This window comes from Rattus norvegicus, chromosome 2 (assembly GCF_021556685.1).
Source record: "Rattus norvegicus strain SHRSP/BbbUtx chromosome 2, alternate assembly SHRSP_T2T, whole genome shotgun sequence".
Taxonomy (NCBI): Eukaryota; Metazoa; Chordata; class Mammalia; order Rodentia; family Muridae; genus Rattus; species Rattus norvegicus.
Genome location: NC_141535.1, coordinates 13,911,187 through 13,983,275, shown reverse-complemented (window position 1 = coordinate 13,983,275; position 72,089 = coordinate 13,911,187). Strand labels below are relative to the sequence as shown.

General features: G+C 41.1%; 1 long non-coding RNA gene across 3 annotated transcripts; it reads right to left on the bottom strand.

Moving 5' to 3' along the window:
• Positions 1-18,926: 18,926 nt before the first annotated feature.
• Positions 18,927-67,726, bottom strand: LOC108349914 (uncharacterized). 3 transcript variants are annotated; one of them, XR_015673571.1, is made up of 3 exons: positions 67,617-67,726; positions 33,034-33,096; positions 18,927-19,379 (listed from the first exon to the last, which is right to left on the bottom strand). It is a non-coding gene; the product is annotated as an uncharacterized LOC108349914 (long non-coding RNA). The 3 variants fall into 3 exon arrangements; XR_015673574.1 differs by lacking the exon at positions 67,617-67,726 and adding an exon at positions 51,086-51,338; XR_015673573.1 differs by lacking the exon at positions 67,617-67,726 and adding an exon at positions 51,153-51,318.
• Between the last annotated feature and the right edge of the window lie 4,363 nt (positions 67,727-72,089).

Below are 72,089 nucleotides of genomic sequence, written 5' to 3'. Positions count from 1 at the left end.
TTAATGTTCAAGGGATGGATGGTACCAAGCTTTGTATGTTTAAGTGGGCAATTATATCTTATCAATTGGGTCAAAGATTATTGTGTTGTGTGTTCTTTAATGTGTAGATTTAAGTGTAACAGTGTGGGGTGACTGGTCTGGGCTGCCGTGGAGCTAGGATGTGTTTCCGCCAAGGTATCTAGCAGATATCTTGGGGCACCACGGTGCTGGACCTAGTGGGTAAAAGACAACCGTACTTTTTTTATTTTTATATTTTATAACAACAGCATATATCATTTGTGACCATGTTATGAGTTTCATGTTAACATTTTCATGCATGCATTTCACATACTCTGATTGTATTATCCCATCATTATCTTCCATTGGTCCCTCCTCTCCCCTGCCCTCTTACTCCTCAAGTAATCATTCTTCTGCTTTCTTTAACTTTTCACTCTCTAGATCTTCCTCATGACAGAAAACATATTGGCTTTGTCTTTCTGAGCCCTGCTTATTTTCATAATGTGCTCATCATCAATCACTTCCCTACAAATAACATGATTTTGTTCTCTCTGTCTCTGTCTCTGTCTCTCTCTCTCTGTCTCTCTGCCTCAGTCTTTCTCTCCCTCTCTCTATTAATCCCTCTCCCCTCCCCCCCTCTGTGTGTGTGTGTGTGTGTGTGTGTGTGTGTGTGTGTGTGTGTGTGTTGAGCTGTTTAGTTTCTGTCAACTTGACACAAGACAGGATCATCTAATGTGGGAAGACCTAGTCCACTGTAGACAATGACATCCCTGGGCCAGGTAATGCTGCGTTGTCTTTAAAATCCAATGTGAGTAAGGCATGGGGAGCAAGTCAGTAAATAGCAGTCATCCATTGTGCTGGTTAGTTTTCTGTTGTTGTTAACTTGACACAAGTTGGTTCATCTGAGAAGGAGCCTCCGTTGAGAAAATGTCTCTATGAGAGTAGCCTTACTAGACCTGCAGAGCATATTCCTGATTGACGTCTGATGTGGAAGGACCCATCCCACTGTAGACAGTGCCATCCCTGAGCAGGTAGCTCTGGGTTGCATAACAAAGCAAATTGAACAAGGCAAAAGGAGCAAGCCAGTAAGCAGCATGCCTTGATGGCCTCTGCTTCACTTTCCCTTCATGTTCTTTCTTAAAGTCCCTACTGTGACTTCCCTCAATGTTAGAGTTTATGACCTGAGAGCTGTAATATGAAATAAACCTTTTCTTCCCCAAGTTTCCTTTGGTCATGATATTGATCAAAATGCCAGGGGTGTGTGTGTATGTGTGTGTGTGCGTGTGTGCAAGTGTGTGTGTGTGTATACATATATATACACATATATATATAATTTTATTTATGCACCTCTATATATGACACAATTTTTATTCATTCTTTCATTGCTGGGCTCCTAGGCTGATTGTATAACAGCTATTGTGAATAATACCACAGTAAACAAGGATATTCAACCATCTTTATTGTGTGATAATACTCATTTCTTCTAATATATACAGAGTCACTATATGTGGATCATTTCATAGTTCAATTTTTAGTTTCAAGGAACCTCCGTATTGATTTCTGAAGTAGCTTCTCTAATTACATTGCCATATCAGGAATGTAAACATGTGTAAAGTTCTGTCCCATCCTTCACTCTCCTACTTCCTACCCCTACCTCCAAACACTGTATCCCCCCCACCCACTTCCATGCCCATCTATGCCACAGCCTCATCGAGATTGTTGCTGTTCATTTGCCTCAAGATAGTAACTCTCACCTGGGACGGACGGAATTTCAGTGTAGATTTGGTTTCCATTATCCCCATGTCTAAAGCTGTTAGATGCTTTTCATGCATTCATTTCCTACTGAGGTTTTGAAAATTATCTAATTTATTTGTCACTTATTTATTAGATCATTTATTTTTCTGATGGTAAACTTTTTAATATCTTTTTTTTTATTAACTTGAGTATTTCTTATATACATTTCGAGTGTTACTCCCTTTCCCGGTTTCCCGGCAAACATCCCCCTCCCCGCTCCCCTTCCTTATGGTTGTTTCCCTCCCAACCCTCCCCCCATTGCCGCCCTCCCCCCAACAGTCTAGTTCACTGGGGGTTCAGTCTTAGCAGGACCCAGGGCTTCCCCTTCCACTGGTGCTCTTACTAGGATATTCATTGCTACCTATGGGGTCAGAGTCCAGGGTCACTCCATGTATAGTCTTTAGGTAGTGGATTAGTCCCTGGAAGCTCTGGTTGCTTGACATTGTTGTACTTTTGGGGTCTCGAGCCCCTTCAAGCTCTTCCAGTTCTTTCTCTGGTTCCTTCAATGGGGGACCTATTCTCAGTTCAGTGGTTTGCTGCTGGCATTCACCTCTGTATTTGCTGTATTCTGGCTGTGTCTCTCAGGAGCGATCTACATCCGGCTCCTGTCGATCTGCACTTCTTTGCTTCATCCATCTTGTCTAATTGGGTGGCTGTATATGTATGGGCCACATGTGGGGCAGGCTCTGAATGGGTGTTCCTTCAGTCTCTGTTTTAATCTTTGCCTCTCCCTTCCCTGCCAAGGGTATTCTTTTTCCTCATTTAAAGAAGGAGTGAAGCATTCACATTTTGATCATCCGCCTTGAGTTTCATTTGTTCTAGGGATCTAGGGTAATTCAAGCATTTGGGCTAATAGCCACTTATCAATGAGTGCATGCCATGTATGTCTTTCTGTGATTGGGTTAGCTCACTCAGGATGATATTTTCCAGTTCCAACCATTTGTCTACGAATTTCATAAACTCGTTGTTTTTGATAGCTGAGTAATATTCCATTGTGTAGATGTACCACATTTTCTGTATCCATTCCTCTGTTGAAGGGCATCTGGGTTCTTTCCAGTTTCTGGCTATTATAAATAAGGCTGCGATGAACATAGTGGAGCACGTGTCTCTTTTATATGTTGAGGCATCTTTTGGGTATATGCCCAAGAGAGGTATAGCTGGATCCTCAGGCAGTTCAATGTCCAATTTTCTGAGGAACCTCCAGACTGATTTCCAGAATGGTTGTACCAGTCTGCAATCCCACCAACAATGGAGGAGTGTTCCTCTTTCTCTGCATCCTCGCCAGCATCTCCTGTCACCTGAGTTTTTGATCTTAGCCATTCTCACTGGTGTGAGGTGAAATCTCAGGGTTGTTTTGATTTGCATTTCCCTTATGACTAAAGATGTTGAACATTTCTTTAGGTGTTTCTCAGCCATTCGGCATTCCTCAGCTGTTTAGCTCTGAACCCCATTTTTTAATAGGGTTATTTGTCTCCCTGCGGTCTAACTTCTTGAGTTCTTTGTATATTTTGGATATAAGGCCTCTATCTGTTGTAGGATTGGTAAAGATCTTTTCCCAATCTGTTGGTTGCCGTTTTGTCCTAACCACAGTGTCCTTTGCCTTACAGAAGCTTTGCAGTTTTATGAGATCCCATTTGTCGATTCTTGATCTTAGAGCGTAAGCCATTGGTGTTTTGTTCAGGAATTTTTTTTCCAGTGCCCATGTGTCCCAGATGCTTCCCTGGATTTTCTTCTATTAGTTTGAGTGTGTCTGGTTTGATGTGGAGGTCCTTGATCCACTTGGACTTAAGCTTTGTACAGGGTGATAAGCATGGATCGATCTGCATTCTTCTACATGTTGCCCTCCAGTTGAACCAGCACCATTTGCTGAAAATGCTATCTTTTTTCCATTGGATGGTTTTGGCTCCTTTGTCAAAAATCAAGTGACCATAGGTGTGTGGGTTCATTTCTGGGTCTTCAATTCTATTCCATTGGTCTATCTGTCTGTCTCTGTACCAATACCATGCAGTTTTTATCACTATTGCTCTGTAATACTGCTTGAGTTCAGGGATAGTGATTCCCCCTGAAGTCCTTTTATTGTTGAGGATAGCTTTAGCTATCCTGGGTTTTTTGTTATTCCAGATGAATTTTCAAATTGTTCTGTCTAACTCTTTGAAGAATTGGATTGGTATTTTGATGGGGATTGAATTGAATCTGTAGATTGCGTTTGGTAAAATGGCCATTTTTACTATATTAATCCTGCCAATCCATGAGCATGGGAGATCTTTCCATCTTCTGAGGTCTTCTTTAATTTCTTTCCTCAGTGTCTTGAAGTTCTTATTGTACAGATCTTTTACTTGCTTGGTTAAAGTCACACCGAGGTACTTTATATTATTTGGGTCTATTATGAAGGGTGTCGTTTCCCTAATTTCTTTCTCGGCTTGTTTCTCTTTTGTATAGAGGAAGGCAAATGATTTATTTGAGTTAATTTTATACCCAGCCACTTTGCTGAAGTTGTTTATCAGCTTTAGTAGTTCTCTGGTGGAACTTTTGGGATCACTTAAATATACTATCATATCATCTGCAAATAGTGATATTTTGACCTCTTCTTTTCCGATCTGTATCCCCTTGATCTCCTTTTGTTGTCTGATTGCTCTGGCTAGAACTGCAAGAACTATATTCAATAAGTAGGGAGAGAGTGGGCAGCCTTGTCTAGTCCCTGATTTTAGTGGGATTGCTTCAAGTTTCTCTCCATTTATTTTAATGTTAGCAACTGGTTTACTGTATATGGCTTTTACTATGTTTAGGTATGGGCCTTGAATTCCTATTCTTTCCAGGAATTTTATCATGAAGGGGTGTTGAATTTTGTCAAATGCTTTCTCAGCATCTAATGAAATGATCATGTGGTTCTGTTCTTTCAGTTTGTTTATATAATGGATCACGTTGATGGTTTTCCGTATATTAAACCATCCCTGCATGCCTGGGATGAAGCCTACTTGATCATGGTGGATGATTGTTTTGATGTGCTCTTGAATTCTGTTTGCCAGAATTTTATTGAGTATTTTTCCGTCGATATTCATAAGGGAAATTGGTCTGAAGTTCTCTTTCTTTGTTGTGTCTTTGTGTGGTTTAGGTATAAGAATAATTGTGGCTTCGTAGAAGGTATTCGGTAGTGATCCATCTGTTTCAATTTTGTGGAATAGTTTGGATAATATTGGATGAGGTCTTCTATGAAAGTTTGATAGAATTCTGCACTAAACCCGTCTGGACCTGGGCTCTTTTTGGTTGGGAGACCTTTAATGACTGCTTCTATTTCCTTAGGAGTTATGGGGTTGTTTAACTGGTTTATCTGTTCCTGATTTAACTTCGATACCTGGTATCTGTCTAGGAAATTGTCCATTTCCTGCAGATTTTCAAGTTTTGTTGAATATAGGTTTTTATAGTAAGATCTGATGATTTTTTGAATTTCCTCTGAATCTGTAGTTATGTCTCCCTTTTCATTTCTGATTTTGTTAATTTGGACGCACTCTCTGTGTCCTCTCGTTAGTCTGGCTAAGGGTTTATCTATCTTGTTGATTTTCTCAAGGAACCAACTTTTGGTTCTGTTGATTCTTTCTATGGTCCTTTTTGTTTCTACTTGGTTGATTTCAGCTCTGAGTTTCATTATTTCCTACCTTCTACTCCTCCTGGGTGTATTTGCTTCTTTTTGTTCTAGAGCTTTTAGGTGTGCTGTCAAGCTGCTGACATATGCTCTTTCCTGTTTCTTTCTGCAGGCACTCAGCGCTATGAGTTTTCCTCTTAGCACAGCTTTCATTGTGTCCCATAAGTTTGGGTATGTTGTACCTTCATTTTCATTAAATTCTAAAAAGTTTTTAATTTCTTTCTTTATTTCTTCCTTGACCAGGTTATCATTGAGTAGAGCATTGTTCAATTTCCACCTATATGTGGGCATTCTTCCCTTATTGTTATTGAAGACCAGTTTTAGGCCGTGGTGGTCCGATAGCACGCATGGGATTATTTCTATCTTTCTGTACCTGTTGAGGCCCGTTTTTTGACCAATTATATGGTCAATTTTGGAGAAAGTACCATGAGGAGCTGAGAAGAAGGTATATCCTTTTGCTTTAGGATAGAATGTTCTATAAATATCCGTTAAGTCCATTTGGCTCATGACTTCTCTTAGTCTGTCGACACCACTGTTTAATTTCTGTTTCCATGATCTGTCCATTGATGAGAGTGGGGTGTTGAAATCTCCTACTATTATTGTGTGAGGTGCAATGTGTGTTTTGAGCTTTAGTAAGGTTTCTTTTACGTATGTAGGTGCCCTTGTATTTGGGGCATAGATATTTAGGATTGAGAGTTCATCTTGGTGGATTTTTCCTTTGATGAATATGAAGTGTCCTTCCTTATCTCTTTTGATGACTTTTAATTGAAAATTGATTATATTTGATATTAGAATGGCTACTCCAGCTTGCTTCTTCTGACCATTTGCTTGGAAAGTTGTTTTCCAGCCTTTCACTCTGAGGTAGTGTCTGTCTTTGTCTCTGAGGTGTGTTTCCTGTAGGCAGCAGAATGCAGGGTCCTCGTTGCGTATCCAGTTTGTTAATCTATTTCTTTTTATTGGGGAGTTGAGGCCATTGATGTTGAGAGATATTAAGGAATAGTGATTATTGCTTCCCGTTATATTCATATTTGGATGTGATTTATGTTTGTGTGCTTTCACTCTCTTTGTTTTGTTGCCAAGACGATTAGTTTCTTGCTTCTTCTAGGGTATAGCTTGCCTCCTTATGTTGGGCTTTACCATTTATTATCCTTTGTAGTGCTGGATTTGTAGAAAGATATTGTGTAAATTTGGTTTTGTCATGGAATATCTTGGTTTCTCCATCTATGTTAATTGAGAGTTTTGCAGGATACAGTAACCTGGACTGGCATTTGTGTTCTCTTAGGGTCTGTATGACATCAGTCCAGGATCTTCTGGCCTTCATAGTTTCTGTCGAAAAGTCTGGTGTGATTCTGATAGGTCTGCCTTTATATGTTACTTGACCTTTTTCCCTTACTGCTTTTAATATTCTTTCTTTATTTTGTGCATTTGGTGTTTTGACTATTATGTGACGGGAGGTGTTTCTTTTCTGGTCCAATCTATTTGGAGTTCTGTAGGCTTCTTGTATGTTTATGGGCATCTCTTTCTTTAGGTTAGGGAAGTTTTCTTCTATGATTTTGTTGAAGATATTTACTGGTCCTTTGAGCTGGGAGTCTTCACTCTCTTCTATACCTATTATCCTTAGGTTTGATCTTCTCATTGAGTCCTGGATTTCCTGTATGTTTTGGACCAGTAGCTTTTTCCCCTTTACATTATCTTTGACAGTTGAGTCAATGATTTCTATGGAATCTTCTGCTCCTGAGATTCTCTCTTCCATCTCTTGTATTCTGTTGGTGAAGCTTGTATCTACAGCTCCTTGTCTCTTCTTTTGGTTTTCTATATCCAGGGTTGTTTCCATGTGTTCTTTCTTGATTGCTTCTATTTCCATTTTTAATTCCTTCAACTGTTTGATTGTGTTTTCCTGGAATTCTTTCAGGGATATTTGCGATTCTTTCAGGGATTTTTGCGATTCTTTCAGGGATTTTTGCGATTCCTCTCTGTAGGCTTCTACTTGTTTATTAATGTTTTCCTGTGTTTCCCTAAGGGAGTTCTTCACGTCTTCCTTGAAGTCCTCCAGCATCATGATCAAATATGATTTTGAAACTAGATCTTGCTTTTCTGGTGTGTTTGGATATTCCATGTTTGTTTTGGTGGGAGAATTGGGCTCTGATGATGCCATGTAGTCTTGGTTTCTGTTGCTTAGGTTCCTGCGCTTGCCTCTCGCCATCAGATTATCTCTAGTGTTACTTTGTTCTGCTATTTCTGACAGTGGCTAGACTGTCCTATAAGCCTGTGTGTCAGGAGTGCTGTAGACCTGTTTTCCTCTCTTTCAGTCAGTTATGGGGACAGAGTGTTCTGCTTTCGGGCGTGTAGTTTTTCCTCTCTACAGGTCTTCAGCTGTTCTTGTGGGCCTGTGTCTTGAGTTCACCAGGCAGCTTTCTTGCAGCAGAAAAGTTGGTCTTACCTGTGGTCCCGAGGCTCAAGTTCGCTCGTGGGGTGCTGCCCACGGGCTCTCTGCAGCGGCAGCAACCAGGAAGACCTGTGCAGCCCCTTCCGGGAGCTTCAGTGCACCAGGGTTCCAGATGGTCTTTGGCTTTTTCCTCTGGCGTCCGAGATGTGTGTGCAGAGAGCAGTCTCTTCTGGTTTCCCAGGCTTGTCTGCCTCTCTGAAGGTTTAGCTCTCCCTTCCATGGGATTTGGGTGCAGAGAACTGTTTATCCGGTCTGTTTCCTTCAGGTTCCTGTGGTGTCTCAGGCAGGGGTCCTGCCGCTCCTGAGCCCTCCCCCACGGGAGCCCAGAGGCCTTATACAGTTTCCTCTTGGGCCAAGGATGTGGGCAGGGGTGGGCATTGTTGGTGGTCTCTTCCGCTCTGCAGCCTCAGGAGTGCCCACCTGACCAGGAGGTTGGGTCTCTCTCTCACGGGGTCGGGAGTTGTGGGGAGATCGGCTGCCACAGGAGGGCGAAGTTGAAAGCTCCCCGGCTGTGAAGCTAGCAGTACCTCTACGCTTCTACGGTGACCAGTTCAGCAACCTCTATATAAGTTCAGCTCCCCAACTTTTTAATATCTTATATGCTCCTATCATTGATCCCCTAATCAATGGCTGAAAAGCTGGTAAAAACTGTCTCCATCTATGAGCGTCTCTTCCTTGCTGCTTTCTTCGCTATGTAGTTCTTGCATTTGATGGGATTCTGTTAGTCAGTTCTTGCTCTTACTTACTGAGTTACTGCCTGTGCCAATATCTTCACATACTTTCCCCACATCATCTCTATTAAGTAGAAATCTGAGTGTCTCAGATTAAGGGCTATGACATATTTGAATTGTTTTAGCACAAAGTAAGAGCTAAAAATCTGCTTTTTTCAGAACCATTTTAAAAAGTCAGTGGCAGGGGTGGCACCTTTGTCAAAATATTAGGTGGTTGTAACTCTGGAGTGGATATTTTGGGGTCTTTTGTTCTACTGGTGAGTCTGCATGTTTTACTTTTGTATCAATACTGTGTTATTTCTGTCAATATTGCACCCAAGTATAATTTGAAATCAAGTATTTTGATACCTCCAGATTTGCTGCTTCTGCTCAGAATTAGATTATTTTAGAATCTTTTGTGCATCCTTGTAAATTTTAAGATTGTTTCCCCAGGGATACAATTGGTTTATTCCAAATTGTTTGACCTGTAGATGACTTTCAGTAATATTGTCATGTTGGATAAAGATGCCATTCAAACAAGACCTTCAGTCCTGGAAAGAGATCCCATTAAGACTTGGGAAATAAAATTGACTACGTAATATTCAAGAAGTAAACAATTCACAAGTCTCAGGGATTCCTGAAATACACAAGATCCACAAGGCTCATCCCCAGTGCTGTATAAACAGTAACAAACGCTGGAGAGAATAAAGGAAATGTTCAGATAGGTACAGATGCCTTAAAGTCATGTGGAGATCCCCAGGGCTAAATGTGGCTTTCATAAGTTGTTAGCCATTTCTGAGAAGTTCTTTGAGTTCCTCTAAATAACTCTTCACACTTTATTAACAAGCCCCAATAAACTCACTGGTTTGTTAAACTAAGTAGGTCTGTTTTTTGGAGTAAATAAGCATTATTCATGGTTGCCCGAGAAAGGTCACTCAATAGGCGATTTCTACAATATTAATTTCTTTAATCCATAACTGTGGGAAATATTTCCATCTTCTTGTGTTTTTTATTTCTTTATACAGTGTTAAATAATTTTCGCAATAAACGTCCTTCACCTCCATTGTTGACTGTTCTTACGCATGTTGGGGGCTATTTTTTTTCTAATTTTTCTTATTAATCATTTTATTCATTTACATCTCAAATGATATCCCCCTTCTTGGTTACCCTCCACAACCCCCCATCTCATCTGCCCTCTGCCCCTCCTCTTTGCCTCTGTGAAGGTGCTCCCTCACCCACCCAGCCACTCCTGCCCACTGCTGCAGCATCCCCTTACACTGGGGCATCAAACCTCCACGAGACCAAGAGCCTCCCCTGCCATTGCTGTCAGACAAGGCCATCCTCTGCTGCATATGTATCTGGAGTCATGGATTTGGGGGTTATTTTAAATAAGGTTATTTTCTTAATTTTTCTGTGGGGGTATGTGTATAAATATATGAAATTAATACTTTTGATGGCTTCATAGTATTAACAGGTGGAAATTGAGGCTGATGAGAACAGGTTTTTTTCTTTTATCCTTTCCTTACTCTTCCTTCCTTCCTTTTTTTCTTTCTTTCTTTCTAACTAAAACAAAAATCATTACATTGAAGTTAGACAAAGCAAACAAACAGAATAAAAAGAACCCCAAGAAAAGGCACAAGAATCATAGACCTACTCATTCAGACACTCAGGAATCCCCTAAAAACACTAAACTGAAGGCTATACACAAAAGACCTGTTCTAGACTCCTATTGGCTCTGTGCTTTTTGCCTTAGTCTCTGTGAGTTCATGAATGAAGCTTCTGATACCAGAACTGGGTTCCATCCGATCGAGTTGTTAGCCAAAGCAGTCCCATGGAAATCCCCAAACAACCCATGCTGTTGCCAAGACAATACGTTGTTCTCTGAAAACTGCTGGCAAAGCTCCATTGCTGAGGACAACTCATTGCACATGGTTCAAGCTGCTGCCCACAGACAGTTTTCACCTCACATGCTAGTGTCTTTGGTGAGGGAAGGTACTCTGCAGACTACCAAAAGAGAAATGCAAAGCCAGCCACAAAACCTTTGGTATACAATCTGTTTGGCCTGAAAAATGTGGTAGGGCAATAATAAAACACAGCTTCAATTCATGCAGGATTTTACTTAAGGCCCACATAAGATGTAACCCATAACAAATGTTGCTTGGGTGACCAAGAACCAGAGAGTAGATAGCATAGCCCAGAAGCCTAGAGTAAAACCAAATACTACTACTCTAAAAGCAGGTAACAGTAACATGGTTTCTAGGTAATATTACAGTAGACTCGTAAATCAGTGTTATATGCAGCCATCATCAGAGAGGCTTCCTGCTGCAGCAGACTAAAACAGAGACCCACAGCCAGACACTATGCAGACAGAGAGACCTTGAAACATAGAGAACTAAATAGACTGTATCTAACAAATCCCTCTCAGAGCTCAGGGAACCCCAAGGAAGAGGAGACAGAAACATGGGAAAGACAGGCTATGGAGGACATGAAGGAGAGCAAGGCCCTCTGAATCAGCTGCGATGTCTTCATTTCTTTCTGAGCATGATTATTAGTGGTATATGAAAACACTTTAGCTTTTCCTATGCTGCTTTTGTATGCAGCCACAATGCATACAGAGAGGAATTCTCTGCTGAGTCCTGGAGGGCTTTGAAGTACAGAATGGTGTCACCTAAAAATATAAACTTCTTCCTTGCTTATTTGTATTTTGTTTTATTTCTTTCTCCTGCCTCACTGTTCTAGTTGAATACTTGAGCACTTCTTTGTGTTTTAAACAGGACTCCTGAGTGTGTGAATAAGTATGTCTCTGATTCTTGAGACTTCTTTTGGGCTCTTTACTATTCGATGGGACTTTTGTTGGTTTGGTTTAGGAGAGAATATTTTGGATTGGTGGTCGCTGTTGAATTGAGCTCTTGAGAAATAACTAGAAGTTGGGTAGGTAGGGAGGAGAAGAGGGCCTGGGAGAACTTGAGGGACAGGAAGAACATGCTAAAAATATAGTTAAAATTTTAAAATGGTTTAAGTAATAAAGATGTAATTTAAAAAAGAAAAAAACAAAAGTGAAATAAAATATCTGTCCCATAAAAAAGAAGGAAGAGGAAGAAGAACAGGAAGATGAAGAGAAAGAAAACAAGAAGAAGGTGAGGAGGAAAAGGGAGAGAACCACCTGAGCGCTCTGCTGAATAAGATCATAGAGAGTGGACACCCTTGTCTTATTCCTAATTTTAAAGAAAATGCTTTCAGTTTTCCTAATTCAGACTAGAGATTAATTTTCATTCTTAAAACATCTTACATCAATATGTAACCATAGCATTTCCCAAAAAACAGCTATATGACCAGTACTTGGCTAAGATAGATGCATGAAACTATTAATAAAAAACATATTATTAATTATTTCATTAACAAGAATTAAGAACCAGAAGAATGTAGTACATGAACACTATGAATAATATCATAACTATGGGTTATGGACAACAACATAATGGAGACGTATAAAGGATGGCAAGGGTCAAACTTACATTGAGTATTAAAGTAGGAAGAGTTGCATCTTTCACTTCAGTCTGAGTCTTGCTTTTGTTATTCGTTTTAAGCTTAGCCTTATTCTCCTCATCTGTAATATTCTGTATCTTATCTGTCCACCCACCCATCTTCATCGACATGCCTAAAACCCCACTTCCCCGTGGGCAGTTCTAAGTCTCATAAGTCTCTCACTGCAGTAAGTCATTACCACTTCCTAATCGACACATCAAATGTGCCACATACTGGCCCATGCCTCTTAATACAGTTGTTCCACATGTGTAATCATAACTACCTTGTAAGTTTCACAAAAGTAAAAATCAACTCTTTTATGACTTCTTCTTTTATATAATCCTTATTGTAGGAGTAACATACTACTGTTTGCGTTTAATAAATACTTGACCATTTGGTGTGTTTTAGAATGGCTTTCCCAAAGGTTTCACAGGATTACACAAAACTCGTGAGATACAAAATGGAAATAAACAAATACTGATCATTTTACAGTTTAAAAATGATGAAGTCATCCAAATATATAGAAAATACAGGCATTTGGGTACAATTAATATGATAAATGATTAATTAGGTCATTATATAAAACCATAAGCATTAGGATAGTTTTGTAAATAACAATATAAATGCATCATTTTCTTGTTCCCTCTTCTCCATTAAAACATTTCCATATACCCTTCCTTGTTCTCTTTCAAATTTAAGGCTTTGTTTTTATTAATTACTGTTATATATATTTTATGTATATACATGTATATTCTTAAATATGTAAACATGTCCTGTTTCTTCTGTATAATATTACATATATACATATATGCATATGTAGAATGTGTATGTTTTCAGGGCTGACTATTCATTATTGGATCACCAATTGGTATGCTCTTCCCTGGGGAGGACTATTGCTTCCAGACTCAACAGTCCTCAGTAGCCTGTGGTTCTTTGTGTAGGGTTGAGGCTTTGTAGGGTTTCGCAGTCTACGTTGGCACATCTATTGCTGTTTCTGTGTTCCTGAAGCCTTATAGGTGTAGCTTCTGACTTTACTAGAAGACAATGTCACAGGAAACTCCCTGCTATTTCCATGTCCTCTCTGAGCCTTAGGAGTGAGATGTATCTATTGAGAGTGGCTCAACCATTCTGTATTGTAATTGGATGTGTTGTTCTGTGATGGTCCCTGTCTATTGCAAGGAGATGTTTTCTTGATGATAGCTGAGAACTACATTTATCTGTAGTTATAAGAACAGATATTTAGAATGTAGTTAGGGATTCTGGTTCAGTAAAATGATGGTTGTAGGTTCTCCTCCATTAACCATATCTTTACTAGTCCTGGATAGCTGAAGAGGTTTCTAGCACCTCACAGGATTTCCTTCTTGTTGAGCAAGTATTAAGTCTAATTTAGAGAGTTTTTGGTTACTGCCAAGGTATAAATGCTACGTACCTTTAAGGTTATTGTGCCATGGTGGTCATTGTTATGTTTCATAGAGGTCATAACTGTATAGAACTAGTTGTTGATTTCCTCTTTTGCAAGCTTGCATGGATCCTCTGGTACCATGAAATATGGTCCTTAGGGAGGATGTTTCCAGGTTAGTTTCTGTAACATAATTCTGCTTATAAATATACATATATAGTCCAATTAAATTTTGTATTTGAGCTGACAATTTTCTCTCCAAAAGCCAGTGACTACGTAACAATGATCCTAACACAATACATGAGAAATCTCATTTCGAATTGTTCTCCAAGAGACTCCCAAAACATCATAGCCAATTGCTATAGGCCTTGGTTGCCCCCAAGATATGGGGAGTAAGTTCCTATTGCTAAAGATAGCATGCACTTCAGCTACAGGTCCTACAGGCCTCTGAAAAGAATTATTTTTTTAAATCTTTAAGAACACACAATGGTAACACACAGAAATGCATAGTGACTGACCCATAGGCAAACACTTTAAGAAAAAGTAGCTGGAGAGATTACCCAATGGTTAATTGCTCACATGTGTGCAGGCACATGTATGTGTGAAAGGAAGGGATCTGTATACACACATATAGAGGCCAGTGGCTGCCATAAGGAGTCTTAATCAAGCTCTACCTTATTCACTGAGACAGGATCTCTCAATTAAACCCAGAGCTCAATGATTAGGCTTGTCTAGCTAGCCAGTTTGCTCCAGGCATCCCCTACCTCCATCTTCTGGGCACTGGAATGACAGGCAGGCTGCTACGCACACCAGACATGTACTTGGGGGCTGGGAATTTTAACTCTCCAGTCCTCAAACCTGCTAATTATGTAGCAAGTACTTTAACCATGAATCCATATCCCCAGCCCTGTAGGCAGTTTTGTAAACTACTTTTAGAGAGAAAAGCTACATCACAGACAAAACTAGTATGTTAGCAAAGAAAGGACATGTGAGCCACGTGGATCCTGAAATCCCAATATCACATTTTTCTCCATATAGCATGTCACCCTTCCCCTTGATACGGTTAATTTTCCACATCCGGTCACTACTTTACCAATGTGTTTTTACTGCCTAGGTTCTCCCTCTTAGTATCATCTTCATGCACTCATTGATGCTCATTACCCCTGAGAAACAGGAAGCAAAAATGCAGATAAGAAAATTCCCCTTTTTCATGTGTAACAAAATGAACCATATGAAGCAGACATGTTAGTCACATATTCATTTATATTTACATGAAATATGTGTAGCACATACATAATGCAAGGTACAGTTCTGTTTATATTAGGATGTTATACATGTCTTTTAACTTTTCAGTGTTTTGAGCTTTGGAACTTCATTTTGGCACCATTCATAAGTCATGTTCAAAGAGTCTGGAAATTTCTAAAAGAACTATAAAAGTGAATGGATGCATGGACATGCAATTCAAGCTCTTCAGCCGAAATCAAGGAGGATAGCTCCGATAACCTTTAACATAAGTCATAATTTACTGGAGTTTGGGAGACAGCTCAGTGTTTAAGTGGTCACTGTACAAACATATGGAGCAGAGTTTAAGTCCACAACACCCATGTCTGTGCCCCCAGCACTTGGTGGATTGGTGGTGCGAACATCTCAATCACATATGCTCACAAAAATTAAATAATTTCTTTGAAGATACAGTTTATAAATCATTATTTTTTAAATCCAGACAGTTAGCTCTCAGAAAAGGCAGTACAATGCACCGTTAGAGGTGCAAAGCCTGCATTGCCCTTTGAGATTTGAAGTCCACATCGTCTAACTAGCCCAGGTAAGTCAAGGTTCAGTGTTGTCAACTCAAGAGACTAAGTATCTATTTGATCTGAGCGTGGACCGATGTGAGCGAGGTCCTGCAGCTGAAAACTGTAATCTGATGTTGGAGCCTGTCGACTGGTTCAGTAGGAAGAAGAAGTGTGCGTTCCCTCCGAAGCTGCAGAAACGAGAGAGCATCCAAAGCACGCATTTGTGTCTAGTGTTTAGGTGAAGAAGTTTCTACTAGTAAAATTAACTAGGAAGAACACTAATGTTCTTAAAACTCACATCTTTTCCTTTGAAAGCCCTGTGAGAGAACGCGCTGAGGTGGTAACTTCAGACACAACTCTTACAGTTTTTGTCCAGCTAAAGTACTGTGTGAACACTAATAGTCAGGGATATTTACTCTTTGTGGGGATGACAATTTTGAGCACTGAAAGGTGGGTCAGATGCTTCTGTAGAACAGCACTGGTCATATGCCTTTCACCAGTTACCAAGCTCCTCCCAGTCACGTATAGAGCATGCACCTTGTAGGCTACATTGCAAGCCTTCGTGTCCACGAGTTTCATCCAACCACTTGACAGGTTGGGTTTCCTAACCTTTCAGGTCTGCCAATCTGTTTCCTTCTTTAGTGATCCTAAATGTGACAATTTTTGTATGAAAAGGTGATGGGAATAACGTTCCTATCTCTGTTTATATCATTTATATGACCTATATGTTTATAAATGATTTATATGATTAAATAACTTAATATTCATGTAATATTCAATATATACAATATTTATACAATAGTAAAAATCAGCTATATATTTCCCAGATTCCCTAGTATATAATTATATATATTTTGCAATTATAGTCTTCATCCTCATGACATATATACATGTGTATAATATATGCATATATGTATAAGTTTCTCCGGCATTGGATCTTATCTTTTCCACAAAGTTGTATATTTTGCTGTCTTCTTTCAGAAAACCCACATAACACACTCCCTTTGTTTAGACCAAAATTTTCTCTTCCCCACATATATGCTTCATAATATTCTGATTTTCTTTTGTAAGCTTAAACACTGAGCAAACCAATGAGGAATCTGGCCTTAGGCTCTCAAGACATAACTCTTACACTGTGCAGAAAGAACATCAAAGCATTAGGACCACGTTACATTGGTCCTAAATTTATCTACTCTTTGAAGCTGTTTGTAACTAACTTGGGATTTTTTTTTTAAATTCCTTATTCTGAAAAAAAGATTTATCTATGCTAAAATTGCTTTATATGTATTCTTCTATGTTTACATCATAATTATACACTTACCACAAAGAAATTTACGACACTGAAAAAAACTTTGGTGTCAAGAGTTCTTTTTTTTATTATTTTTTTTATTGTACAACAGTTCTTTAACACATACAGATGGGTCCTGGGGACAGCATCATGACAAGCCATTGAGGCAGAGGGCAGTGACATGTTGAGGTCATATATAGGTCATAATGGACTTGTACACAATGTAGAAATACAGATTTTTTAATTGTCATTTACATTATTTACATTTAATCTCCTATTTTCAGGTTTAATATAAATTGTAAAAAAAGTGGTCAGAGTGCCATCAAAGAAAGTTTATATTAATAAAGTCAGCTGGTTAGTGGTCACAAACTGAGAAGCTAATAGTCATGATCTCACGTAGATTCTGACTGTTTACTTTCTAGAGATAGGCCTGCTTCTTCAGTGCAAAGGCATCTGAATTCGTTCAAAAAATAAAAACTAGTTTCTTCAACAATTATGAATGAGAAGGGATTTTCATAGGTTAAAAGATGTTTCAAGAAATATAACAAACAAAAATATTGCACGAACTGTGTCTTAGTTACTGTCCTATTGCTATGATAAGACACAATATGTAAAGAAACTTAGTTTTAAAAAGAAACATTTAGTTGGGTGCTTACTTATTGTTTTCAGAGGATGAGCCCCTCATCATCTTGGCAGGAAGCACAGCGGGATGCATGCATAGTACTGCTGGAGTAACTGAGAGCTCACATCCTGATCCACAACAGGAAGCAGACAGAGACAGGGAAAGGGAGACAGGGAGGTGGGGATATACATGGGCATTGGAACCTCAAAGCATAACACACCTCCTCCAACAAGACCGGATCTCTATTCCTTCCCAAGCTAACTTAGGGACAAAGCACTCAAACATATGACCCTATGTGGACCATTTTTATTCACTCTATCATAGACTGAAATATTTTCATTTAGCTGGTTAAGGAAAATTGAGCACATAGTTCTTCATGAGAAAGTCTACAAAGCTGCTAGCATTTGACATGTGATAAAAGTCTTGTGGCTTTACTTTGATGATAAAACAGCTGGCTTAAAGACTACCAAACATGATGTGCGCTTGAAGATCCTAGTTCAAAACAAAATCATAGGGAAAGAATAAGCCAGGTTGGTAATAACTGTTGAGGCTGGATCAAAAGTACATGTTTCACCTTTCCTGATATTAGAAGACTTTGAAAGGCATGAAAAACACCCGAGGTTAGAAATAACTTTTCCTTTTCCCATTTTGCCTCGTGAGCACCTCAGGGTGCTGCAGAGACGCATAGCATACAGCTGAATGACCTCAGGGAGGGAAACACTGTCCTCTGGATTCCCTCCTGTCAAGTAACAAATGCTTTATTCATTCATCTACTTTGAACACAGACAGTTTATTACAGCTGGTTACCGCCAACACAATGTTACATAAAATTATTTTATTATTTTTAATTAAACAAGTAACTGCATACTCATTGAAACAAAATATTGTGTGCTCACTGAACGACAAAGGGTAAAGAGGGATACAGGGCACAGTTTATGGTTTTCCTTCTTGTTCTTGTTTTCCAGTATTAACCTGTCTTTTTAATTATTTGGGGTTAAATGGACAGCTCCGCCTTACTTCTTGGTGAGTTGATGTGATGATGTTTGCCTCTGTACCGCTAATCCCTTAAGGACAGGACTTCTGTTTCCACCTTTTTTCTCCAGATACCCAGCCAGTGCTCATCCGTATGCCACATTGATATCGGAGGAACAGCTGGACTCCGAGAAACTTCTTCTAAACTTCGCTGGAACTAAACTCCAAGTCTGCAAATGGAACATTTTACCTTCCCCGCCCCCACGGAAAATAACAATAGAGCACGAGCCACCATAGCAGCAGGTGTGCCACATGCAAATGGCAAGCATGGAGCTAAAGTGACTGACATTCTGAAGACATTTTCCAGCACGATAAATTGTCAAAGCTGAGAACACTTGAGCAGCAGGGCACAGCAAAGAGGCGGTGCATCCTCACATTTCAAGTCATTTGGCTGTGCTCAGCAGAGTTACTTATAAAACTCCGTGAAGAGAAATCTACATTAACTGTTGAGCCATCCATAGGACCGCAGTTGGTGAGGAGAGAGGGCATATGCACCCATCTGCTCCGGATCTAGCTACCTTCCCAACCTTCCCTCTCTTGTCATTTTTAGAATGTAAACATTTTGAATGTGGGGAGGAACTGGGTTCTGTGGTGTGTTCTGAACGGTTTCCAGGACTTAGAACATTTTTAAGGAATAACAACATTTTGCATTGGACGGCAGGGAATAGAACTTCCCTTCATTTGCTAAAATGAGAATATCTTTTATTCACCAAAAGCTGTTCTTTGGCTGACCAATTTAGCAAAAGAATAAAGAACTCCCCCTCTCATGCTTAGAGGGGACCTGCTCTTAAACAATGAAATGGTAATTCAAAGAGACATGTACTAGCAGTGAGCCAGTTTGTAAAAGTACTTTTCTGGACAAGAAAGATGGTTTCCAAATGCAGGGACTCAATTGGAAGCAACCCTGATGCACATTCAGTAGAAAATGTGTGCAGTTGGGCCAGCCATGGAGAGAAGGAGCAGAAATGTCTCGGGTTCCATATGCCTAAGTTTATAAGTGGGCAGAGGTGTTGGTGCTGTCTCTTGGAGTCTTTAAGAAGTACTCATAGTCTGGTTCATTAAAAGAAAGTCCAGGTTTGTAAAAACTCATTTGGCGTCCATCCTACAGTTCTTGTCATTCAGATGCAAAGCAGCTGTAACAAATAAAACAGTCAGAGTGAAAGACTAGAAACAATTCAAGTGGTCACCATAGGGGACCAGCAGATGACTAATGTCATCTAGGCATAGAATAGTATGCAGTGACAAAAAGAGAGGTTCACTTCACAATCCCCAGACAACATGAGTAGGGTCACTGCGCTTACAGACTGATTAAGTGTTAATATGATCCTGGTGCCGTGGCGATGAAATATAAATGTAGTTGTACATTTTAAAATCTCCTTAGTCTCTACATGTGCAGGGTAGAACTAGGAAACTGATCCTCACAATGCAGGTCTTCACAGTTTCTCGCTTTGGATTGTGTTACTGGTAAAGTGTTTTTAATTATGTCCCTTTAAAGTATTTTTTTAAAATGAGATTCATTAAACAGGCCAAATTTTACCTGTAGAATGATTTTTAATGCCCTTTTCCTAGTCTTACAAAAAGAACACAGCATTGTCTGAGCTGTCTCTAAATAAACAAATAAATAAAATACAGCAGGTTAAAAATATATATGTACAATGCGCTATTTTCCCTTGGACAGCCAATAACCTGAATATATAAATATTTGAAATGGTGAGTCGCTAATGTAAAATGAAAGCTGTGACCTCAGGATGAGAAATGAATTCACAAGGGAATAACAAGAAATACAGGCAAACTGATGGGGGAAAATATCTGTACTTGTGCTCACTGAGACTGTAAACAAGAAGTCTGATGGAATGACAAACACTATCAGCCCTCCGCAGGGAAGACTGGTTTATATGCTACACTCCATCTATGTCAGTAGCAGTCATATGCATGGAACTTATAGATACTTCACCCAAGGGCCCATTTCCCTAGAAAACAACAGTGTAGGAAGAAAGGCCAACCTGCCAACTGCCGCCGGTTAAAATAAAACTGTTGGGAATTCTGATCCAGTCACAGAATGAACACTACAGGCCTTAGGGGGAGGTTTAACCTAATCCCGAAAATCACTTGTTGCCCTGCTTTCTGATACTTCTCAATTATTCAGAAGATGAGCTCCTGCGGTAGCTACAGAAATCGCAATCTGGAAGGACAGAACCAGTTCCTCAAGAATGTAACACAAAATGCTCCAAAACGTTCTTGTTCTCTTTTACCCTATTATTAAAAAAAAAAAAACTAAGAAAAGGACATTGCTTTTTAATATCGATTAAATGTATGTAATAGACAAATGACAAGCACACTGGCAAAATCATCCTGGCTACTTAATTAGTAGATATTAGTCATGAGTGTAAATCAGTGTAATAATATATGCACCATACTCTGCAGCAAAGTCCATACTGAGGCCCACATAAATCTTTTTCACTCAGAAATAGTCACTTTTAAAAATCAGCAAAATACAATTGGGAAGACTGGAGTCTCTCCAAATAACTCTGAGGAACACAAACCTGTGGTAATGAGCTGGGTGTCGGGTCAGCTCGGCGCCCGTGAGGTGGGAAGGTAAAATAAGCAGAAAATACCCCTTGATAAATTATTGTGAAATATTTCATCTTCTAGGCACAACTTTTAGTCTTCTCTTTAATTGGTGCTCTTTTGCAACATCCAGGCTAAAACGTGACACAGGTGAGGATTTTTCATTTGTGACATCGTTATGGTTCATGTTTGTAGTTGCACCTTACAAACAATCAAAAAAGAACCCATCAAGGTCTGCAGAGATGGCTCGGCAGTTAGAAGCTCTGGCAGCTCTGCCAAGGGGCCCCAGTTCAATTCACAGCGCCCACATGGCCGCTCACACCTGTCTGTAACTCCAGTCCCTGCGTCTCCAACTCCCTTCTAGCCTCCTCCAGCACTGTACACACATGGTTCGCAGACATACGTGCAGGGAAAACAGTCGTACCCAAAACAATAAGAATAAAGGGGATATGGTCTTTACATCACCAAAGACATTTCTGTAACAATTTGAATGGTGCTATAAGCACAGAAACCCAAATGAAAAGTCCGAGAACAACCTTAATAGTTGGCCCGAACAATGCAGAGTCCACAACAGTCAGTCTGGAAGGGATTTCCCTTTCAATGCTTCCCGATGGAACACAGCTCTGTCAGTGTTGGGGCCTTAACAACCATCCTCTGTCCGTACTGTTACTAATCCCGATTGCAGTGGATTTCTGCTTACCACAGTAAGGCCCAAGCCACTGACAAATGTTCTACAGGGTGGGGGAATCAATCTTCCCAATATGAAGATTGCCTTCTAAATGTCCAAAACATGTAGAGCAGGTCTTTGGGGTTCCAAATCAAACTTGTCTACATCTTGGGAATGGTTCCTGACAGCATAGTTAGTGTCCAAACTCTGTACCTTCTTGGATGCTTTTTTTTTTTGCTACTGTCATATGTCAGTGTGCCACTTAGTTTGCGACATTCAGATCTCAATACAAGTACAGTTTAAGTGTGGATAATGCCAAGCTTGCATTAATGAAACCTAAAATTACACACCTTACAGTTACATGACCTTTCCTTGTGTTAAGTTTATGATTATCCATAATGCAATTCTTTCTGTTTTTAATATTACTTTGCCTTCATTGGACTTTTTACATTATCACCTGAAATTTTTAATTGATCATTTTTAGTCCTTTTTTTCAATTAGCATTGATTCTATTTTTTAGTATATTCAAAAAATCATAAATCTATATTACATTATATTTATAAAGTGAGGTCCTGTTTCTACAACAATAAAAATATTGAATTACAGAGGAAATGGAACGTTGTAGAACAACCACTAGCATTCTGGAAATTGACAATGTACATTCGTCAACCAATTTTTCTCTAAGTTTTACAGTCATGTATAATTTCAACTATTTATTGACAGTTCCACATCTTATCTTTTTACACTGCTTTTTGAGACATGGTTTAATCCAGTAGTCCCAGAGCAGCACAAAACTCACTCTGTAATGCAGGATGGCCTGGACTCAAAACAATCTTCATGGTTCAGCCATCTAAATAATCAGGTTTATGGAAGTCATGAGCCACCACACCCAATAGACCATGTTTTTGAAAGCACATGAAGGTTAGGTAACACCTAAAGTGACAACTGAGTGAGGTAACTGTGGAAATGAGAAGGGATGAGGGAAAACTCTGTGGACAAAGGAGTCCTAACCTCCCAAGGGCCTTACTGTGGGAAAGTGAAGGAACAGGAGAGGTTCAGAAACAGAGAAGGAGACACACCAATAACTTGATACAACATCAACTCCATCTTTCATGTGAGCTTTGAGATAGAGTCCATTTATAAAATATTAAAGTGCATTAAGACATTGGGGGGGGGGCTTCTTTGTGTAGCCCTGGCTGTCCTGGAAGTTGATCTGTAGACCAGGTTAGCTTTAACTCTGCCTCCTAAGGGCTGAGTTTAAAGGAATACACCACTGCTGTCCAACGTATAATTACCTCTATTTTGAATCTCATGTTATTTCTTCAATAATCTAACAAATACTTCTTAATAAAACTTATTTTGGCGCTGAATACCTCGCTCAGTAATTGAGCACTTACCTCTTCTGTACAAACCTTGCCTGCCTTCATTTTACAGAATTAATTAAGCATACCCATGTAGTTTTTCTAACATAAAACTTGAAGTGAATGTTTTTCTAGATAGAAGTAAAATGGGTTAATTTAACAATTCAAGAATTATGGATTGTGTTTAAGTATATACATAAAAATTATCATTTTACAATGTCATTTTACATGTCATTGAGTAAGTAAGAATGACCTGAGTTTGACAAAGCAAATCCACTTGTATGAAAATTTCTACAATTTTCATGACTGGGGTCACTCAAAAGTTTTTTTGAAACCCTGCTGATTCTATGAGCCTTCCCATTTGTGATTTCTTTTCTTGGATTGTCCCCCCCTGACTTTTAGAAAGTTATTTGATTTTTTTATAGTCACCTTGAATGTCTCCTCCTTCCTCTTACTAAAGATTGTGACAATCATAGAATTGCATTGATCTTTCTCTTTTGAGTCACATCTGGGAAAATATATAGGACATTCAACCAAGAAAAGGATTGTTTTATGCTTGTTTTCTTGTCCTAACACTCCCACTGCTGTTAATTGAATGTGACACTTTAAGTCCACTAAGACCTAGATGACAGCTGCATCTTGAGCTACTGGCTCTGAGTTTGTTGGATCTTTGAGGGTTCCACTTCAATACCTTAAGCAACTCTAATCTGTAGGCTTAGATTTTTTTCAAAACCTACTTCAATAAGGTTCTTAAACTCTTCAACCAACTTCCAGCCTACCTCCCAGAGGTAGAGGAAAAGAAAGGTTAATATTATGAGCATCATGGACCTGTTTAGAAATAGATCCTTGAGACCATTCCAATCTTTATTGTCAGGATATCAGCAGTCCAGGCCAAAGCATCAAACACAAATCAGTTAATGGCAGTCCAGTCCAACCAGCAAACACCAAATGCAAATCAGTAACAGCAGTTGATCCAGAAGAAAAGTCAAGGCTCTGCCGCCAAATCAGTGCAAATCCATGGAAGCAGCAAGAAGCAACCAGAACACCATGAGGCATGGTTCTTTCAACAAAGTCATGACAAGTGAAGATCAGTGAAGACCAGCAAAACATGACAAGACGAACCAATACAAGAGTGTCGGTCACCGTCTATTGGATTATACTTGCACTCTCTCCAAACATCATGCCTCCTCTCAATTGTCTGCTTCAGCAAAACATTCTCCCAAAAGACAGTTTCCTGAAAACCATCACATGACACCACTGGATCTCCAAAGAAACCAGAAATTTCCACTTAAATTATTCCCAAGCTATTAAAGTAATATACCACATCTTCATTTGTCCTTGGGAAAAAAACAAAAGTATGTTTGTTATGAAAATATTAGGTAGTGATGCTTGGAAACTGCAGCTCCAAAGACCTAAACTATCCCCAGAAGTACAGTGACACAATGTGATATCTACCAGTCCCTCCCGGTAAGAAGGTTCCTTTCCCAGCTCTACATTTCTACTGTACCTGCTTTCCACATGTAGCTCACAGAAGAGCCAGAAGATAGAACTCCCCAAAATTACTGCTACTGTACTGGCTTCAAAGATGGACCAGGCAACTGGGCTTAGCATGTCTGGAGATGGAGCCTGAAATTTTATATATATATATATATATATATATATATATATATATATATATATATATATATATATATATATAATTTTTTTTAGAAAGTCCTGTGCATGCTTCTGAAGCATAGCCAGACTTGGAAAGGCTTTTACTATAGTGTTATAATAAACTCCCTTATGGTATAATTTAACAGTAAATACCCCTTTGAAAATAATCTGGTTGTTCTGATATAATCATTTGTAGTAAATTCTCCAAGGATATTCTAAGACTACCATTTCCTCAAGTATAAATAGAAAGAGGAAGGTACAGGGACAGAAACTGACTGAATTGGTACCTATGTGCCTGAGACAGTGAAGCTTCTCTGCTCACTTTGGGTCTCAGAGTTCCGAGTGTAGGATCTCAGGCATCCAGACATCCAGAAGGTGCTCCCGGCTGTGGGAGAGATTGACAGACAGCAACAGACCAGGAGACAGACTGTTGGGCAAATGGGATGGCCAGGGCCATGCAGAGAGGGGCAGCTGAGTTTCACCTCCTCTCAACAAATGAGCACACGCCATGCAACGTGCACTGCATTGTCAGCTTCCCTCTTCTATGTCCATGTGTGCATGTGTGTGAGCATGCTTGTATGCGTGAGTGAGGGGGGGGACTACAGGTGGATGACTTTGGTTCTGAACTGTGGTGTAAAGATGACTCCAAATTTAGATTCTCCATATCTCTACCCTCTCAGAACATCTTTTGCTCCTGAGAAAACAAGTGGAGCAGAAGGATAGACGGTATCTCTTGGCATTTCATGATTTCTCCATGAGCAGCTCACAAAGAAGCCTAATACATGGGGCCCCAGACTTGATAGACAGGTGTGTGTTGGAAGAATCACTGCTGCCAATGCCGTGCATGTGTGCGAGTGTGCATGTGTGCCCACATGTTCATGCATGCGTGAGAGTGTGCATGTGTGCCTACATGTTCATGCATGTATGCGAGTGTGCATGTGTGTCTACATGTTCATGCATGCGTGAGAGTGTGCATGTGTGCCCACATGTTCATGCATGCGTGAGAGTGTGCATGTGTGCCTACATGTTCATGCATGTGTGAGAGTGTGCATGTGTGTCTACATGTTCATGCATGCGTGAGAGTGTGCATGTGTGCCCACATGTTCATGCATGCGTGAGAGTGTGCATGTGTACCCACATGTTCATGCATGCGTGAGAGTGTGCATGTGTACCCACATGTTCATGCATGTGTGAGAGTGTGCATGTGTGCCCACATGTTCATGCATGTGTGAGAGTGTGCATGTGTGCCTACATGTTCATGCATGTGTGAGAATGTGCATGTGTGCCTACATGTTCATGCATGCATGTGTGAGTGTATGTGTGTGTGTGTGTGTGTGTGTGTGTGTGTGTGTGTGTGTGTGTTTAGACATATGGGGACTTGAAAACAACAATCCATTGCAAAGAAAGATGTATCAGATTCACAAGATTTAGTCATTTTCATACCATATGATGAATCTCAACTGAATTTCCTAACTCACTGGACTCCCCTATAAGCCACAAAAGCATTCTAGTGACTTGTGAATCACTATAGTAAACAGGATCTAGTCTTCATTTCCATCTTCCATTTAGCTGATTTAAGTGATTTATTTAGGAATATTAATGTCATATTCGAATACTTTTCTGAGCTTTCTACTTTTCAATAGATTATTTTGGAATTTCCCAACACACCCCCCACCTCTCTGTGTGTCTCTGTCTCTGTGCATGTGTGCATGTATATGAAGATGTGTGTGTGTGTGTGTGTGTGTGTGTGTGTGTGTGTGTTTCATGATGCATGTGCACACATGTGGAGGCCAGAAAACAACTTTGTGTGTCATTCCTCAGAATCTTTCTATTCTTTCATTTCTTCTTTGGGGGTGGAGTGGGGAGGTGGGTGAGCATCTTTTGCTGGCCTAAAATGGAGCTCAAGTAAGCCAAACTGACTGTCCAGCAGCCCCCAGGCCTCCTCCTGTCTCTTGCTTCCCTAGTCATCATCCCCACCATGCCAGGCCAGGCTCTTTTTTATGAGTTATGTACATCTAACTTGACTGTCATGCTAGAAGGGCAAGTATTACTTACTGGGCTACCTCTCCAGCCATGAACTCTCTAAGCATCCGATCCTAGCTTGTCTTCTCTGTTCCTAGCCTTATGATTTCAAATTGTTTGGTTTATCTTACCTAATTGTTCTAGCTAATGCTACCAATATCAAATGCTAGTGGTGAAAACGACTGTCATTTCCATTTATTCCCAACTTCAGTCAGAAAACTTGTTTTTTAAAACCTTCATCTCAGTGATTATGACACTCAAACATACACAGACATTTCTGTACCCAAAAGAAGCATATAGTTAATGCATTGATCCTCTCTTTCTGTTCTCTTCAGTCAATTAAAACTGGAGATTGGATTTAATTTTTCAAATACTTTTTCTGTATCTAGAGACATACTATTATTTTTCTCCTTAAAAATTTTACATATCATCTTAAATTTATACTGTGAATGTTAGAACATCTTTGAGTAATAAAACATTTGATTTGGTTAGATGCTGTTCCTCTTTTTTAATGTAACAGAGCCCCAGATTTTAGTAGGACCCCAGACCTTAGCACAACTGATCCCACTGTGGAAGTGCCATTCAGGTCATAAAACTCGGCACACAGACAGCGCCACCGCCAAAAGGACCTAACCCATCAGAGTCAATTGTTCTGGGAAAGTATACTGTACTAAATGTACTAGCCTTGTTTTTTTCTCTCTCATCTTATGCTTCTGGCTAACTGTTTTTGTTAATTGAAGTATCATTAACCCAGAACATGGTTTGTGTGTTTAAAAGCTCACCCTGAGAAAAGCTTGGTGCCATACTGCAGTCCCAACCCAATGTCGTTGCTGGCTGGCTAATAAAGACTTCCTAAGAACTTAAATCCAAGTCCAGGCAGTCTCCCTGGTCGATACCCCACAACACCATACTGTTCAATGCTCCTTGCTGTATCCCATGTAATACAATTGCATCAATATTCAGTAGCCAGATTGATGATCTGGGGGTTTTCTTTTCAACCTTAATTGTTTGACAGTAACATTGTACCTGCTTCATAAAATAAATTTGAACACATTCTTGTTATTCGTTACAGTTATAAAAGCTTAAATAACATCAAATAGGTTCTGTATAAACATACAGCTTTAAAAGCAGGTCCTGGCAACAGTTGAAGGGCTGTCTCATTTTGAGATTTTTCTGTTTCCTCTCAAGTCTTCCTGCTTCCTCCAGGTCCTCACTCACTATTTTATAGCACTTCTATTTGGAATCATATACAGGCTTATTTTCCACTGCTCCATTTGCCGCCTTAAGTGTTACTATGCTACCTTAAGATTACTGACGACACAACTCTCAAGCTTGCTTTGCTTTCCGCCATCTTCCGTCTCCTTCTGCCCCATCTTTCATTGGGTTTCAATAATAAGCACAAATCCCACGTCCTTATACACTGTCCCTGGCGCCGTGTTTATGTGGACTGGTTCCCTTAGCTTGTCTAGCACCGCCTCTTCAACTGTCTGTTGTTACCATTGCATCTTCAATATCTGAGACAGTCTATGCTTCTCATCTGAAACTGAGAGACCAGAACAACTCCACCGTGGGTTCAGGCTCCGTCTTAGAGAGCCTGACCTAAGGTTGAACTCAAGACTTAACCAACAAGCCTGCACCTAACACTAGTTTCCAAGTGACTCCCTAACAACCACCAATCAGGAAGAAAGCAGAAGTTAAGTTTATGGTTTGGATCCCAGCATTAGCCAATCATTTTAAAGGACAACAAACTCCAATAGCCCCCCCACCAATCAGATGTGTGGTAGGCTAGAAACCCCCTTGCGTATTTGCTTGCCTCTATAAATGCTTGCTTCACCCTTCCGCCCTGCTGCGTCAGGGTCAGCTGTGAGCCCAAACTAGAGCTAAATTCTTAAAAAGATCATAGTACCATTACATCAGGTCCTTGGTGATCTTTTGGGGTTCGAGAACACTTAACAGGTACAAAAAAACCTCTGCCCATTCAAGAGATTTTGGCTTCTCAACTCTAATCTTGAGAGAACCAAGCTTTTTTAGGCTTTGACTGTGGCTATTTTTTAAAGTATGTCATTAGTATTTTTTTTTCCTGATTACTTCGTTCGGGATTTTTGTTTGGTCTGTTTTTGGTGGTGGTGATGGTGGTTTTGCCTGTTTAATCAGATGATCTCACGTTATTCTTCGAATTTGTTTTATTATTTTCTTTCCTTGTGTTTTAAAATGATTCTGGATTGACTTTCTTAGGTGTATCTCACACTATTTCCCAAAAGTTGCCGTTTTTATTCTTTTTTTATTTTCTTCTTGATGTTTTTACTGGGTTTTCATGGCATCTAGTATTTCATATACTCCTTCTAAAAAAACTTGAATTTCACTTTTTTGAACGGTGTGGTGATACACACCTATGATCCCCACACTGGAAAAGGGAAGGCAAGAGAGTCGGGGATTCCAGGACAGCCTTGGGCCACATAGCCTGTTTGAGGTCAGCCTAAGCTACATGAGCCTTTGTGTAAAAGTAAAAAAATGTATAAAATATAAAGTAATTGTAGTTTAATTTTTCCTCTTTATTTCTTTTCCTAATTCTGGAGCAAGAAGGGTGGAGGTACCAAAAGTTTTCTATAAAGAAACCTATTTGCTTGCTTTTGCTGTCCTTGTGATTTTGCTCCTTTATTTGTTACTTTATCTTTGTTTTTCTTGTGGTAGAAACACACTTTCCAGGGAATTTATTCCATTTTTTAACTCTTCTTATACTATGCCTGCTTCAGTGCCAACTACTACTTGTCTATAGTTAAGTGGACTTCTTTCACTCGTGAGCCTCACCTCCTATAAAGGCCGTCTGGTAAATGGGAGGGAAGATGAGTCAGTTCTCGGTCTATTTGTGCTGCAGTAGCAGGGTACCAGAGCCTGGCATTTATAGACAAAATGTGTTCTTCACACTTCTGCAGACTAAACTAAGAATGCTGGCAAGCTTGGTTTTCAGGCAAGACTGCTCTCCTTCTGAAGAGACTGTCTTGAATATCAGAAGGAGAGAGCATCACATCCTGTAGTGGACAAAATCAGAGAGCAGAGGAAGACTCCCTACTCTGAAGCCTTTTGTAAGGAGACTTACCCTCACTTGTGAGGTTTGACTCAATCAGTTCCCAAAGGCCACACTCTAATTTTTTCCGTTAGGGAATGTATTCAGGCAGGAACATGGGTAGGACCAGAGACTCCAGTGCAGCGACTTCCCTGCGTTGGAGGGCTCTTCTGCCTTGTGCTGCAGGGCTCTGCCTTATGCTGCGACTGTGCTGTCTCTACTTTTTACTTACTCTCCTGAACCAAACCCACGGAGCTTTTCCTCCCACAAACTAAAATGCAACTCCCAGGACACCAGCTAGACGGTCTCTCACACAAACTACCAACTTTAGCATAGATCTCCCAGGTGAAGGGGCTGGGTGTCATTAAGATGACCCACAACATAAAAACACCGCACTCCCATAACCACGTGTCAGCTTGATTAATTTGCTAGGATTTCTCACAGAACTTGAAAACGAATCTTTTGCTCACATGAATTGCTTCATTGTAAAGGACGTGATTTCAGAGTGGAAAGGATCCGTGGAACAAGAAATGAGGGGCAAGGACCACATAGCCCTTCTGTGCCCTTTCAGATCAGCCCAAACCCACAGCGTTTTAACGTGTTTGCCAGCAGGAGCGCTGCAGTGATATCTGCGAAATCATACGGTGGTCTCATAGGTAACCGTGGTGATCTAATCGCTGTCGCCAACAGTTCGCTCACACGCCAGCTCCTGCCCCTCCCCAGAGATGTATTAGTGGTTGAAGCTAAAAGTTCCAAACTACAAATTACGTCTTGCTTTTTCTGCTGGCTACCTATCATTTCATTGGCTACAAAAGACAGTCTTACTAATCAAGAGAATCCAAACACTTCAGGGAAATCATGAGGGCAATGGACAAAGCCCAAATATACATATATATTTCACCACATTGTGACTGGACTTGTTTTACTTTTATTACCCGCTAAGGCCACTCAGGGGTGAAGCTCCGCCCAGCGCATGTTCTCAGACACGCCCACAGAACACTCAGGCTCCTTCCTCCACAAGGTTAACTGTGCACTGATTTTCCTTGGGTTCTACCTTATCTAGCAAATCTCACCCTCACTTCAGCCCTAGACCTGCCACCCTGCAACAGACATTCACGCCTTTCTTTCCCAGCTTGCATCTCATTGAGTCTGTGGATTATGAGTGGTCTCCTTGTTAATGAAGGCTAGGGGAAGCTGTGGTTTTGTAATTGCTTCTGTTGTTTCTGTTGGAACCCAGAATTCCTTTAGAGCGCGTTTTCGAGTTAGTGTAGTGCCTTTGTAGTTCTTGTTTCGTATTATCCTGGAGCCTGTGTTTATTCACACTTATCAGCGCTCATCAATTTACCACAAAAAAATCTGTAGGTTTTTACAGTCTGAGAAACAAGGCTCAAAGAGGAGGAAAAGAAAAGATTGACAAAAGGGGACATGGATCAACTGATGGATGCTTGCTGAATAAGTGTGAAGACCTGAGGCCAGATCCCCAGCATCAGGGTAAGAAGTTACATGTGTTGGTACCTTCTAGAGTTCTAGCATCTGCCTCTAAGTTGCTGCTTGAGTTCCTGCCCTGACTTCCCTCAATGATGGACAGACAGCTGTACTAGGAAATAAAGCCTTTCACCCCAAGTTGTGGAGAAGTACTCAACATAACCTGGGGTTTGACATACTTCTATGCAAAATCGCCTGGTAGGCTGTGGCCTAGACAGCTTGGGCTGCACCGAGGTAATTGTTCCTCCTAGAATCTGTCAGCTTTAATACAAAAATTCTGTATGCTGAAGCCACTGTAGCAAACTATAAGCAAAATAGAAATCTGGCTTTTCTCTTAATAGAGAAAACAGGATTTTAAAACAGGAACTTCACCAAGGTGTGCAATAATTGGTGTGCACTGTAATCGCTTCTGACTCTTAATCAATTTTAAAATATACTAGAAATCCCTTGTAGTTTTCTGGAGAGAAAAGAGAGGTTAACAGCAAGATAGTAGTTCCTACAGTTGCTTAATTTACATTAAATTCATAAGCATGAAACACAGTGTCCCCCTTAGCATGTTCCTACTAAACAAAAAAGATAAAGGGAAAAGAATGATGATAGATATTTAGCCTAAAGGGAGAGAGGTGCAGTGAAGTAACACAGTAATGGCCATTAGTCATGATATGAGACTTCCCAGAATTGAGGCTTCCTACATCTTCGTGATACCAGCCACCTTATGTGCTGTGCAGACCATGCTATGAAGGAACCAGACATTTGTCTGGTGTCCAGTAAAGAACAGAGGTAGTCTCTGACCACACAAGGCAGGTCCACAGCCTCCCTCAAACATCATGTCACTTGGTATCTTCATAGCTAGCCACTGAGTTATCAAGATAGAATCTAGTTTGAAAATGGACAATTAGTGCGTCTTAAGAGGAAGGAAAAGAGCTGATCCGAAGGGAAAGGCCTGTTTCTACACAAGTGTTTGATTTTAACCCAGGAAAAGACACAGTAAAATAGCTGCTTACCTACTGCTGTGTTTCTTTGGAGAATTCCAACACAGATCTAGTGAAATTCAAAGCATCCCTTGTATTGTACACAGTCAGTCAGGTGAGTGAACCTTAACCACCCATTTAACAGACCAGGAGTTGCAGGTCCTGAGGTTTTAAGTCACTGTTGATGGCCATGTGGAATTAAGTCTGAAGGGAGGGAGGAGAATCAAGGGTTTCTACCCTCAACTTGAACATTTGCTCCCCTGAGCCAGTATGGAGATGTGAAAGACGGCTGAAAGGCTTGCAGATAATAAGGCGTTTAAACGATGCTGCCCGGCTCTCTAGGACAGGTCTAAGTTCGATGAAGACCAATACCTGTAAGGGAGGTTCAGTCGCTAACATCATTTCCCCAATTGGCCAATAAAGAAGGCTGGGGAGCCAATTGCTCGCTCAGGGTACAGATGTGACTTCTGGGTCCTAGGAGTAAAAGGCAAGGAAGGAGAGCGGCCTTTCTGCCATGCTTTGGAGGAAGAAGGACACAGCAATCATGTAAGGCCTCAGGGAGAGCTAGGGCCTGCAGCCTCCGCTATGGGCAGGTGGCCAAAGATGTTTGGCAAAGGCTAGTTGGAACTAGCCACTAAGTTTAGGGTAGAAGGAGAGACGGAGGTAATGAATCGGTAACGACACGCCTTTCCGGGCAGGCGGTATCTGCACCCAGCAATTGTGCCACGGAAGGCAAGCTGTAAAGTGAGAAGCTGGGTGTGTGTTTTTCATCCGTGGATTCGAGGGTCTTCGGTTAGGGGTAGCGGGTCCATTCCAGAGCTAAGGAACTAAGCCAGGTGAAACAAAAGGCCGCCAGGAGGGGCTGGTATCCTGGCAGTGGTTCCAGGTAAAGGCAATAGTGATTTTTAAAACTACACACAGCCCAATACCCAACACTATAAACCAAGCATACAGCCCTAGTTCCTAATATCTTCAAAACAATGACCATATTACCTTGTGTCTTCTGTATTTTCTTCTGTAATTCCGAAGCTCCTCATCTCTTCATCTGGTCAGTGGCTGAGTGTTAAGAGGAAAGACTGCTGATTGTTAATTAGACATATGCCTAAATTTTCACATTAAACAAGATGCTTATATAAGGATTAAGACTAATTGCATTTCCATTTATAAATATACCCCAGTAGATCAAAATTAATTGACCTAAACCCACACAAACGGTCTACCAAGATGATATCTAAAGTGTACCCTGTTAGTAGTCTATATTTACAAAATCCTAATTTGAACATGAATTAAATAACTCTGATCTTTAAGTCTGAACAAAAACATTATGTAAATTGACCAAGAAAGCCATCACATATTAAGAGATGCTACATTTGTTTTGAGGATTATATTAGAGCACGGTGTTTTTATTAATATTTTATATTTTCTTTTCTCATGAGATGGTCAATGTTTTGAGAATTTCATATGCGACTATTGTATCTACATTATTTCCACCCTCCCTTTTCCCATTAAATTCCCTCTTAAATTCGTGGCATCTTATTCTTTAATTATTATTGTCACTGTGTGTATACAAACAAATGTTTGCCCTCAACTGGGATGGTCCCTTCTGTGTTACTTGCATGGGTGTGTTTGTGTCTAACTCATCCCTGGAGAAGATTGATTCTTCCTCTCTCCACAGCCATTACTTGCCTACTGCTCCCCGTAAAGGAATAGGGCCTTATGAGATCTCCCTCATCCACACTGATGTGACAACTGCCGCTGTCTTTGTTCCTGTCTTTTTAAGGAAGCCATACTGTTGAGATTTCATGGGTGCAGCTTTCTTTCTTTTTTTTTTTTTTTTTTTGGTTCTTTTTTTTTTCGGAGCTGGGGACCGAACCCAGGGCCTTGCGCTTCCTAGGTAAGCGCTCTACCACTGAGCTAAATCCCCAGCCCCTGGGTGCAGCTTTCTTATCATGTACAAAAGACACAACCTTGCATCAGACTTCCCAGTCCTCTGGCTTTTGTAATCCTTCCATCTCCTCTTCCTCAATGTTCCCTCAGCTTTAGGGCCTGTGTTGTAGATGTCCTGGTAATGCTACAGTGAGTTACTCTCGGGGTTTTGCCTGGTTGGTCACCGTGTGATAGTCTCTTCCTGCTGCAGAAAGAAAGTTCTTTGATGATGGTTGAGAGCTGTACTTACCGGTGGGTATAAGAAAAATGTTTAGAATGCAGTGAGAAGTTATACTGGTTTAGGAAAACTGTAGCAATAAGTTCTCCTCGAGAGCCTATGACTTTAATAGTCACGGGCACTGGGCTAGGTTTCAGAACCAGGTACGAAATCCCTCTTATGTAATGGGCTTTAGGCCCAATCGCATGGCCCCAGGGTAAGTGTGCCTTTGTTGCACATTTCAAGATATCTCGTCCTTCTAGTCATCTGGTGGCTCATACACACCGGCGTGGGATGTTGAGACCTGTGGGCAGATCACAGGGAACAGGATAGCTGGTCATATGTAGACCTTTTTAAGCTTTTTGAGACTTCTCCACACTGATGTCAAGAGCAGCTATGCCAGCCTGCAATGCCGCCGGTTTGTTTTGTTGATCGGAGCTTTTTTGATTGTGCTAAGATGGGATGTCCAAGCAATTTTAATTCACATTTCGGTAATAGCTAAGGGGAATGAACACTTTGGAGTAATTTCTTAGATATCTTTATTTCTTATTTTGGGAACTCCCTGTTCATATCCATATCCCGCATTTAGATTGTTTTCTCGACTTCATTTTTTTGAGTTCTTTATGTATCTGGATGTTAATCCTCCTTCGGTTGTATAACTAGACAATATTCTCTCCCATTCTGGGGGCTTCCTCTTCATCTCAATGAGTGTTCCATTCTGCAATGCAGGAGCTTTTTGCTTTTATGAGATTCAGTTGTTGGCCCTAATTCCTGGGCTAAATGTTAGTGACCACAGCCTTAGGTTATCCTGAGTGGCATGCTCCAATATAGAAGACATATGAACGTGTTATGGTCACAGGACAAAAGAAAACCATAAACCAGTGTACTGACCAAACACACTGGCGAGGGGAGCAGATGCCTGGGGTACAGCAGAGTGACAAAATCCCTGCTACAGGTTTCCGATACTATGGGACGACGTACTTAGCTTTGGGCACGATGGAAGTTAGTGGCCTGCTAAATGGATACATTTGAGAAGGTTTTAACTAATAGTTGAATGATGCTATGTTAGATAAAGAGGTGGGTAATAAGTGGCTACTGAGGGGACTAAACAGAATCCTAGGTAATGTTGGCAATTAATCTGCACCATTCCAACTCCTCACAATTGTGAGGTTCTAGTCCACCTTGTGAAATATCCAACTTATGCCCAGTTTTTAGTGTTTTGGCTTGGTTTGGTTTCCCTTGAGCAAAGTTTCAGTTCAGAACAGCAAGGACCAACCATTGTGACTAGAGACTATGAGAAAAAACGACTTTGGGAAGTGCTCAGTGACCCCATGAGGAGGAAGGAATACTGGCATGGATTCCAGCCTTCTCACTCAAATCTGCCTCTTCTTTCCAGTTAAAGCCAGAGGAAACAGGACAGAATGGAGGTTTTGGTGGAAAGGGACAACGGAGTGCAGCCCTGAGAAAAGTTTCTCTCCCTAGGTCGGTTCCCTTGGGGGGCTGGGTTGGTTTGAGTTCTTTGAAGCCCCCCCGCCTGTTTTTCCCATCTCCCCACTCCGTTCCTGATCCCTCTCAGCCGGGCGCCTTCTGTTTGTTGACAGCTCTGGGTTTTAAAGTTAGTACTACCACCAGGCATCCCTGCTAATGGAAGAAGTCCAAACTCCGCTTGGCCACGAATACAATTACACCCACAGAAGTGTATTTTTGCTCGCAGCTTTAGTCTTTATTTTGCCAGGTAGGTAATTTATACAGAGCTAGAAAAAGAGTGTTTGGGGCAAGGATACAGTGCATTGCCACTGAGAGACACAGCCTCTGTGTCTGAGAGCAAGACGATGCGCGCGGCTCCCTCCACTGGGCCAGTTTCCATTGTCCTTTGAATTGAAGCGGAATTGCTGCTTCCTCACCAACAAGGGCAGGTCTCTTAAACATCCAGACCAGAGATGGCTTGAGAGTACTGTGAGGTTCTTCATCTTCTTGAGCTTCTTTGTATGTGTTTCTTACTTTCAACGAGCACAGCTGTGCAGTGCAGCCACAGTTGGCTCACTCAGAAAACTTGCCCACGGGTCACCAGATTCCTTCAAGTGATCTATCCAAGTTGATATCCATCAAATACAGCAGGAGACTAATCCTCTTGTTTTTCTTACTTTTATTTTCTGCTGCTGGAGTTGCAGACAAATTAAAAAGTGTTCTCGGCAGCTGTCAAAAGGTCTATGGTACTCAGACTTCTATTTTGTATTTGGAACCCACAAAATCATAAAGCATATTCATTCTAATAGAAAATTTAGTAGTTCTTTATGCTGTTTACTTCTGGACAACTCTGTTCCAATTATCAATTTCCTAAGATTATGTCTGGGGGCATTGCAGGAATGGGTAACTATGAAGTAACACACATACTATCAAACATTCTCAGAAACCTCCTTTTCCCTAGCTGTATTTTCCTAAAGAAATTCTCACGAATGACGTGAAAGCGCCCACTGAGCATGCACAATCTCACAGTGGCGCCCCTTGCTGGAGAACACAGAACAGTGAGATGCAAACCTTTCAGGTGAGGTGTGAGATTGGGTTAGAGAGTAAAGACAAGGAAAATAGACTGGGGATTAGCCGGAATAAAACGGGGTGTGTGAATTGCCACCTGATGAGGAAACAACAGATGAAAGCTGGGAACATTACATCTCCAGGTTGCCGTTTCCTCCTGCAGGAAAATCTGACCCTGTGAGTGTGTGTTCTTCAGAAACTGAGAGTGTGTGTTTAGTGTAGCAAGTGGATTTTCTTGGGATTTTTGTTCACTCTGTCTTTTCTTTTTCTTCCTTGAGAGAAAGGAAGAGGAGAGAAATGTTTCTGTTTTACTAGGAACCACACAAGGGAAAGAAAAAACTTTGAGCTTCTGAACCTGGTTTTCATTTAGCTTTATTCTGTCGTGATTTCCTAATCAGTGAAAAAGTTATATTACCAGTCTTCCCCCACACTAGACTTACTCAACCACAGGACATAATGTACACAAAACATTCTGAAAAATGCAACAGTGTGCAAACACTGAGTGAAAATTGATGTTTTATACTATTTTCAGTAATAGTATTATCCTCTCTGTGCGCATGAATGGCTGCCCTGAACAAACTTCCAAGACAAATCTTTAGCATTTGTTTATACAGTTGTGCATTGCTATTTCCATCCATGAATATATTCATCTCTGTCCAGCCTCTGGCAAGACATCACTGCACCTTATGAGGCCAGAGAGAAAGAACAGTTCTGAATAAAAAATAAGGGTCAAGCATCCAATTGACATTCATCTCTCCTGGTTCAGTCACTTGCCTATCAAAAGCCTTCAACTGTTCTTGGTAGGAAGTGCAGAGCTGGACAAGCAGTCAGGAACGGAAAAGCCTGAGCAATCACACGTAGCACATTCTTTTCCTTCTGTGAGAGAACATTCCTCAGTCTGTGTTTCAAGAAAGTATTTTAGTTAAGGATTTTTTTTGGTAAGTTTCCCAATATATAACCTTTTGATGATGTAACCTGCATCTCTATAAATTATAAACCATGTGTCAGAATCAAATGTTCTTAAAATATTATCAGCAGTTGCTAAATATATTTTGCACATTCCTTCCTAATTCTATGTTATATAGTAATTGATACACAGCCCACAAACACCTAAAAATACTTTTTACAGCAAAATAAATGCCTACAATTCCTTTCTACTCTATGGTACATGTAAGCCACAAAAACCAATGTAGAAATTTGTAACTACAGTTCAGGAAGGGAAGAGAGGGAATTATGAAGCAATGGTTTCCACAACTCAACAGTGACTCTGTCTCCCCGTAATTACCGATCCACACAGTTCAAAGGCTTATAATCCACTAAGATTATGCCTCAGCTGTTGCAGGGTTCCTCCTCCAGGTGAAGATTCCACTTTCCATTCAAAACAAATGGGGAAAAGGGAACACATTGTTTGGGCACACTGTTGTCTGCCTACTCAACATTCAAGTCCCTCCATCTGTCCCAGTAGAACTATGGCGAGCTATTTTTTCCCCAGATATCTATGCTGCCTTTCCAAGCTCATCTCACTCTCTGACAGAACTCCTTCACTCAGCAGGCAACAGTATGTAGGTCATGCCTTTGTTCCTGGGTAGGGGATGTTATATCCTGCGTTATACTGATCGGGTTGATGGAATGAACTGATTTTGTACTGTGACGGGACTCTCATCCACTCATATGGATACACATTGTCTAACACATATGTGGAATCTTCAAAAGTCAAACTCAAATAGAGAACATATCGATGTTATCTGGGCCTCACACTGAGAGGTACATTGAATTGGAGAGACATTGATAGAAGAATTCAAAGTTTCTGCTCCACACAAAAATTTCTCATAATCAATCTGTATACACAATAGTCATTGAAATGATTATACTATTGATATCTCAAAATTTATAAAGATTGTATTTTAAATGTTCTCAGGATAAAAAATGCTAATTAGAGATAACTATCTAAATTATCTCGGGTTTAATCATTCCACAATGTAAATATGTAGTAAAACATTATATTATATCCTATAAAGGTATTCAATTTTTGTCAAGTAAAACGTAAAACAAAATCTAGGGCTAAGGAAGTCTGATATCCTGACTTTGATCTCTGGGATCCATATAGTGGAAGAAAAAAAATTGACTACTGAAAGTTGTTCTCATGCGTGTATACACACACACACAAACACACACACACACACACACACACACACACACCCCATTTGTAATAAATAATTGAAATTAAAGTAAAGGAAAGAAAAATTAAAAAGACTGAGAAACAACAGAAACTGACTAGAAAAAACTGGAATGTTATACTGCTGTTGGTCTCAGGAATTAACCATTGTAAGGAACAGGCAAGGATAAAGCTGACATTGAGTGTTACAGAGCTCAAGCCTGCAAACGCCTGGTCCTGAGACACTTCGCGCCCGCCCTATGGTATGAATGCTATTCCTTGCTCCTGGAACCTTCCTATTTATTGGATTTTACTGGCATTTTCTGTTGCTACCTGCATGCCTGAGCTCTGTTAACCACATTAGCCCCAATTCTTACTTTGTACAACTTACTACTGGGTAGAACTATTCGAACAAACCAACGTTAGATTTGCACTCCTGTTGAATGTGAGTGACAACCATTAACAGCCAAGCTGTCAACAATGAGAACGTCTCCTGCATCTCCACATGAAGAGTCAGCTTCAGCACTTCTTTTCTGAGAAGTCTCCTCTCAGTTTAAGATGGAGACCACTGAGCTAGGCTGTAGAGCTGGGCGGCAGAACGTGTTCAAACCCGCCTGCTGTTCCCAGGAGTATGCTTGCTGCCTGTGTTCCAGGAGGAGTCGTCCTCTCTACTGCATCCCTCTGAATTTCACTCATGTTTTAAGGTTTAATTTCCCTTTCTCTTCTCCACAAAAGCCCCTTTGACCCAGGATGGCTCTGCTCCGTTCCCTCCCTGTACACTCGCTTACCTTTCTTGACTCATCCCAGCCTCAGGTTCTTAGGACCTGACAATGATCTTGTTTTGTGTTCTGCATGAGCATATGCATTTCCTTGAGAACATGGGCGTATTTTATCACCTGTTACGTTCATGATAGCCGTCACCACATCTGCTTAACAAAGTGCTCGATGAATATGTGAAGAATGGGCACAAACCCACAGTTCGTTCTATAGGACAAGAAAGAACTAGAATATAAAGTAATATTCCCTTTACAAAATTAAATTTTAAAATGTTTTAAGAAAAAGGTATTCATTGACCTAAACATTGAGCATTTCTTTTAAGATTTACCTATTTATTTTAATGAGTACACTGTCACTCTCTTCAGACACACCAGAGGAGGGCACCGGATACCATTACAGATGCTTGTGAGCCACCAAGTGGTTGCTGGGAACTGAACTCAAGACCTCCGGAGAGCCGTCAGTGCTCTTAACTGCTGCACCATCTCTCCAGCCACAATAAGCATTTTAAACAGAATATTTCAAATATTTAATAAAGGTTCTTGTGCAAGAAAAAGTGTACGAGAAGATGCTATCAGCTATATTTAGAGATATAATACAAAATAAAGTGTGAGGAGATGTGTGCTTGAAGCAGAGATGGTGCTCTTTACCCCACAGATTTACTATCCATCTGTTTATTAGAAACAATGGAGAGCTAGATTAAAGCTTGGACCATACCCTTGTGTTTGTGAATGAAAATGGGGACATGACCACTCCAAGGAATGGTTGAGGAGAAAGTTTTTATTGTAGACATGAAGGAGCTAGAGGCATCTGGAAGAGTCTAGACTGAACCTGGGTGAAGCGGGTGGAGTGGAGAGGGAGAGTAGAGAGGAAGAAGTAAGGAAGAGAGAAAGGGAGGGCAATGGAAGAGAGGGGAGGCTGGAAGGAGAGAGATAGAGAGAGAGGACATAGGGAAAGAGGAGGAAAAAGAGAGGAAAGAGAAAGAGGAAGAGAAAAACAAAGAGACAGACAGACAGACAGACAGACAGACAGACAGACAGACAGACAGGAGCAAGAGCAAAGAAGGGGCCAAGACAGAAACAAGCCAAGCCTGGAGGACCCAGACAGCAGACAGCCTAGATGGTGGGTTTTTTTTTTAAAGGAATCAGAAGCTGGGGGTGGGGAAATGAAGGTGCTAGGCTGAAGAGGTTTAGGGCGCACAGTTGGGTAGGAAGAACTGAGAGGAACCATCTCTAAGTGAACTTGGCTACCAGCCTGCTCTTTAGCCTGCTAATAGGCACCACAGTTAGCATTTTGTCCTGAGTTTCTTTGGGATCTAAAAGTTTGTTGTTATTGAATGTACAGTTCTATGATGTTTGGAGCCTTGAATTAGAGAGCTCTCTTCAGTTGTTTGGATATGGGTGTACTTACTGACTGCTTCATGCCCAAGACACCACTGCCCAGAAATAGCCATTGCTTTTATATATGTAACTTTCAATAATAATTACCATTTAAAGTTAATTTGTTCCAGATTACATACCACCCCAGAGGTTGATGACTATTTAAAATAGAACAAGGGACTACCAAACATAATATCATTACACCATAATTTCTGTATCAAATAATAATCACAAAAAATTCAATCATCATTTTAAAGCGTCACTCTAATATAGCACTTTTTAAAAATAGAATTTCTTGTATGCCATTATGAAATGTCAAAATTTTAATAATATAAATTGTAACAGAAGGCTTTCATTTTGCCTAATTAAAGCAAAGAAGTTTTTGTTTTGTTTTTAAAGTAATATTTTTATTCATGAATAGCAACACCCCAAAGAGGCAATGGAGGGTGTGAAAAGGAAGCTTGAGATAAAGCAACTTACACTGTATATCCAGCTTGTCCGCATGTTGCTTTTTACTGGCTGCTTATTTCCACTCAAGTCTACTTGTCTAGCGATAAGATTTTTTCATTTTACTTCTGCTGAGAGATAATGACCACTGTCACAAATTGCAACATAACACACAAGTGTTTAGAGGCCAGTCAAGGTGCCCCTAAATAAAGGCTCTCCAGGTAGAATGTATTACAGTAACAAGCAAGGCAGCTTAACTTGGCCTATCTTGCGCACTACTCTTCTGGTTTATACAGAGCCTGTTTTAGTCATCATTCTACCCCTGTAGAGGAACAAAGAAGCAACAATTTCACTTTTATCTGGTATCCTAGCATCTGGGATCTTAGCTTGTTCAAAAGTAAGAAAGATCAAGAAAGTTCCTAGAAAGAGGGCTCAAGTTAGTAGCTAAGACTAACCTAGTATGAGCCAGGATCAGCTCTCCCAATTACTAGGAACAGTTGGGGGTCAAATTTTTAAAAGATGTGTTTCTATTGTTTTTAATTATGTGCGGGGATGTGCCTGAGTAAGATGCCTTTGGATCTTAAGGGGGTGTTGGATCCCCTGCAGCTGGAGTTACAGGGTGCTGCTGTGAGCCACATGGCCTAGGCGCTATGAACCAACATGGATCCTTTGCAAGAGCAGTGCTTGCTCTTAACCACCAAGCCATTTCTCCAGACTTGTTGATGCTGTTGTTTTGGTAGTGCTGGTTGTTGCTTTGTGAGTGTGTGTGTGTGTGTGTGTGTGTGTGTGTGTGTGTGTGTGTGTGTGAGGGGTGGTGAGAGCATTGACCACGGGGGCTGGAAAACGGCACTAAATCCACTGAAGTGGAAGTTACAAGGATTATGGCTACTCATTCTAGGGCTTGGAATGAAATCCATTCCTCTAAAAAAAGAGCAATTAGCCCCTGAGCCATCCACCAGCCCCTTAATTAAGTATGCACACACTTAAATCTTCCTTAACTCTGGAGGCCTGTCCTGCCACTGGGTATTTCTATCAGTAGATTGGCTCACTGATTTTGTGATGAGGACAACAGTAGTTTTCCTGTTTCCTACACATGGTGCACACAGACAGCTTGCTGTTCTACTACTCCTAAAATACATATTATGTCTCCGGGGAGGCAAAGACAGGTGGATCTCTGAGTCCAAGGCCAGCCTGATCTACAGAGCAATTCTCTGGACAGCCAGAGCTACACAAAGAAACCCAATCTCAAAATAAAATAAATATGCATGAAATACATGCCCCAGAGTTGCAATTATCCGTATGTTTTTAAAAGATCAATAGATAGAAGAGAAATGGGAAAGTAGAAACCAGATGATTCCTCCATAGCAGAATGGGAAAGAGCCTCAAGATCACTGAGCTCCCCAACCTGAGCGTGAGACTAAAGACCCAAGAGAGAGAGCGCCTGGGGCCTTAATGTCTGTGAGGCTAATTTCACTGTGCACCACATAAGTCAAAAAGGCCACACGAAGGAGAAGGCATGGAAATATTAGAAAGCTGACCTTTTGAAGGGAGAAAGGTAGATTCTGGTTACCACCCAGAGGTTAAATGGGAGAGACAGACCACTGAAAACAGTTGGATAAGAAGCTGAGAGACGAAGGGTCATTAACCCTCTCCACTTCTGCCAAAAATGTATGATGTGCAAGTGGGAGGTAAAATGGAGCTGAAGCAGAAGAACTGATTTAAAGGTAAGTAATGCCATCCCTGAGCATGGAGAGAACAGTAAAAAATCGGAGACGGAAATTATAAATTACGGAAGTTGGGTATGCATAGGATAGGGTTTATAATCCTCAGCTGTGCATATGGCTGGAGTTTCTGTTTAGAAAAGCACAGATGGAAATAACAAGAGCTTCCCCCTGGAGTCCTTTTAGCTAGTAGAGGTGAGTCTCTGAATCAAGCCTCTCTATGCTTGCTTGCTAAGACGTTAATGTCAAAACCTAATGTTGATATTAAATAAATCACCAAATCTTTGCTAACGTCTGTAATACATAACTCGAAATAATTCCCTAAAAATGTGTGGATGAATGTGAATATTCATAACAGTGTGCTGTGTGCACCTCTATAAGCACTCCTCTTTGATATTTCAGTATCCAGCAGTGTGTAATTATATAATGTCAACCTGTTATGTTTGGAAATAATACCCCCACAGGGGTTGGCTTATATCACAAGATCTTTGAATATGAATGTAGTTACAAGAAATTTTCCTTTTGATTATACCTGGGTTGAAGTAGCGTGTTGCTATAGGTTGTCGTAATAACATTTCAAATTCTACGGCCTTTTCGTCCAGGGATTTGAGGACATGTTACTAAAAACAGGAGAGCGAAAATTCAACAACTTAAAAACCCAGAACTGCAAATCTTTCTTTACTTATTGCAGAGTATATTAAGAATAAGGATCTTTCTGTTGTTTTTCTATTTCTCAGATTTTTCTTCGCTTACACAGAGGATTATGCTAATATGAATATAACGACAATTACTTGAAGTATACAATTGCATAATGAAGTAGAGTATATATAATAAGGAAAAAACATTTCTAGAACAAAGAAAGGACAATAAGATGGCTTTGAATTCTAGTGAAAACACGTTGCATTTTAAACATGACAAAAGTGTGCCTCTTTCTGAATTGCTTCCTGAGAATATAACTAGACTTATGTTTGCAGAAGAGCAGAAGTGTAAGCTATGTCTGAGGGCAAGCTCACCAGGAGCAGATGAATCTGCAACTGCTCTGAAAACATTCCCCACCGAGCTAATCCATACTGGACAGAGGCAGCACGTTTTCAAGGCAAGGGACAAAGAGCTTTGAACAGAGCAGCGAAAGAATGAGATCTAGCCTGTCAGAGTAGAAACACAGCAGATGGCTCAGTTCCGCGTATTTATTTGGTTATAGTGAACATTAGGAACTAGAATACTGTTGCAATTATTTAAGGAGGAAAATATGATAGTTTTATATCAGCAATGAAGTATCATAATGTGAAACTGACTGTGTAATTTCTTTTTAGCTTGTCAAACTAAGATTTCCATGTAATCCCGTCGGCCTAGGGTTCACCTCTGTATGTTTCTTCTAAAGAATACACTCAGGTAGAAGACAACTCAGAATAACTCCAGGTGCATAATTCCATTCCTTATCATAATTCATTCCAAGAATTTTAGAAAGAGCTGGCATGGCCCCCTATTAGAGTAAGGGCTAAAGTGAGTTAGGCAAAGACAATCCAATGCTCCACATCCTAATGGTGTGAAGGACCGACACTGGGAAAACAAGAGCTGTCCTGAGGAGCAGGAGTGCTGGATCCATGAGTTCATGTAACGGGAGAGATGGAGGGGGGTACTGGGCAAATCAGACTCTGAAGGAGCAGTAGGAAGAAACGTGCAGCCCGACAGAGAGCCTTCCCAGGAGGAAGCCTGGCATATTCCAACGCTGAGGGGCAGCATACTACATTCCGTGTGTGTTGGGGGTGGGGCTTCTACTGAGCAGGGAGTATGATGAACACAAAAGCTACACTAATTTGGGGACACAGTAAATACCCAGAAATTAGTCATCAGACGAATGTGCTTATGAGGTGAGTGACACAAAATGTTTCTATAGCAGGGGATGCAAGGAATAGAACAAACATGCAGGATGCTATGGACACGTTAAGGTGGTTCTGTTTTATTCTTAGAACAATGGGGAATTATTTGAAGTTTTAATGCATGGCAGGAACACATTCAGAACGATAATTTTTTTCCTGTTATCATATTTTATATCTCACTATAAAATGTACTGACATGTACTGCTATGCCCAAGTTGCAGGTACCCAAAGACCAGACCATGGAGGAGCCATTTCCGATGTAAAATACATTAAGGGTCCTTATTAAGAGCTCTCAAGCAAGGTCTCTCAGACTCTTACTGTGACAGCAGGTCAGCATGAGAGCCCTTGAGTCTAGGGGTGCAGGGATTTTATTATGGTTACAGCAAACTTGGAGATTTTCCATACAGGTCAGCAAGCTAATATTTTTAAAACTGCATTTCTGATGAATCTGCAGGAACTGAACATGAGGGCAGAACCAACTGGAAAACAGAATAGCCAGGCTACCTATTCTCTGCAGGATGTCTTGGGTTACCTCAATGTACCTTGGTCCTACTATTGTGGTCTGGCTGTTGCTAGGGGCTTGGGTGTCATAGGACGATTGCTCAGGTGTGATTTCCTTCCCAGAATTGGAGTTTAGCCCCTAGTCTCACGCAAAAGGGGGTTTCTTCAAAAACAGGTTGATTGGGTTTTACAGTACAACATTAAAAACAAATGTCTTTCAAATTGTGTTTTAAAATGGATTTTAAGGTTGTAAGAGATGACTCAGTGGATAGTACTTGTGCAAGCTTACGAATTTGAGTTTGGGTTTCTGAAACCCAAGTAAACTGTTGTATCACGGTGAGCAATCCCGATGTTCCTACAAAGAGACAAGTTAGGTTAGCAGACTCCCAGGGTTTGAGGCCAGCTAGCCCGACTGAGACTGAGACAGAGGGTGGTTTTGATCATTTTTAGAGAAAGTATAGCTCAATGGTAACATGTCTAGCCCAGCACATTGAGTCCTTCAATACAATCCCCAGTGGTCGTTTAAGAGAAAAATATAGGAAATTAACTGTAAAAATATATTCTGAGTTCAGAGATGTTGAACTGCTTTTTAAAAAATGGGCGTGAAAGTTCAGTGGAAAGTATTCAGAAAGAGACCATATTAGAAGCCAAAACAGTGTGCACAGCAATGTTAGAGGGCAACTCTCACGGCACCCACCGTCTTTCAGCCTATTGCAACAGTCTGAGACAGCCGGATTCGTGTCCATTAGAATAAAGGCAGTGGGAGGAAGTGAAAGCTGTCTAGGAAGGAGAGCTTGTACCAATGCAATAAAAGTGAGGAGGTCAGAGACCTCCTTTGCAAAGCTACTGGAGTTTACTGAGCCAGAAACAGTGTGGAAACTCTGAATCCGGCTGCAGACGGAAATTTGCAATTTATCAGCATTCAGGTGGTGAATGAGTTTGTAGGAGGCGAAGAGATTCCTTTTCCCCTAGGGCAGCAGTTTTTCAGTCAACAGTAATGACTCCAGCGGCACCGCCGAGTTTGAGCTGCAGAAATGGCGGTGATGGGAGACAGAGACAAGCGAAAGTACCAGAAGGGAAAATGAGGGTCTGACATGGGCATCTTTCCGCAGGAACAGAGAGAAAGTTCAGACAGAGTAAATCTGCAAACCCAGAACTTGGTGACTCAGCTACCAACGGAAACCGAGACACAATGAGAAGTTCTGGAGAAGCCCTTGGCGCTGTAAGTTACAATGGAGGACAGAGCAACCGCAGAAAGAACTGATGGACACAGACGAAGAGGAGCCCAGGTCCAGGTCGTTCCTCATGGACCACTGGCTGTGGAATGTGCAAATAAACTTGTCACTAGGCAGACAAAACAGCAGTGTTACTCTAAGCTCTGCAGGAACTTACCATCTCCTATACAGAACTCTGTGGAGGGACACCCTAGCCTCATTCACTTTGTTCAAGGAAAAGAGGCAGCAGCAGCTACCAGACAAACGAGATCTGTGGACGGATCTGAATTCGGCTTTTCCTTACTGGCCATTGACTTAATTATTTGACTTGGACAAACTAATACCAGTATATAAAATATAATTGTTTGACAGGCAATAAATATTAAGGTATTTTCAAAGGTCTTGGACAAGACACTTAATATCTCTGAGCCTAATGGATCAATTGGAGGAAATGTCTGGTTTCTAAAGGTATTTTATGAATTGGAACAGTGACAAGGGTTGGATAGGGGCTCACTCTTCTTTCGACTTGTCTGGGTGTTCCCATCAGCTCAGGAACAATTTCTTCCAGAGATCATAACTGTATGTTTCCCCTTTCTTTCATGAGTATTTATTGGACCCTGCTATGTGGGAGGTACTCACAGCCACCTGTTTATACTGTATCTTTCCTTGTCTTATTTAAGCTTCTGAGCTACAAGGTGCCGGCTGTATTCCTCCATGTTTCTGGTTCCTATAGTGTTTGACGGCTCTCTCTCCAGTAGGATCTCAGCTACAAGAAAATCATTAAAAGACACCCGGAGGTAAAGAAGAGCCGACCCAAGTTTGAACATAAGTTTCAACTAAACTTATGCGTTTAAAAGGGGAAATGTAACATCCACATCAGGGTCTTAGTCCTTCAAGCAGACTGGGTCTCCTTGTCCACTGTAGGTCTGGGGAAATCATGTCAGTAGCTTTGGTTCTCTTTAACATTTGTAGTTTTAATCCTTGCTGGACCCATCTTTGGATGCAGGCAGACTTCAGTCTTCTTTATCACTACTTCTTGTCATTAAAAAGCTTGAAAACGAAGTCATTTTGAAGCTGTTCTTCCCTGAGCTTTTATTTCCTCCTTTTGTTTTTAACAGCCGTGTCTGAATTCTTAGCCAGAGCTGGCTGTTGGAAATTCCCCTTGCTAGAGAAGAGGTCAGTGTGGTTTCCATGAGATCTTCATGTGAACTCTTTGGTGGTTTAAAGATTCTCCTTGCTTCCTTGTTTTTAGAAAGCTCCCCAGTCTGCTGCTGTCTGCTAATTGCGTACTCAGATGGCATTTCACTGTCTTCCTTTGAATTGGTTGCCTTTTTAAGAACTTTTGTCTTTTGGTGTTTATAGCCAATAGAATCTCCCAGAGCCTCTCTCAAGTGTCACATCCTGCATTAAGACACCCACAGCAAAACAGCGTGCTGTGTCAGGCTCTGGACTAATCGCCAGGGTCTCATCTGGGCTTTTTCAACAATTCTTCCCCTAAAGACCACACACTGTAAAATTAGAATATTAACATGTATTTTCTTTTTTCAGAAAGAAAAAAAATTTATTTGGTGTACTTTTACACAATGTCAGCATTGCAGTCCCTCCCTAACTATACGCACTGTATACACACACATACACACACACACACACACACACACACCAGAGAGACAGAAACAGACAGAGAAACAGAGACAGAGAAACAGAGGGGGAGAGAGGGGAAGAGAGAAAGAATGCCATGCAAGTGTGTAAAAAAGATCAAGCAAAATGAATATACAAGCTATTCAGAAGCTAACAGAGTAAACGAATGCTTCTGATTTGACGGGTGAAAGAAAATTCCTGGGGATGGAGCTTTGGAAAGTAAGTCAAAACTCTTGTACAGTGCTAGCAAGGTAAAATTAATTTTACTTTTTAAGTAAACAATAATGTAGAAGTTTAAGAGAAATGAGCTACTAAGGACAAATTAAACAATTTGGCTAGGGTATAATTCATTCTCAATTTGAACATTATACCGTATGGGATGTTTCCACATTGGTCTCTGATTATCTAGGTACTTTACTTGTAATGCTAATCCTAAAGATCTGAGGAGAAAGACCATTGACACAAATCATCATAGCCAAATTAACCAAAGCAAGCTTTCTATCCGTGTAAATGCGTTGTCTCTCCCTAAAAGCTGGGTTCAAGAGATCAGCATTAAATGTGAAGAAGACAAGGATTTTGTAGTTGGCGGGGCGGGGGGGTGTGGGGTGGGGAGGAGGTGTTTCCAAATAGGGAACTTGGCAGGAAAATAGACGGAGTTACAAAAGCAGAATGTAAGCACAACAGGTTAGCCATAATGACCCGAAACAAAGACGTGATTGTGAGGTGTTCATAACTAAGTCCTAACAGGTACTCATAACACAGTAGACCTAACAACCTTTGAAACAAAGGTAGGGTTGCAAGCACAGTTGCTGTTTCCTGGAACAGGCCATACAGAGCCATTGCCTTTAAGGTTACAGGGGTGGGGAAACAGGTCAATCCTTGAGAAACAGAAGTTTAATCATAAGCAGCAATAAACCTAGTTTGTCTTTGCTAGAATATGACTTTGAAGCCTAAAATGGAGTCAGGCTGGCTCATCAGAAACCATTAACAAATATCAACTCTCCTACCACTTGAAAGTAGGAATAAGGTCCAGAGATGCTCTTACCAGAAAAAAAAAAAAGATGACCACTCAAAAGATCAACATGTTCCTTTTAAAAAGCAATGTTTGAAATGACTGGGAATGCTTGTGACTCCCCTTCCTGTGTGGACTATCCTCTAGGCAAGGGCCTTTCCCCTTTCTTTAAGGACAAGATGCTGTAGTTTTGATACACAAATGTTTTACAGAGACTCCCCAGTCATTAAATATCCCACTTGTGGCAAACTGTCTAAGTTGTCTTTTGCAATAACTCTTTCTTGCTTTCCAGGATCTTACTTATTTCCCATAATAAAGACTAAATCATTGTGTATGGAGAGGTTTTAACAAGGGTGTTCAGATACAGGGCCAACTGGAAGCAGCGAGTCATTCTGAGAGAGCCCAAAGAGAAACACAGTAAGAAACCTCTGTACATCTTCAATCTCTATTAAGGACCAGAAACTTCATTTTCTATAAAACAGAAGAGCTGCAATATTTTAGGGAATATGATCCTGACCTAGAGAAAAGTTTCAATTAGAACAAAACTTCCCCAGGGCAAGCTTAATAATTTCAAATACAAACCAAAAAACTTCAATGACAAAGTAGGAAAATTAAAATTTACTTTTGTAGGAAAAGCACCTAAGAATTGACTGCTAAACAGAGAATGAGTGGATGTATATTGCATTTTTGTTTTTAATTTCATGAATTACTTGGCTTTGGAAAACAGTGGGTTGCTCATACCTGGGGACAAAACCTTGATATTTAAAGTTAAAGGGGTTGGGGAAGTGTTTTCCAAAATGTGGGCCTTTGTGCCAGGTAGAGTGACTTTTAATTCTAACTCTGTCATTTCTTGTTACTTCCACATTTTCCTCATCTATATTAATACCTGCTGTGGACGTTTCTCTTGATGTACATAATGCACCTGAAAATTCCAGTGAGAAATGGTAAACTGAACACACCTGCTTTATGTTTCCTCCCTGAAAATTCTAGACTTTTTTTAATAGAAAGAACAAAAGAAAAAAATAACAAATCCACAAGGGCATCAGCACTGGGAAGGAGAAATGCTTAAAGACATGAGCAGAAGACATGACGTCGTAGCACAAAAAGCAAGTGTATGGCTGCCTTGAAATCTCCGAGAAATATAAAACTTACATCTACAGCCAATCATGCCATAGACTTGGATACTCCACAAACAGCCGGTGCCAGGCCCTGCCGAATGATGATGTGGACTGAGACAGATTCCTCCATCAGTCACGGTACTGGCTGGAGACCATGAACTCATGAGGTTCTGCAGTGAGAGCAGAAGAAACAGCACACAACCAGGTGAAGACCGGAAGACTCTGGTTGAGCTTCTGTCTGAGCAGCCTTTCCCCAAACCCTCTCCTCACTTGGCTGTCAAAAAATCAGCAGTCATAGTGTGGCACCAGGACAAAAGATTGCAAGACTGTTCTCTGAATAAAATGAACCAGCTGGACGGGGGTTGGGGGAGGGGAGACAATGTTAAAAATATTGATCCATGCAGGAGATCAAATATCAAAATATCAAGAATTCTGGAAAGGTGAGAGGAAAGGGAAGAAAAGTTTCTAAACTATGTCATGAATAAGAAATCAGGCCAAAGTTTGCTGCTTTGAAAAGAGCATACTGACCATCAAGGCAAGGAGAGGAGGAAGTCACAGAGAAGGTAACTGGTAGTGTCCACCGCTGTGAGCATACCTTTCTTCAGAAGCCTTCCACTGGAAACCGCTGGAAGCTGGCACACAGCAACCAGTCCACATCACTGCCGCAGTCTGCTGGGAAGCAGAAGGGGAAATGCTCGAAGGCAAGCTATATCTTCACCAAATTTTGTATGCTCAGAACATTTGCAAATTTGCACTGTGGTGCACTGAAGCACTCTGAAAGGAGTGAGATTCTGCCGAACCTTGTGGTTTGGGAAGGCCAAAATTGGGTCAGAGACACCTCAGTATTTTTAGCTGAGAACCACATAAGAGGAAGAAGAACATGGAATTAAACCATTAGCAAATGGACCAAGACAAGAAATCTCTTCCTAAATGCCTTCTTCAAGGGAACAGGATAATCTCTCTGGGAACATATAAAATCCCAAGAACCTCAATTATTTTTAACTTACAATGTCCAGCATTCAGTGAAAAATTGTCAGAGAAGCCATAAAATGAACTGACCTGAACAGAAATGTGAATAAATTAGAAATGCATTCTTTGGAGTTGTCAAAAGTTTTTAAATATCTATAATTATATATTCAAGATGGCAAGAGGAAGAATTTCATCTACTCTAGCATCTATATTTTCAAACATCAAAAGAAAATTCTAGAATTGACAAATAACTGAATTTAAGAAATCAGTAGAGAGCTGGAGAGATGGCTCAGCGGTTAAGAGCACTGACTGCTCTTCCAGAGGTCCTGAGTTCAATTCCCAGCACCCACATGGTGGCTCACAACCATCTGTAATGGGATCCGATGCCCCCTTCTGGTGTGTCTGAAGATAGCAACATTGTACTGGAATAAAATAAATAAATCTTTAGAAAAATCAATACATAAATTTAATGATAGGGAAACGGCGATGCAGATCTTCCTGGTTGCTGCCGCCGCAGAGAGCTCGTGGGCAGCACCCCTCGAGCAAACTTGAGCCTCGGGACCACAGGTAAGACCAACTTTTCTGGTGCAAGTGACCTGCGTGGTGAACTCAGGACACACAGAGGCAGAATTCCTCTAGGACCGGGCACTCCCTGTGTTTACCAGGAGTTCCACACCCTTGGATCCCGGCCCGCAGCAGCTCTCTGCTCCCAGACCCCATGGGAGAGAGACCTCACCGCCTGGTCAGGTGGGCACTCCTAAGGCTGCAGACAGAAGAGACCACCAACACTGCCCACCCCTGCCCACATCCCTGGCCCAAGAGGAAAGTGTATAAGGCCTCTGGGTTCCTGTGGGGGAGGGCCAAGGAGCAGCAGGACCCCTGTGCCTAAGACACCGCCGGAACCTGAAGGAAACAGACCTGATAAACAGTTCTCTGCACCCAAATCCCGTGGGAGGGAGAGCTAAACCTTCAGAGAGGCAGACACGCCTAGGAAACCAGAAGAGACTGCACTCTGCACACATTACTGATTCCAAAGGAAAACACCAAACACCATCTGGAACCCTGGTGCACTGAGGCTCCCGGAAACGGAGGCACAGACCTTCCCGGTTGCTGCCGCTGCGGAGAATTCGTAGGCAGCACCCCACAAGCAAACTTGAGCCTCAGGACCACAGGTAAGACCAACTTTTCTGCTGCAAGTGACCTGCCTGGTGAACTCAAGAAACAGGCCCACAGGAACAGCTGAAGACCTGTAGAAAGGATAAACTACACGATAAAGCAGAACACTCTGTCCCCATAACAGGCTGAAAGAAAACAGGAAAATAGGTCTACAGCACTCCTGACACACAGGCTTATAGGACAGTCTAGCCACTGTCAGAAATAGCAGAACAAAGTAACACTAGAGATAATCTGATGGCGAGAGGAAAGCACAGGAACCCAAGCAACAGAAACCAAGACTACATGGCACCATCAGAGCCCAATTCTCCCATCAAAACAAACATGGAATATCCAAACACACCAGAAAAGCAAGATCTAGTTTCAAAATCATATTTCATCATGATGCTGGAGGACTTCAAGAAAGACGTGAAGAACTCCCTTAGAGAAACACAGGAAAACATTAATAAACAAGTAGAAGCCTACAGAGAGGAATCACAAAAATCCCTGAAAGAATTCCAGGAAAACACAATCAAAGAGTTGAAGGAATTAAAAATGGAAATAGAAGCAATCAAGAAAGAACACATGGAAACAACCCTGGATATAGAAAACCAAAAGAAGAGACAAGGAGCTGTAGATACGAGCTTCACCAACAGAATACAAGAGATGGAAGAGAGAATCTCAGGAGCAGCAGATTCCATAGAAATCATTGACTCAACTGTCAAAGATAATGTAAAGCGGAAAAAGCTACTGGTCCAAAACATACAGGAAATCCAGGACTCAATAAGAAAATCAAACCTAAGGATAATAGGTATAGAAGAGAGTGAAGACTCCCTGCTCGAAGGACCAGTAAATATCTTCAACAAAATCATAGAAGAAAACTTCCCTAACCTAAAAAAAGACATACCCATAGGCATACAAGAAGCCTACAGAACTCCAAATAGATTGGACCAGAAAAGAAACACCTCCCGTCACATAATAGTCAAAACACCAAATGCACAAAATAAAGAAAGAATATTAAAAGCAGTAAGGGATAAAGGTCAAGTAACATATAAAGGCAGACCTATCAGAATCACACCAGACTTTTCGCCAGAAACTATGAAGGCCAGAAGATCCTGGACTGATGTCATACAGACCCTAAGAGAACACAAGTGCCAGCCCAGGTTACTGTATCCTGCAAAACTCTCAATTAACATAGATGGAGAAACCAAGATATTCCATGACAAAACCAAATTTACACAATATCTTTCTACAAATCCAGCACTACAAAGGATAATAAATGGTAAAGCCCAACATAAGGAGGCAAGCTATACCCTAGAAGAAGCAAGAAACTAATCATCTTGGCAAAAAAACAAAGAGAAGAAAAGCACACAAACATAACCTCACATCCAAATATGAATATAACAGGAAGCAATAATCACTATTCCTTAATATCTCTCAACATCAATGGCCTCCAATCCCCAATAAAAAGACATAGATTAACAAACTGGATACCCAACGAGGACCCTGCATTCTGCTGCCTACAGGAAACACACCTCAGAGACAAAGACAGACACTACCTCAGAGTGAAAGGCTGGAAAACAATTTCCAAGCAAATGGTCAGAAGAAGCAAGCTGGAGTAGCCATTCTAATATCAAATAAAATCAATTTTCAACTAAAAGTCATCAAAAAAGATAAGGAAGGACACTTCATATTCATCAAAGGAAAAATCCACCAAGATGAACTCTCAATCCTAAATATCTATGCCCCAAATACAAGGGCACCTACATACGTAAAAGAAACCTTACTAAAGCTCAAAACACACATTGCACCTCACACAATAATAGTAGGATATTTCAACACCCCACTCTCATCAATGGACAGATCATGGAAACAGAAATTAAACAGTGATGTAGACAGACTAAGAGAAGTCATGAGCCAAATGGACTTAACGGATATTTATAGAACATTCTATCCTAAAGCAAAAGAATATACCTTCTTCTCAGCTCCTCATGGTACTTTCTCCAAAATTGACCATATAATTGGTCAAAAAACGGGCCTCAACAGGTACAGAAAGATAGAAATAATCCCATGCGTGCTATCAGACCACCACGGCCTAAAACTGGTCTTCAATAACAATAAGGGAAGAATGCCCACATATACGTGGAAATTGAACAATGCTCTACTCAATGATAACCTGGTCAAGGAAGAAATAAAGAAAGAAATTAAAAACTTTTTAGAATTTAATGAAAATGAAGGTACCCAAACTCATGGGACACAATGAAAGCTGTGCTAAGAGGAAAACTCATAGCGCTGAGTGCCTGCAGAAAGAAACAGGAAAGAGCATATGTCAGCAGCTTGACAGCACACCTAAAAGTTCTAGAACAAAAAGAAGCAAATACACCCAGGAGGAGTAGAAGGCAGGGAATAATCAAACTCAGAGCTGAAATCAACCAAGTAGAAACAAAAAGGACCATAGAAAGAATCAACAGAACCAAAAGTTGGTTCTTTGAGAAAATCAACAAGAGAGAGAAACCCTTAGCCAGACTAATGAGAGGACACAGAGAGTGTGTCAAAATTAACTAAATCAGAAATGAAAAGGGAGACATAACTACAGATTCAGAGGAAATTCAAAAAATCATCAGATCTTACTATAAAAGCCTATATTCAACAAAACTTGAAAATCTGCAGGAAATGGACAATTTCCTAGACAGATACCAGGTACCGAAGTTAAATCAGGAACAGATAAACCAGTAAAACAACCCCATAACTGCTAAGGAAATAGAAGCAGTCATTAAAGGTCTCCCAACCAAAAAGAGCCCAGGCCCAGACAGGTTTAGTGCAGAATTCTATCAGACCTTCATAGAAGACCTCATACCAATATTATCCAAACTATTCCACAAAATTGAAACAGATGGAGCACTACCGAATTCCTTCTATGAAGCCACAATTACTCTTATACCTAAACCACACAAAGACCCAACAAAGAAAGCGAACTTCATACCAATTTCCCTTATGAATATCGATGCAAAAATACTCAATAAAATTTTGGCAAACCGAATCCAAGAGCACATCAAAACAATCATCCACCATGATCAAGTAGGCTTCATCTCAGGCATGCAGGGATGGTTTAATATACGGAAAACCATCAACGTGATCCATTATATAAACAAACTGAAAGAACAAAACCACATGATCATTTCATTAGATGCTGAGAAAGCATTTGACAAAATTCAACACCCCTTCATGATAAAAGTCCTGGAAAGAATAGGAATTCAATGCCCATAGCTAAACATCGTAAAAGCCATATACAGCAAACCAGTTGCTAACATTAAACTAAATGGAGAGAAACTTGAAGCAATCCCACTAAAATCAGGGACTAGACAAGGCTGCCCACTCTGTCCCTACTTATTCAATATACTTGAAGTTCTAGCCAGAGCAATCAGACAACAAAAGGAGGTCAAGGGGATACAGATCGGAAAAGAAGAAGTCAAAATATCACATTTGCAGATGATATGATAGTATATTTAAGTGATCCCAAAAGTTCCACCAGAGAACTACTAAAGCTGATAGACAACTTCAGCAACGTGGCTGGGTATAAAATTAACTCAAATAAATCAGCAGCCTTCCTCTACACAAAAGAGAAACAAGCCGAGAAAGAAATTAGGGAAACGACACCCTTCATAATAGACCCAAATAATATAAAGTACCTCCGAGTGACTTTAACCAAGCAAGTAAAAGATCTCTACAATAAGAACTTCAAGCCTCTGAAGAAAGAAATTGAAGAAGACCTCAGAAGATGGAAAGCTCTCCCATGCTCATGGATTGGCAGGATTAATATAGTAAAAATGGCCATTTTACCAAAAGCGATCTACAGATTCAATGCAATCCCCATCAAAATACCAATCCAATTCTTCAAAGAGTTAGACAGAACAATTTGCAAATTCATCTGGAATAACAAAAAACCCAGGATAGCTAAAACTATCCTCAACAATAAAAGGACTTCAGAGGGAATCACTATCCCTGAACTCAAGCAGTATTACAGAGCAATAGTGATAAAAACTGCATGGTATTGGTACAGAGACAGACAGATAGACCAATGGAATAGAATTGAAGACCCAGAAATGAACCCACACACCTATGGTCACTTGATTTTTGACAAAGGAGCCAAAACCATCCAATGGAAAAAAGATAGCATTTTCAGCAAATGGTGCTGGTTCAACTGGAGGTCAACATGTAGAAGAATGCAGATAGATCCATGCTTGTCACCCCGTACAAAGCTTAAGTCCAAGTGGATCAAGGACCTCCACATCAAACCAGACACACTCAAACTAATAGAAGAAAAACTAGGGAAGCATCTGGAACACATGGGCACTGGAAAAAATTTCCTGAACAAAACACCAATGGCTTATGCTCTAAGATCAAGAATCGACAAATGGGATCTCATAAAACTGCAAAGCTTCTGTAAGGCAAAGGACACTGTGGTTAGGACAAAACGGCAACCAACAGATTGGGAAAAGTTCTTCACCAATCCTACAACAGATAGAGGCCTTATATCCAAAATATACAAAGAACTCAAGAAGTTAGACCACAGGGAGACAAATAACCCTATTAAAAATGGGGTTCAGAGCTAAACAGACAATTCACAGCTGAGGAATGCCGAATGGCTGAGAAACACCTAAAGAAATGTTCAACATCTTTAGTCATAAGGGAAATGCAAATCAAAACAACCCTGAGATTTCACCTCACACCAGTGAGAATGGCTAAGATCAAAAACTCAGGTGACAACAAATGCTAGCGAGGATGCGGAGAAAGAGGAACACTCCTCCATTGTTGGTGGGGTTGCAGACTGGTACAACCATTCTGGAAATCAGTCTGGAGGTTCCTCAGAAAATTGGACATTGAACTGCCTGAGGATCCAGCTATCCCTCTCTTGGGCATATACCCAAAAGATGCCCCAACATATAACAAAGACACGTGCTCCACTGCGTTCATCGCAGCCGTATTTATAATAGCCAAAAGGTGGAAAGAACCCAGATGCCCTTCAACAGAGGAATGGATACAGAAGATGTGGTACATCTACACAATGGAATATTACTCAGCTATCAAAAACAATGACTTTATGAAATTCGTAGGCAAATGGTTGGAACTGGAAAATATCATCGTGAGTGAGCTAACAGAAAGACATACATGGTATGCACTCATTGATAAGTGGCTATTAGCCTAAATGCTTGAATTACCCTAGATGCCTAGAACAAATGAAACTCAAGATGGATGATCAAAATGTGAATGCTTCACTCCTTCTTTAAAAGGGGAACAAGAATACCCTTGGCAGGGAATAGAAAGGCAAAGTTTAGAACAGAGACAGAAGGAACACCCATTCAGAGCCTGCCCCACATGTGGCCCATGCATATACAGCCACCCAATTAGACAAGATGGATGAAGCAAAGAAATGCAGACCGACAGGAGCCGGATGTAGATCGCTCCTGAGAGACACAGCCAGAATACAGCAAATACAGAGGCGAATGCCAGCAGCTAACCACTGAACTGAGAATAGGACCCCCGTTGAAGGAATCAAAGAAAGAACTAGAAGAGCTTGAAGGGGCTCGAGACCCCATATGTACAACAATGCCAAGCAACCAGAGCTTCCAGGGACTAAGCCACTACCCAAAGACTATACATGGACTGACCCTGGACTCTGTCCCAATAGGTAGCAATGAATATCCTTGTAAGAGCACCAGTGGAAGGGGAAGCCCTGGGTCCTGCTAAGACTGAACCCCCAGTGAACTAGACTGTTGGGGGGAGGGCAGCAATGGGGGGAGGGTGGGGAGGGGAACACCCATAAGGAAGGGGAGGGGGTGGGGGATGTTTGCCCGGAATCCGGGAAAGGGAATAACACTTGAAATGTATATGAGAAATACTCAAGTTAATAAAAAAAAATTAATGATAGATCAGATAAGTGTAGGGAAGGAATGATAAATAAAGAAACGACTCATTAGAGGAAATACAACTGAAACACAAGGTGGAGAAATGGCCCAGTACCTGGGTTTGGTTCCCAGCAACTACAAGGCAGCTCACAACCAGCTTTAATTAGAGTTTGAGAGAATCAGAAACCTTCTTCTGCTATCAACAGTGATTGCACAAGTGTGCTGCACATACATATTTGCCAGCAAAACATTTACACACATAAAATAAAAATAAATAGTTCTTTTTAAAAGTACTTGAATATAAGGAGGATAAAAAAATTGAAAAAAGTCGAAAAACACATTCATCAAAGAGAGTAGATAGGTGTGACTCATGAGTGACCATGCCCAGGAGAGCACTGTGTGTCTGCATGAGGAGCAGCCAGGCAGGAAGACAAGACTGCAGGCATCTGTACCACATACCACACAGGGCATTATGTCACAGACCTGGTGACAGCACAGCAGTCCTGCTGAAGGGTTGTGGTGACTTAATAATGTATATGTAGAAAAGTAAGAACAAACTTAGAAATAAAGTGTGTGTGTGTGTGTGTGTGTGTGTGTGTGTGTGTGTGTGTGTGTGTGTGTGTTGGAGATTGAGCCCCAGGGAATTTTTAATTTCAGAGAAAACATTTCTATTATAAAATAAATCAAACAAGATAATTTGTGGTTCATTGCTTATGCTAAATAAGTACATGTTCCTAAGAATGTGAACAAACACTGATTTTAGTTAAAATGGTTACATGATTTTATTGGAAAGATGTGAAAGGGTAATTAATATTCCTTTATTTAAAAAAACAAGGAAAGAAGAGAGCTATGCTATCTCTTTTTAATAAGAAGTAGGAATGAATCATATTTAGAACTGACAAATCGAGAAATAGTACTAGAAGTTGTTCGTTAGATAAAAACAATCACTAGAGTAAACAGCTAAAAATATAGTTGTCTCCAGAGAGGAGGAAATAGGAGAGGAGTAAAGCAAATCCAACTACTGTGTAATGAGTGTTGAAGTCTTGTTTGACTTCCTAAGCATATGCAAGCAAGGCTTTAAGAAGAAAATTTTATGCTAGAATTTAAATATGAAGAAATGATCCCTAACGTGCCTGCATATGACATGCTTAGCATATAGATTATGGGACCCCAGGGTCTGTGGTGAAAGTGGGGGGGCTCCAGTATGGACCAGTATCGTTAGGTAGAGTGAAGTATTGCTGAAACTGTGCCCTTGGTTTTGTTTTTCTTAAATTTCATTCGAATTCATAAATACTCCAGCTCCTAGCCAATTGGTGAGCTCTCTTGGCTTTCTTTAGTTGATTATTAAACCTCCCAGAAACTTCTGACCTTAAATATCTTTATGCTAGGTGTCTCAGGTTGTGATCCTCTGTGGAGAACTGGGAAAGTTTATCAGAAAGGAACAGCACGGTAGTGCTGATGTCTTCTCAGAGTCTGCTTGGGGGACTACCTGAAGAATGACGCTCGGAGTGCGTAGTTTCCAATGGCACAGCAGGCCCGACAGGTGCCCTTAGGAAACAAGGCAACTCTCAGAAGTCACTTGCTTTGTTGCTAGGATGAGTGCTTTGGTAGATAGATAAATATATAAAGATGTAAGTTTATTCAGGGTACAAAAAAGTATCCTAGTCTTGGCAGCCCCAACACCAACATGCAGACTTGGAGCGCATGATAGTGACGTCATGATGGTGACGTGACGCCGTACCTCCTGAACGCCGTCCTCCCCACTTGGATACAATTGGATCCAAATAGAGTTGTCTTATGAAGGCCCTGGTCTTAGAAACAGTGTTTGGAAATGACTTAGTTACCTTTAATAGATGACAACGTAAAAGTTTTGAAGTCAAGATAGGGAGATTATGGGGAGACAATGATAGCAGATGCCTGTTTTGAACCCCCATCTCACCGCCAAGCTCCAACATAAAAAAAGTAAAGAAAGTTATGTAAGCAAACCCGAAAACCCACAGACAAGGTCTCAAACGCAAGAGGCCATGAATTAAATGACAGAGGTCCCGGTTTAAATAAACAAGGACAAAGCTTCCTCAGCCCCAAGACTGGGTGGACCGAGCACTTGTGTATGTAAATGGGAGATGTTGCCTGTCAAACCGGAAGAAAGCACAAGACTTCCCAACGAAAATACAGTGCTGCTTTGAAGCGCTTTGCAGACTTCCTTAAGAGCACAAAAGATGGGTGAGGCACACCCCAGCTTGAAGACTGGGTCACAGAGCACTGTAAAGAGTAAGTCAAAAAGTTACAAAACTCCATTAAGTTGACAGCATTGCAAAACTTGGTAAGAAAAATGAAAGAATATGTGTGTATGTGCAGCCTTGTCTACGTCTGTCTATTGATATTCTCATATAATCTTCTGCTTAAGCAATCACAGTCATATTCTGTCAGAAACCAGCGAATCTAGAAAATCACTATATTATAACTTTAAAATTGGCACATGAAGATGACCTTTCAAACCACGAGTGTTTCGGCGAAATTCTCAAGTGCCCTTGTAGCATCAGGAATGTTTGTCTCATCTTGGGAATATCAAAACTGCTGTTTTCCCCCTCAAAATGCATTAGAAGAACATTGATATGGTGCCCCGAGGATGTCACTATTTATAATGTGAAACATCCCATGCACAATTCTGGTTCCAGGCGATTGTGCTCAAGGCAGAACAGAGTGGCTTGTCCCCAGTGAGTTCCTCAGGTGGCCCCCTACAATGCAAATTGAACTGCCCTCAAGGTGCCCCATAAATTAATTATAAAAATCTAAAATAAATAACACAACATAATAAAAAAGTTTGTCTTACTAAACTAAAATCTATTCCCCTTGTTTAACTTTTAAACAGAGCAGAGCAAGAATTGCCAGAACAAGGAGATGGCTCACCTGGTAAAGGTGACGCCAAGGCCACAGCAGGAGTTCTATCCCTGGACCCCACATGCTGAAAATCGAGAGCCACTTCTCTGCATTGTCCTTTGACCTCCACATGCACGTGGCTGCCCGCACGTTCGCACACACATGCACACGAGTACATGCACATGTGTGCGTGTGTACACATGTGCATGTGCGCTAAATGTTTTTTAAAAGGAAAAGAAACTATGGGAAAGTTGTTGTAAACCTATCTGACAGTCTCGATTTTTAAGGAGGTGAAGTGATTATGGTTAAATGTGCGTGGCAACTGTGGCTTTTTGATATGAGCACTGACAATTTGAGCAGCTTAATGTGTGCCTGCCGCTCGTTTTAACAAATTTCTTATCACCTACTTTGGGGTTGGGTTCTAGACTTGGATTTCACTGAGTAAAGCTGGCTCTTGTCCCAGCTTAGGAATCATAGTAACACAGTAGTCACACAAAGGAATCACATCACGATTCACTTGTTTTGTGACGGAGTATGAAAGTAATTGCTTAAGTAAAAGATTATATGAGAATGTCAATAGATGTAGACAAGGTTGCGTGTGCATTTATTTTTTTTTATTTTTGGTTACTAAACTTTAATGCACTGCCAGAAATGTTCTGCCAAAGGTACTGAACAGAGTCATGAACCACCTAGAGATTGTTTGCTCACATGGGGTGCACACACCATAGCAGTTCTACAAGACGACTGTGCCTAGATGCGGAAGCCATTTTAGTTTGTGTGGGGGCGTTCACATATCAGCAGAGCAAGCAGAACAATGGAATCATGTAAGGATGGTTTCTCGGGCGTCTTCTGTTAATAGGGTGCACATGATTACAGTTACATGAGAATCTCAAACTACTGAGAAGTACTGTGTTCATATATTCTATGGCAGAGAGATGTGATCCAAAAGAGAAGCAATATGGCCTCCACCATTGGCCCGGCTCACTAGCTGGCCGTAGAGCGGGGAAACCAAACTGGGCTCTGAATAGCAAAGACTGAAAAGCTGACTGAAGAAGATCAAAAAGGCTAGGATTTATGGGCAAGGTACTGAAGAGAAGACGTTACACAGAAATTTCCAGGAATCTGTGAAAACTCCCTCAGACCCAGGGAGGTGTGCATGCAAGAGAATAGAGCAGCTCTGGGCAGAAAAGAGGAGGCCACGCCATCCCACAGCTCCTACATGGCTGTAGTCAGGATAAGAAATGATCAGGTAATAAGTGAGAATTAAGAAGCCTCTAAGGAGGAACTTCCTTGGTGCTGTTCTGCCCAGCAATATTGAAGGGTAAGCTTCAGAAACTGTGATTCCTAAGCTGGGACAAGAGCCAACTTTACTCAAAGAAATCCAAGTCTAGAACCCAATTCATGCCAAGTATCCAGTCTTCAGTTGTGGGCATTAAAAGATGCAGAGGACAGGGATGAAGGAGGGACCAACGTGGACATGATGAAGTAGAGTGCGCGCCTAGAATGCTACTTGGCTGAGACAGACATTTTAGCTCCTAAAATCTACCAGACAGGCCTAAAAGCAGAGTAAACACCGCATACAAAAATCACTGAGTTAAAGATATGCACTGATGACCGACCAGGGAAGGCAGGGTAACGAGTAGGGAAAGCCTTTGAGACACTGTCAAATTGTCCATCATTGTCCAACCTGAGCTCCACAGGAAAAGAAAAGATACTGAAAAACAGTGCCTTGAAATTTTCCAAGTGTGACAATTTGTTGTTTGTTTGTTTGTTTGTTTGTTTGTTTGTTTGTAATGTCTCCAAAAAAACAATTCACTCTAATGTTGGGGAAGCCTGATCCTTATTCTGGGCAAACTAAAAGTCAAAAATTTAAAGCTGGTGCCGGAAAAATTCACATGGAATCTGAATATTTTACCCAGAAAAGAGAAAGAAAAAGAACAGAAATAACAATTCTTAACTCACAGAAGTGAATTAAGGCTGAAATGGCATGTGATATTTTAACCTTATTCTGAATTTCCTTGTTCTGATCAATCTAAATCAGGCCTTAATGAGATTTAAATGTAGCTACTTCTAATTCCCATAATAGGCAAACAAAGGAGAGGTTAAAATAATTCTATTATTTCACAATGATGAAACAGACTGAATATTTCAATTATTCTACTTATTATAGAACACATAGAACAACACGCTGTAATCGGCTTCGATATATATAGGCTCCTTAACCACACCACAGTGGGGCTAACACAGCCACGCCGGTTGAGCTGCGCTAGCTGATTCAGTGTTGGAATAAAGTACTTCACAGATTAGCTTAGTCTGCAGCGCTTAAAGGTCAGGATTTATTGTAATGTAAATCACAAAGCAATTTCATCTTGACAGAGATTACATACTGTTACAATATTTCTCGCTGAATCTGGTGATGCGTTTGCTTTTTCTTTGCAACTGCTGTGCAAATTGGACCGTAGCCCAGAAAAGAAAAAGAGATGGCAGGCTGCTATGGCTTTTTAGAAACAACTTAATTCTCTCCATTTTTCAAAGTTCCACAAGGGGGAAAAAAAAACTCTGAAAATACACATAAAATCCTCCACAGTACTTGTAGACCTTTCCAGAGCCTGAGCTCTAGTGCACACAGGCACCCACCCTAAGTGGCCACCTCTCAAATGTTTGCATGCATTTTAAAAACGAAAGTAATTGTTAATAACTTATTTCCGATTACTCGAAGCAAGTATCTTGATATACTATGTAAACCATCTCCACTCAAAGCAAACAAACAGAAACAATAGGAAGCGCCCATGCTTTCAGCAGAAGAAACTACAAACAGAAGAGAAAGAATCCAGTCTAAACAAAGGAAGGCGGGGGTTGACAGAGCAGTGCTGCCTCTCCGGCCCAGGCAGGAAGGAAAGGTAGACACTAACCCTTCCGTACCACCCTGCTGAGGCTTTGCTCTAAGAATGGTAGACCCTGGACTAGATATCAGCAAGAAATTTGATTTCCAGGGTCCTAGACAAACCCAAAGAGTGTGAGGACTTTTTAATCCCCATATCCCCAGGTCCATATCCCCAGGTCCATCTCCCCTTGGAGACTGAGTTGGTCACTCCGGTCATCCCACCCCGACAGGATCATCAGTGGCTGCTCATTCTTGAGACCCATTGTGCTAGACAGGTGCTCTTATACCGATGTTACTTTCTAAAAGCTCGTCTTCCATTGTCCACGAAATTTATTTTCCAAATTCATGAGTCAAAGAGCCCAAAAGGCACTGGCTCAGAGGGACTTCTGTAGCTGTGGAGTGAGTGTCCAAGAACCAAGCCTCAGAGTCTAAGGAGGACTCAGCACCCCACATACTCCGGGAGTCCTTTGTTCTCATATCACAAACAAGGCACTGCTCACTGCATGGAGCCTTTGTGTGGACCCAGCACATTTGATTTGCCTAGAAAAGTTCTAGTCCCGTCCTGTAAGAATCACCTTACTCCTTTTCTCTCAAAAGTATCCTGATTTAGTCAAGGCCTCCAGTGGAGCGACTGCAAAGGCAACCCAGTCATAAACTCTCCAACCTACACTTTGTCTTGCCTGCTTATGAGCTGGGGCAGTCTAGAGTAATTGTCATCCGAGAGACCAGAGACTTCATCCAGCAACGGGAGCAGAACTCAGGAAGCTCTGTGGAGGAGAGGGAGGAGGGATTGGAGGAGCCGGAGGGATGGAGAACACTACAAGAACATGGCCCACAGAATCAACTGATCAGGGCTCAGGTACGTACAGACCAGGGAGCCCGTACTTGTCTGACTTAGGTCCTCTGCATGTTATGGTTACATAGCTCCATGTTCTTGTGGGACGCCTAGCGGTGGGGGCAGGGGCTGTCTCTGGCCCTTTTGCCTGCCTTTGGGACCCTTTTCCTCCTACTGGGTTGCCTCATCCAGCCTTGATGAGAGAATATTGCCTGGTCTTATTGTAGCTTGTTGTGCCATATTTGGTTGATGTCCCTGGGAGGCCTACTCCTTTCTGAGGGGAGGTAGAAGGCAAGTGTATGAATCAGTAGAAAGGGGAAGTTGTGAGGAGAGACTCAGGGGAGGGGGGGGGACTGCAGATGAGATGCAATATATGAGAGAGGACTAAATAAAAGGGAAAAATAATTTTTGAAAAAGTCATGATTTGGATGGCACTCAAAGATCACACCAAGCCATTCTCCAGGAAGCTAAACAGTGCACACACTTCTGCTTTGACTTATTCTTCACTATGAGAGAGCTCAATGACACGTTATAACATGCATTATCTTGATCTTCTCAACAACTCTGACTCTAAACTCAGAACTCTAAATTAGAAATGGAGAAACAGTGAGTCAGGGAGACTCCTCTGGGGAGCCCACAGCTACTGCCAAAGAAATTCAAACTCTCATCTAACTATCTACTCTGTATCATTTTTTATGGAAAATTGGGGGAAGTGGCAGTCTTGAAAGGAGAAGGATGGGGTTAGGGATGGAGAGAGAGTCTGATTTGTTTTGCTGATTTGAAAGGAGGTCAAACTATGTCACTCACACTGGCCTTCAACTCCCCATCCTCTGTCTCAACATCCAGGATGTCAGAATTTCATGCAGGAAGCATCCCAGCTGCCAAGAAACATTCTGAAAGCCATTCTCTTTCACTGAAGATACTGAGAAACGGGACAAGAAACGAGCGTGTCTGAAAGTTACTGTTGCCAGAAAGTTTGGGGGACCCATATTGAATGTCATACGTTACCAGAGAAACGATGGGTTTTCCCTTTAGGATTGTAGTCACTTTCATATAAGTAGGCACAGCAGGAAGCTCCAGGACAACAGGGCAAAGAAGCTTCAACCCCCGGAAGGGTGTTGGGAGTGGTATATGGCAAAGAAAAAGAGTCATGTCTTCTGGGTTACACTGGCATGCTCAGTAAAGGAAGGGTAACCAAGACAGCACATGGCAACACACTGCTACACAACAGAGAGAGGGTAGTCTCAGAGAACCAGTGAGAAAGCCCAAAGTGCAGAGGAAAACATGCTTAGACTCTGATCAGCATCTGAAGAAAGAAATAGAAAAGAGAAACAGGAAAGTTATGATTTTCTGAGTGAGGACTCAGATAGGCAGGCAGAGTCGAAAGAGCTTGTAGAATCTCTGTAAGCAAGTGAACCAAAGGAGGTAACATTTCTGAGGAGGTAGGTGCATTATCTCATAACCGGATACTCAGCCCTCCCATCTCTTCAGAGCGGCTTTAGCAGAGTCACCTGCTTGAGGGGTCATCTCTTGAGCAAGCCATTGACAGGCCCAGCTCAATTATATCTTAAAGGAGACAAACTACATGTTTCAATCTTTAGAACATAAAGGTCCATCGAGGGTGGAGATCCTGAAATAATTGAGAAGGGCTGCAATGTGGAAATAGTTGTGGCTGACTGACACCATCGAAGTCCAGATGTGCAGTTCCAAAGCTGTTCACCAGCAGAAATTAACATCTGGGCTGGTGTCTCGAAATTGTTCTCAGGTATGACTTCTAACCAGAGATGCTCCTTTAGGTGAAGCTAAAACCAGAGTCCTCTTCCAGCATTCCTGGCCTCCAGCAAGGTCAATTTTGGAACTGCTGCCTTGGGGTCCCAAGTTTTCTCTTTTCTATCCTGTCCTTATTATTACCACCCTCCCGGGTCATTAAAGAAAAAAAAAATCTTCCACTTAGCCCTATGTAATAAATACCTCTTTGATTGCCAGAATTAGCCAACAGGTCCAGTGAATTAAATCAGCTTTTGTTTAACCCTGGAAATATAACCAGACTCTTCATTAAAAGCTAAATGTATATCTGGCCTTGTATTCAGATGATGAGAAGGGAAGAATGAAGAGACACGGGCAGCACCCCGTGCAACCTGGGAGACAGGAAGAGAAGGGAGGAGGACAAGAAAGAAATAGCCTGTATCCCTCTCCGCACCCCCGCCTTTCCTCCTGTGCCACCTTGAGTGTTACACCAAACACGTCTGTCTACCCTCCCTGCTCACATGGGGGAGGGCCAAAAGCTTTACATTACACCACTGGTTTACACCCTGAGAAGCGTCTTGTGAGCTGCAAAATACACTTCGAAGCAACTTTCTAAAAGGCACATCTATATTTACCAAAATGTTCCACATGATTAAACTGTGAAATTTGTCTCCAGTTTGGCAATACCTTAGAGAGATGTTGTGAGGTTTAGAGAGAAAATGCCTGTGAAATGCCTTACATTCCAGGGAAGGGAAGCACCATAGACTTCCAAGGTGCTGTTACACTCCCTGGGGCTCCGTTGGTGCAACAGCGAGCAAAGGCTCGTAAGCTATGATGTCACAATGTTGTCACGCAGCATCATCCACAGTGAGACCAAGAAAGAGCTGTTTTTAAAGAGCTTCTTTTCCCCTCTTCCTCAGCTTGTTAAAGCATATGGTCTTCAAAAGTAGTTCACAGTGAACTTCATCTCTGCCACTGCTGTAAATGAAGTTTCTTCTCAGGCAGATGTCAGTGCTAAAAGTTTGGTGCTCGGAAATACCAAATTTACATAAAATCTATATAGCTTTTTGCAAAAGTCTTTTTGGTTGACGTAGGCTGATTGGCTGGGAATCATGGTTCACTCGATTCTTCTTGTAGTCATAATATAGCCCACTAATTAGAAAACAATAATTTTGATTGATCCACGGAGGCCACTCCTGGGGCTCCGTTGGTGCAACAGCAAGCAAAGGCTTGTAAGCTCTGATGTCACAAAGTCCTCTCTGTCTTTAATGTCATCTGTTACACTGAAAGAAAGAAATTACCAAGTAGGCACAGAGAGATTCTTGGGTTATTAAGTTAGGCCTGATGCAATGCTTCACTCCTTCTTTAAAAGGGGAACAAGAATACCCTTGGCAGGGAATAGGGAGGCAAAGTTTAGAACAGAGACTGAAGGAACACCCATTCAGAGCCTGCCCCACATGTGCCCCATACATATACAGTCACCCAATTAGACAAGATGGATGAAGCAAAGAAGTGCAGACCGACAGGAGCCGGATGTAGATCTCTCCTGAGAGACACACCCAGAATACAGCAAATACAGAGGCGAATGCCACCAGCAAACCACTGAACTGAGAACAGGACCCCCGTTGAAGGAATCAGAGAAAGAACTGGAAGAGCTTGAAGGGGCTCGAGACCCCATATGTACAACAATGCCAAGCAACCAGAGCTTCCAGGGACTAAGCCACTACCTAAAGACTATGCATGGACTGACCCTGGACTCTGACCTCATAGGCAACAATGAATATCCTAGTAAGAGCACCAGTGGAAGGGGAAACCCTTGGTCCTGCCAAGACTGAACACCTAGTTAACGTGACTGTTGGGGGGAAGGTGGTAATGGGGGGAGGATGGGGAGGGGAACACCCATAGAGGGGGGAGAGGGGGCTAGGGGTATGTTGGCCTGGATACCAGGAAAGGGAATAACAATCTAAATATAAATAAGAAATACCCAATAAAAATGGAGAAAAAAAAGAAAAAGTTAGGCCTGTGACTTCAAACTATGGGTCACTACTTATAAAAAATGCATAACAGAATTTAGTGAGAATTGACTGCATAGATATTTTGCTCCCATAAAAACAACTTCTTGATTAAGCCCTAATTAACTCTTGCCAAGGTAGGAGCAGCCACCAACTTGACTAGAATTGCTGTCTCAGAAGAGGAAAAAGTGGAAAGTATTTATGAATTGGGAGTCTGACTGAAGCTATGAAGTAGGTGGGGGCTGGTGGAAAAGAATTTCAAATCAACTTTTAAAGAATAAGTAGCGATTTGATGTTACCTTCAGTGGCATAATCTGACCCAGGCCTAGTGGCATAGACTGTCATTCCAGACCTCTGGAGGTAGAAGCAGTAGAATCATGACTTCATGCCCAGCCTGGCCTTAACTGTTGAAGAAAATATGGTCAAATACAATATTTATTTAAGTTATTTTTTGGAAACTTTCTGAAATGAACAATAAAATTGTTTACAACTTCTAACTTCCTGGCAATAATTTTCAAAATTAAGAGTGACATTAGTGAAGCAAGTTAAAGGCTCTGTTAATGTAACTGTGAGCTATGTCACGGGCCTGCTGTCACCTGCAGCACAAGACCTACTGAGTCTCTTCAAATGGAACTGGGAAAGCCCAGCACAGCAGGGGCCTCAGGAAAGGCTCTAGCTCAGGTGGGATGTTCGCAAAGGCACCACTCTCCTTACACCTCGTTTGCTGACTACCTTGAGGTCACAGTCGGTCCTTTGCCCCTCTCTTTACTTGATGCAGCGCTTCTTTATACGCATACCATAGCTTACATGTTTAAGAAAAACCGCAAGTGGTTTGGAAACGTTCCACGGTCATCCCCACAACAAAAGAGCACAACTCTGCTTGAAACTTTAGAAGGCCTTTTTTGACGTCTAGATCAAGTGTAAACTTCTGAATGTCCATTTTGCACAGTATTTCCAAATTCTCCGTTCTCTCTCACATGCTGTGCACTCATTGGAGCTGAAGCCTGTCCATCCATCGAGCAGGCCTAAGCTCCAGTTTCAGAAACTCGCCTCCTCTTCCGTCCCGTAAAGGGCTCTTGCAAGGATGTGTTGTCTGGTTGGACACCTCTTTCTTTTCTTTTTCCCTGATTAAGAAGTTTAGATGCTAAGAAGTCGTTTCCTCTAGTAGGCTTTGCTACATCTGAAAATTAACTCTTTTGTCTGTATTTAAATAGTTAATCAAGATGAATTTTTTTCTAAGCCTTATCTCTTGACTTTGAGATGGAATGAAAGACTGGATGGGTAAGTGTACCAATGTCATGTGAGTGAGAAATTCCTGAGGATAACATTCAAGGCAGTTTCCAGAACCTTCTCCCAAACCCTGCCACAACTCTTAAAGGGTCACCTGCAAAGAAAAGGTCCTTAGGAAAAAAAACTCCTGTTCATTTTATAAAAATAGATTCTGTCTTAAGTTTCCTTTTTTTAAAAAATATTTTATTAAATACAATCAAGTAAAACCTGCATTTAACAAAAGCTTTAAATAGATACATTATAAAGTGTCACCAGATGTGACATTTACACCTTACACCTTTCATCCCTGCACTTAGAGCCAGGCAGATCTCCATGAGTTCTAGGCCAGCTCTGCCTACATAGGGAATTCTCAGAGGCAACTAGGGCTATGTAATGAGACCCCATCAAAAAGAAAAGAAAAGAAAAAGAGAAAGAGAAAGAAAAAAGAAAACTCCCGTCTCTCTCCTGTCATTGCCTTATAAATCACACCCCCTTGTGGTAATAAATGTTTATGACTTAACCCTTCATGGTTCTCTGTCAGATGGTTTCTACAAGCACTGCATACAAATTTTGTTAAAACCTAAGTAAAATAAAGAGGGTGGGAAATGTGAATTTTTAAAAGTGCTTGCAGCAAGGAAAAGCAAGAAGGAATAAAATGAGACAAATTCAAACTGACGGAAGTTAAATAAGTGGTCCTTTGACTGTGGTCAGACGATGTTCTGAGAAAGAACACATCATTGGCTGAGCACTCTCGCTGTGCGGACAGCCTGGAGAGGCTATTCATACAACCCTGGCTGCTGCAACAAACAGCATACATGGCTGTATGGAATGTCACCGCCTGGCCTCTTGCTTCTGGAATGACAATGGAAAAAAAAAGCAAACTTGAGTCAAGAACAGGAAGAACCATGCATGCATTCAGGAAACAAAGGAAGCCCAGCCCAAACTGCTGCACATGTCATATACCATATTCCCAGGAAAATGTTAGCACTCTAGGACAATGAAGAAGTACAAAGGGCACACAGCAATTTATCAAGTATATATTGGGAGCACATAGCTGTGCAGTGTACTTTTATGCAGTGATAGTGCAGTAAGTCTTATTTTCATACCCGTTTCACCTGTGAGAAATGCATGGTGCTGTATCCTTTCAACTGTCATCTGTGTGGCCTGCCATGGGTCAATATATCTTAGTGCGTTTTATGAGTGTAAGTTAAGTTTACTTACATTTGAATTGTTTGTAAGGTACTCTGTCACTGAGCTACTCCCAGAACGACTACTGGCTTTCTACTTTACTGTCCCTGATAAAAGAGATCCAATAATTTCTGAATGACAATTAGAACCAGCGTAGAAATGATTATTTTATAATGTAATCTCATACCACTTGGTGAAAAGTTGATCAGTTCCATAATTTATTTTATTTTATATATTGCTGTTTGCCTACATGTGTATCAGTTCCCCACAGAGAATAAAAGAAGGTGTTTGGTCCCCCAGAACTTAAGTTACAGACAGATTATGGATGCTAGAGACCAAACTGAGGTCCTCTGCAGAAGCAGCAAGTGCTCATAACCACTAGGCCATCTCTTCAGCCCAATTTCATAATTTTAATCAACTTTCTGTTTGTCCATTGTAATGATTACAAATAAAAACCAAAAAAGGTATACTTCAAAGTTATTCACAGGAGTGATTTCCAGGACAGGAAACAAAGGTCCCTGTGTAACTTTCTCCATTGCTGTTATGAAAACCATGAGAACAACCAATAAAGAAGCATGGTCACTCAACTCCCTGCCTTCGGGCAAAATGCCATATGGTGGGAACATGGGCTGGAGGACAAGAAGCAGAGATTAGAGCATACAGGAAGAGCTCAAAGCAAGATATACCCTAG